The sequence below is a fragment of the Xyrauchen texanus genome, chromosome 2 (genome assembly GCF_025860055.1).
Source record: "Xyrauchen texanus isolate HMW12.3.18 chromosome 2, RBS_HiC_50CHRs, whole genome shotgun sequence".
Lineage (NCBI taxonomy): Eukaryota > Metazoa > Chordata > Actinopteri > Cypriniformes > Catostomidae > Xyrauchen > Xyrauchen texanus.
In genome coordinates this window covers 5,324,731-5,394,676 of record NC_068277.1, presented here as the reverse complement: position 1 = coordinate 5,394,676, position 69,946 = coordinate 5,324,731, and the positions used below count along the sequence as shown (strand labels likewise).

Genomic DNA, 69,946 nt, shown 5'->3' with positions numbered 1-69,946 from the left:
AGAGTACAGGGCCACAAACACAATATCCTGCAGTAAAGCCCTTCAAATTGAAAATAATTAAATATCTATTCCTCTACTGTACGTTCATAGAAACCTCTCTTCAGTGCATAGTGTAGTCTTGAAAACTGAGAGATACTGAAATGATGAAGGAGCGGAATTAAAGGGATCGTTCACCCAAAAATAAAAAATATGTCATTATTGACTCACCCTCACGCTCCAAACTATGGAGTTATATTTGTGCCACAATTCTGTGTGCGCAAGATGATATTTTGAGCACACAAAAAGCTATTTTGCACATGCGTGAACTAAGTTTTGTAACGTGTCTTCTTGCATAGATTAATTCATTTTGAGCAAACGATAGTAGAGTTGAAGTGCATGCAACATAACTTCAAAATATCATCAGTATGCCGATGAATTAATCAAATTAATTGCATTTAATCGCATACAAACATATTTGCTGTGAAAGCCCCCTAAAAAACAATGATTCAAAATATAATGATTAAATACTTATAAATAGATATATAAAAAAAAAAGTGAAATAAAATACATGTATTATAAAAATAATAATAACACAGAACATTAAAATGCATTAAATTATTTTAGCACACAAGTAAAGCATTAACAAAGACAATAAAAAGTGGCTTTAAAATCCCATATATTGTTTATTTCCATATTATTGAGCATAAGCCAATCATTGGCCTGCAGGTCACCGCAATGCATTATGCAATTAAATTCATCATTCAGTCCGAGATTTATTATACGTGTTTTTCTAAAGGATGCATCAATGTACACCTGCGTCAGACGGATGCTTTTGGACATAAACATGAAGTTTTAGGCCGCTGTATTAAGTTAAACTAAGTTTGAAATGTAGAAAAACACGTCTTGAGATCCCTGCTTTCAGATGTGCGCTCCATGAAACTAAGCAAGAAAATTAACTCATAAAATCATAAAAGTCCCGACAGTAGTCCATATGACTAATGCACCATATTCCAAGTCTTTTGAAGCCATTTAAGTTGTTATACACTGAAAATCTTCCCCTCTGCTGAAGTTGTCAAATCTAATTTCTGTTCACGTATATCGAAATATGCCACATGCCACATGTCAAAATCAATCGCAAGAAACCAGTTTGAATACGCAGAAGTGTAAATGAGATTTGAGAGTTACGGCTTAGGGAAAGATTTTCAGTGAATAACATCCTGATAAAAGATTTCGATCTGTTCTTTACGCACAGCTATCGAATGACTTTAAAAGTCTTGGAATATGTTGGAACAGGTCAAACTGACAACTTCTAGGGTACTTTAAAGGTGCTTTAATGTCATATTGGAGCTTGATAGCCCCAGTCACCATTCACTTGCTTTGTATGGATAAGAGCAGCTTGAACAATCTGCTTAATATCTCCTTTTGTGTTCTATGGAAGATAGAAACTCATATGGATTTGGAACGACATGAGGATGAGTAAATGGTTATTAGAGCTTTAATTTTGGGGTGAACAAGTCCTTTGAACACATGTACAAAACCACACAGGACTGCAGACACACAACTGCAAATCAAATGTGACACTTCCAAGCTGTGACTTCACACACAACAAAACCCAAATCATCCTCGTCTGTACAGTCTGATCAGATCCGATCCGATATGTATTAAACCTCGAGAATAGAGTGATCCATTAGTGACTTCACAATACTGCTTGACATCCTGTAGAGAGGGAGAGGAATGGGCGGAAGCGAGGCAGTAAAGCCATGTCAAATGTTAAGAGCACATTTGTGAGAGGAAGTAAAGCAAGACGGGGGAAAAAGAAAAAGACAAAGAGTCTTTTAGTAAAGTGGAATGAATGGACTCCTGATTGGCATCGGGTTTTGTCCACCCGCAGTTTATTTTCCATACCTTTTCATCATGTGTTCGAAGATAACCACTGGCATCACTGTTACCGTGACAACAGCCCCGCTAGAATTAAGGATGTCTGTGATTTGGGAGTCCTAATGAAAGAGAGGAAAGTCGCTTACATTTAAATCAAATCTTTTACAACTGTGGTCACCTGCCTGTGCTCGACAGGGCCATTTCACCAACTTCTTTGAAAGCAATGGGCGTGCGTTTCTTTAACTTAAGGCATTTTTAATGTCCCAGAGGTTGATTTTTATTAAAACTAACAGATTTCAGCTCATATGAATATCACAAACTGACATGGAAACATTTGAAAACATGGGGTGATTCTCATATAACCTGTCAAAAATGCCCTGGTAATATTGAACTATGAAATTCATATATATATAAAGAAAATTATATATATATATGACATTCTATTCTATTTTGTGTGAATAAAATTGAGCCTACATTGAGGATGATTCTGATTTTGTGGACTGTGATATTATTTTCAGGACGATTTACCACATTTACCCTGACAATTATCACTACCGCAATGCATCTGGACATGAAAAAAATCCCTTTTTTTTACTACTTTTAACCATTGTTTTCATGTTGCGGTAATGAAAATATTATATCTTTTTTCATGTTGCGGTAATGAAAATATCATATCTTTTTTCACGTTGCAGTAATGAAAATATCATATCTTTTTTCATGTTGCAGTAATGAAAATATCTATTTTCCATGTTGTGGTAATGAAAATATCATATCTTTTTTCATGTTGCTGTAATGAAAATATCATATCTTTTTTATGTTGCGGTAATGAATATATCATATCTTTTTCATGTTGTGGTAATAAACATATCATATCTTTTTCATGTTGCGGTAATAAACATATCATATCTTTTTCATGTTGCGGTAATGAATATATCATATCTTTTTCATGTTGTGGTAATGAAAATTTCATATCTTTTTTCATGTTGTGGTAATGAAAATATCATATCTTTTTTCATGTTGTGGTAATGAATATATCATATCTTTTTTATGTTGCGGTAATGAATATATCATATCTTTTTCATGTTGCGGTAATGAATATATCATATCTTTTTCATGTTGCGGTAATGAATATATCATATCTTTTTCATGTTGCGGTAATAAATATATCATATCTTTTTTCATGTTGTGGTAATGAACATATCATATCTTTTTCATGTTGTGGTAATGAATATATCATGTCTTTTTCATGTTGCGGTAATGAAAATATCATATCTTTTTCATGTTGTGGTAATGAAAATATAATATCTTTTTCATGTTGCGGTAATGAAAATATAATCTTTTTTTCATGTTGCGGTAATGAAAATATCATATCTTTTTCATGTTGCGGTAATGAAAATATCAAATCTTATTCATGTTGCGGTAATGAAAATATCATATCTTTTTTCATGCTGTGGTAATGAAAATATCATGTGTTTTTTCATGTTGTGGTAATGAAAATATCATATCTTTTTTCATGTTGTGGTAATGAATATATCATATCTTTTTCATGTTGTGGTAATGAAAATATCATATGTTTTTTCATGTTGTGGTAATGAAAATATCATATGTTTTTTCATGTTGCGGTAATGAAAATATCATATCTTTTTTCATGTTGCGGTAATGAATATATCATATCTTTTTTCATGTTGTGGTAATGAATATATCATATCTTTTTTCATGTTGTGGTAATGAAAATATCATATCTTTTTTCATGTTGAGGTAATGAAAATATCATATCTTTTTCATGTTGTGGAAATGAATATATCATATCTTTTTTCATGTTGTGGTAATGAAAATATATCTTTTTCATGTTGTGGTAATGAACATATCATATCTTTTTCATGTTGCGGTAATGAATATATCATATGTTTTTTCATGTTGTGGAAATGAAAATATCATATCTTTTTCATGTTGCGGTAATGAAAATATCATATCTTTTTTCATGTTGCGGTAATGAAAATATCATATCTTTTTTCATGTTGTGGTAATGAAAATATCATATCTTTTTCATGTTGTGGTAATGAAAATATCATATGTTTTTTCATGTTGCGGTAATGAAAATATCATATCTATTTCATGTTGTGGTAATGAATATATCATATCTTTTTTCATGTTGTGGTAATGAAAATATCATATCTTTTTCATGTTGTGGTAATGAACATATCATGTCTTTTTCATGTTGTGGTAATGAAAATATCATATCTTTTTCATGTTGCGGTAATGAATATATCATACGTTTTTTCATGTTGCGGAAATGAAAATAGCATACATTTTTTCATGTTGTGGTAATGAAAATATCATATCTTTTTTCATGTTGTGGTAATGAATATATCATATCTTTTTTCATGTTGTGGTAATGAATATATCATATCTTTTTCATGCTGCGGTAATGAAAATATCATATCTTTTTCATGTTGTGGTAATGAAAATATCATATCTTTTTCATGTTGTGGTAATGAAAATATCATATGTTTTTTCATGTTGCGGTAATGAAAATATCATATCTATTTCATGTTGTGGTAATGAATATATCATATCTTTTTTCATGTTGTGGTAATGAAAATATCATATCTTTTTCATGTTGTGGTAATGAACATATCATGTCTTTTTCATGTTGTGGTAATGAAAATATCATATGTTTTTTCATGTTGTGCAATGAATATATCATATGTTTTTTCATGTTATGGAAATAAATATATCATATCTTTTTTCATGTTGTGGTAATGAATATATCATATCTTTTTTCATATTGTGGTAATGAATATATGATATCATTTTTCATGTTGTGGTAATGAAAATATCATGTGTTTGTTCATGTTGCGGTAATGAAAATATCATATCTATTTCATGTTGTGGTAATGAATATATCATATCTTTTTTCATGTTGTGGTAATGAAAATATCATATCTTTTCATGTTGTGGTAATGAACATATCATGTCTTTTTCATGTTGTGGTAATGAAAATATCATATGTTTTTTCATGTTGCGGTAATGAATATATCATATGTTTTTTCATGTTATGGAAATAAATATATCATATCTTTTTTCATGTTGTGGTAATGAATATATCATATCTTTTTTCATATTGTGGTAATGAATATATGATATCATTTTTCATGTTGTGGTAATGAAAATATCATATCTTTTTCATGTTGTGGTAATGAACATATCATGTCTTTTTCATGTTGTGGTAATGAAAATATCATATGTTTTTTCATGTTAGTGGTAATGAATATATCATATGTTTTTTCATGTTGTGGAAATAAATATATCATATCTTTTTTCATGTTGTGGTAATGAATATATCATATCTTTTTTCATATTGTGGTAATGAATATATGATATCATTTTTCATGTTGTGGTAATGAAAATATCATGTGTTTTTTCATGTTGTGTAATGAAAATATCATATCTATTTCATGTTGTGGTAATGAATATATCATATCTTTTTCATGTTGTGGTAATGAAAATATCATATCTTTTCATGTTGTGGTGATGAACATATCATGTCTTTTTCATGTTGTGGTAATGAAAATATCATATGTTTTTTCATGTTATGGTAATGAATATATCATATGTTTTTTCATGTTATGGAAATAAATATATCATATCTTTTTTCATGTTGTGGTAATGAAAATATCATATCTTTTTCATGTTGTGGTAATGAACATATCATGTCTTTTTCATGTTGTGGTAATGAAAATATCATGTTTTTTCATGTTAGCGGTAATGAATATATCATATGTTTTTTCATGTTGCGGAAATAAATATATCATATCTTTTTCATGTTGTGGTAATGAATATATCATATCTTTTTCATATTGTGGTAATGAATATATGATATCATTTTTCATGTTGTGGTAATGAAAATATCATATCTTTTTCATGTTGTGGTAATGAACATATCATGTCTTTTTCATGTTGTGGTAATGAAAATATCATATGTTTTTTCATGTTGTGGTAATGAATATATCATATGTTTTTTCATGTTAGTGGAAATAAATATATCATATCTTTTTTCATGTTGTGGTAATGAATATATCATATCTTTTTTCATATTGTGGTAATGAATATATGATATCATTTTTCATGTTGTGGTAATGAAAATATCATGTGTTTTTTCATGTTGCGGTAATGAAAATATCATATCTATTTCATGTTGTGGTAATGAATATATCATATCTTTTTTCATGTTGTGGTAATGAAAATATCATATCTTTTTCATGTTGTGGTAATGAACATATCATGTCTTTTTCATGTTGTGGTAATGAAAATATCATATGTTTTTTCATGTTGCGGTAATGAATATATCATATGTTTTTTCATGTTGCGGAAATAAATATATCATATCTTTTTTCATGTTGTGGTAATGAAAATATCATATCTTTTTCATGTTGTGGTAATGAATATATCATATCTTTTTTCATATTGTGGTAATGAATATATGATATCATTTTTCATGTTGTGGTAATGAAAATATCATATGTTTTTTCATGTTGCGGTAATGAATATATCATATCTTTTTTCATGTTGTGGTAATTAAAATATCATTTATTTTTCATGATACGGTATTGTAAATATAATTAATTTTTTGCATGTTGTGGTAATGAAAATATCATTTATTTTTCATGTTGTTGTAATGAAAATGGGGGGGTAATATGTGCATAACTGTAATGAAAATAATATCTCATTGTAAAATATCTTAATGGCCTTAAACAGCCTTAATTTTCTGTATGCAAAATATAATTCCATATGTGTTACTTTTAATTTTGGAGTAAACAGGATATTTTTTGACAGGTTTTGTGAGAATCGCCTCATGGCTTCATTTACAGTAATTTAGCTACTTTTCAAATGTCTTTTGTGTATACATTTGATTGATTTACTCTTGTCACAGACCCAGAATTTCAATCTTAAAACATGAAAATCCATCATTAATACTGTATAAGAAATATTACATTTGTTAAACTATCAAGATCTATAAATTTTTCTCAATCGCTTTGGATAAATTCTTGAATGAGAATGATTGTTATCAAAACAATAATTTCAAATCTCTGAACGTTTCTTGTTCACGCCAAATTTGAATTTGATATTAATTTAAACAAATCGCATGTGTTTTGGCACATGTGTGCAAAGGAGTCAGTACAATTGTCTACAATTCGCACAATAATGAACATGTCTTGCTGATCTAAACTGATTGTTGCAGGATTTTTATGGCAATTTTATGTTCACTATATATGATTTTACATGTAAGAAATGTGTAAAAATGGACATGCAAATGTGAATTTTCTGTTTACACATTTCTACTAAAATAAATTGACTATATACCTACAAATGTGCATATCCTCATTCTGTGTACTACAGTATTGTACAGTATTGACTTTTCCCAGTAAACTTTTACCTACTGTTGAAATCTGTATCTAAATAGATCATTGAGATACACAACAGCATTCAGCTGGACAAACCTGACATTCTTGTGTAGTGCAGTAAACAGTCAGTGTCAACAAAAAAACTAGAACAAAAATGACATTTGTATATAACAAACATGTCCAGAGTTGACTGCCATGGTGAAAAAACATTTAAACATTTTGACCAATACGGCTCACACAGTACTGACATAATAACTACTGTAGGTTTTGAAGCATGAATTAAATGTTTTGGGTGAGTTACTACATTTTGCAGACATGCAATAGAGTTGTGATGTCCCATAAACAGTTGTGACAATTGCAATTACAGTTTAGAATATGTGAAGACTGTTTCAAAAAATGAGCCAAAGTGACTGAGAAAAACTGTAAAATAGGCAAATAATCATTATCCATTTCCATATTTGGTGCATGAAAATGACTTATATTAACACAAATTTCTCTGTTATGGTGTCATTTCTATCTGCAAATGAGAATGAAGGAGATCTACAGAAAACAACTGCAAGAAGGACATGGAAGTCTTTACCTTCAGTCTAATGACGTTCTGCCCATTGATCTCACAGATGTGATGATCAGTGAGGAGTCCAATGAGGAGTCCATTACGTGCAGCAGAACTGTCTTTCACTATTGAGCTGATTATGCCCTTCTTAAATATAAAGCCGAGCTGTCCGTTCATGTCTTTGTGAAGAGTAACAGTTCGCTCCAAAGGCCTGTAAACAGTGACAGAGTGTTTTGAAAGCTGGTTCATAGTTTCTTCATTAACACATGCTAGTGCATGATACATACCTATTATGGCCAAAACATAGTCAAGTATGTGAACGCAAAAACCACACAAGCTCGATTTCACGTGTCGTTGTGTTATGTAAATCCTAAAGACACTAAATTTGGCAGGATGTTCCCAAATCTACTACACCTATCCGATGTTAATATCTTACTCACTCTACATTGTGTCGATTGTAGTGACACAAGGGGTCTCTTCTGAGAGCCTCGCGTACCTCTGAACTTGAGAAAAGGCCAATGTCAAATTGGCCTTTTCTTATAAAAGAGCAACACACAACAGGCGTTAAAACGTCCTTTTCAGGACTCGTCTTTTTCAAGATGCCCTTCCGCCTCTGTGTAGTTCCAGGATGCGGTCGATTTCTCTCCAATTCTGACGGTCATAAAAGCTGCCTGGCTGCTATCCAACCCGTCATGTTAGCTGACCAGGACTATCCGACCTCTAGCGCAGCACCGCACCCAGACCTCTGGGACCTCCATGTCTGGCCCCTGGATGGGACGCGGAAGACTTAAGCGTGTGTAAAAAAAAAAAACACACATTCAATGTCACCAACTATTTGTTGACTTTTGTTAAAGGTGCACTCAGTAATTTATTTCCTCATTAAAAAGTTGAACTCCTAAAGACATGAATTGTAATTTTGTTATATATGTCAGAAATCATGAGCACTCGCATTAAAATGAAGACTCCAGTCATATCAGTAACCTTATAAAAGCTGTTATTCTACATGGAGAGGGTCCACACATGGGGGCGGCCATATTGGAATCACATGACCAGCCGAATACTCCTCGCTTAATCTCAGTAACCGTCCTGTTATTGGACACTTTCACTCATTGATTAAAGTCATCATGGCTGACTGTGAATACTACATTTATACAACGGCATCTGAAACTGAAACTATTGATTTTAAATGATGCTGCATCCAAGCCACTAGGTGTCAGTGTACATCCAAGATGCACCTTTAACTAATGGTCAATTAACATGTTGTGCTGTGCTTTATGTTGTTATGTTGCGCATTAGTGGCAACTAACCCCATATTGGTTGGCACATTGTTAAAACGTAACATAAAAACATAGTTTTAATAGAGAAGCAAGACACAGAAAAACAAACAAACATGTTTGTCTTCTATCGTCAATATCAGTGGTGATTATGTAATTTATACGATTTTATTAATATATACAAATTTACAGTTTGGAATTAATATGAAAATGTTTTACTTAAACTTATTTACGTATATAAATATTTACTTAAACTTAATATATATTTTTTAATCACATGAATGAAAGGAAATAATTGAATTGACGACTTGAACTGTGTGATGTGTAATAGACCTAATAATAATAAGTATTATTGTGGGCCACTCAAGGACATTCACAGAGTTGTCCCGTAGCCACTCCTTAGTTATCTTGGCTGTGTGTTTAGGGTCGTTGTCCTGTTGGAAGATGAACCTTCACCCCTGTCTGAGGTCCAGAGCGCTCTGAAGCAGGTTTTCATCAAGGATGTCTCTGTACATTGCTGCATTCATCTTTCCCTCGATCCTGACTAGTCTCCCAGTTCCTGCCGCTGAAAAACATCCCCACAGCATGATGCTGCCACCACCACGCTTCACTGCAGGGATGGTATTGGGCAGGTGATGAGCGGTGCCTGGTGTCCTCCAGACATGACGCTTGCCATTCAGGACAAAGAGTTCAATCTTTAGTTTCTCATGGTCTGAGAGTCCTTCAGGTGCCTTTTGGCAAACTCCAGGTGGGCTGTCATGTGCCTTTTACTGAGGAGTGGCTTCCGTCTGGCCGCTCTACCATACAGGCCTGATTGGTGGAGTGCTGCAGAGATGGTTGATGGTTCTCCTCTCTCCACAGAGAAACGCTGGAGCTCTGTCAGAGTCACCATCGTGTTCTTGGTCACCTCCCTGACTAAGGCCCTTCTCCCCCGAACGCTCAGTTTGGCCTGGCAGCCATCTCTAGGAAGAGTCCCGGTGGATCCAAACTTCTTCCATTGACGGATGATGGAGGCCGCTGTGCTCATTGGGACCTTCAATCCTGCAGACATTTTTCTGTACCCTTCCCCAGATCTGTGCCTCGATACAATCCTGTCTCGGAGGTCTACAGACAATTCCTGCTCTGACATGCACTGTTAACTGTGGGACCTTATATAGGCAGGTGTGTGCCTTTCCAAATCATGTCCAATCAACTGAATTTACCACAGGTGGACTCCAATCAAGTTGTAGAAACATCTCAAGGATGATCAGTGGAAACAGGAAGCACCTGAGCTCAATTTTGAGTGTCATGGCAAAGGCTGTGAATACTTTGCGTATGCACTGTATACAGCTGATACCCATTTCTATTAACGTATTAACCCTCCTATTGCGTTCGGGTCATTTTTGACCCAGGAGAGGTAGATAATAATTTTTAAATACCACATTGTTTTTTGTACGGGAACCAAAGTTTGTGTGAACGGCTTGTAACGCAACTTCAATATTTCATATTCAAACACTTCCTAGGTTACCTATTAAAGCCTATTGACTGGTTTTCATGCGAAGGGAGCGGGTCGGTTTTGGCGGGAAAATCCAAAGGATGTGACGTTTATGCATGCTCCAGACAGCCTTGCCTCAGTTCTTCTCTTCCGCTACAAACTTCAACACTAGGTAACATTCGGCTCCCACAATTTGATTTCTGGAGGGACCTTCATTCAGTTCTGGGGCTCAAAACCGACCCTTATTAAACAATAGCACATCGATATATCAAAATGACAGTTGTGATGGAATCGCATCAATACTGAATTGTGTCACATATTTATAATGTCTATTTTATAAACAGCTACTGTCATCATCCACCAAATGTAGCTTACAGCTATTGATAAAGCTGGCTAGCTTGCTAACCGTACGTTCACACCAGAGGCGGCGAGAGCGTCAAATCGACCGGAAGTCATTCATTTTCAATGACAGCCAGCGTCTCTCGGCGGCGAGAAGCGGCGCTGGCGAAGTCTTGGGCGGCGTGAGCGCCAGATGGAAGTTCAAGTGCAGTCAACATTATGGTAATGAGCTGTGACGCCGTTCGGCGGCAACCAATTGGAATATAGAAGTGCTCCGCTCTAGCGAAGTCGAGAACACAACCGTGTAAACTTTGGTTCCCACCAAACATTCGTTCGAAGATAAAATGGAGAAACTGAATTATTGCCGTGGACGGGTTCCCTGTAATATATGACCAAGACCACAGTTTTTATTACAAATGTGTTTTATTTTGATAACAAACAACAGTAATTTTAATTACTTTCTGCCATCGATCGATTTCTTATTTTCACATTTTAAAGAGTTCATGAGGATATACGCTACTTGTGATCGGTCGGCAAAAAGTAAATGGTCGACATGTCTGGATGTTTAAATTGCGGCCCCCTTTAAATATAGTTCACAAAACAAAGCATTCTGAACAAACGTTGCCGCCTATTTCAACTACGTCAGAGCGTCCACGAGCGTCCTTGAGCGTCGAAGGCAGGACAGCCAGAGCGAATTTGGACGCTCTCGCCGCTTCTGGTGTGAACGTACAGTAACGCTGACATAGGCTATCGTATAAATGCAGTCAATGTATCATGCAAAGAAAAGTGATTACTTCAAACTACAGTCTTGTACAGTCAGACCGATATCCACACTCTGTTTTAGCCCTGTTCCAGCAAGGGAGAATCAAATATAGTATACAGTCTCAAAGTTGCTAGTAAAACAATCATAACTGTGTCATTTTAATTATGCTACCTCATCTGTCAGCATGATGTCAGTGAATCACGTTCAGTCTCTTTGTTTTGGTCGATGCTTGCTCGTGCCCCTATGGAGTGTGTGCACGAGCGTGAGCAACAGGTATCTGGCTGCAGTTCACTTAACGGCCACAGATGTCACTAATAACAACTATTTCTGAATCTTACGTACTGCACCTTTAAGAGATACGGTAGAGTTTGCAGGTCCATTTTGACCCAGGCATCAATTGTTGTTATACACATACTATTATGTAGATATTTCGGACATCGTTGAATTAGTTGTACAGTTGATTTGATGAAGTTTTGTTTTAAAAGTTGTATTGAGCAGTTATGGGTAGTTGGAAATTCATTCAAATTACTAATAATTATTACATTAGGTGTTAATATAAATTGCACATTATGATACATTTAGATAAAACTGAACAGAAATGGTGATAAAAATGATGTCTTCACATGCATCACACAGGTTTTGCTGTAGTTCATGTATATTTTGAAATGTTAAAGAATTTCTAAATTTTATTAACTCTTTTTTATTTTTACATGTATGAGCAGTTACAGACTTATTCATGACATACAACCCCTGTAACCAAAGTCTTGTTGTTGGGAAAGCCATTTAAAAATTTTAGAAAGAAATAATAAAAATATAAAACAAATGAAATGCTTATTTATTAAGGTCAACCAATATTAAAATAAAAGCATAAACAGATAAACAACATGATAAACATATAGCAGAGATTTACAACTGGTGCATACAAACCCTGTTCTTACACCTAATGTTCAAATGCACTCTAACACAGCCAGATTGCCCTAAACCTGATCAGATTTCCTTTTTTCCCAAATCAGTGCGATGCAAAATAAGCAAAATGCACACATGAAAATGTTGCATGCAAGCAAATATAAAAATTGACGTTGATTTTTCTATGAATTGATTATGTTGTAATAATGTGCATATGACAAGAATGTTGCCAAAAGTTCAGAATGTGTCTATGACTGTAGCACAGGTGTTTTCATTCATAAAAAATATTGTATTGATCATGATAACTTCAGAGTAACAGTCAGGTTCTGTCCTGATTTACACATACTAATCTCCTTAAATATAACAGTCGAAAAAGGAAAAATGGACTGGATGCTCTGCTTTTGTTCTTTTTTTAAAGAAGGCACTGTTTATGAAAACTGAACTCCCAGTAAAACGCCCTGTTAGCACCTCTTTTGTGTGTGAAGGAAATTGTGCTGCAAGTCATCTGATCCAATAATGAATGCGATTTGATGCCAAATGTAACTGGAGTCAAATCTATAAAAAGTCAACCATTATGTTCAACCAATCTTACAGAAGCTGTATAGTTGCTATTACGCAGGTACTTCTGTGCTGCTGTGAAATTAGGACCAATTGTGAAAAATGCTACATTTTTACTAATATCATATTTTTGCATGAAAATGAAAAGAAATAGTCTTAAACTGTCAAGAAATAAAGGCCCAACTACAACAAACTGAACCATCATTTAACATATTTTAGATGCCTGCCATTTCACTCCATCCCTTCTTTTCCATCCTCTACAAGTTCTTTGTCCGTATCCAGTTGGTGTGCATTTATTTCCTATTTTTACTCTCCTCCTGCAGTGTTCAATTTTCTGTATCTGAGAAGCACATCTCGTGAGGGTGGCAGTATACCAAGGCCTGCACGGGTACTGTCTGGAATCAGGGTGGCATCAGTTTCACTGAGTTGCATATCATAGTGCCACAGTGCCAATGCCAGGAACTGTTTAATCTCATTTACTGCAAAGAACCGTCCAGGACACTCACTGGCACCAGAACCAAAAGGCACCAGGAAGTGCTTCAGACGCCGGCCGTTTTTGAAGAAATGACTCTTCCTTTGACCTGCCTCATCCAAGAAGCGGTCATATTTAAACTCCTGCCAAAACAGATAAACACCATGTTTAAATGACAATATATCTTAAAAACACAACACTTTTAACTTTTAAAAGATTTCCTGTTTCAGTGGCAAAATTAAAGGCTTATAACTCAACAAAAACAAAAACAAAAAAACATGGAGGGTCGTGTTTGGTATAATTGTAAAGAAAAACTTTTCAAAATACTTAAATGATATAGATATGACACATTCTGAGACTGACACTACTGAAAAATAACACAAATCAATTAGCCAAAAAATTACTTTTTTACTCATTTGTCTGATTTGACATTATATATCTCTTGGGGTAAATACGGTTGCTCCGAAAAAATGATTTTGTTTTGTTCCCAATCATGTCAACTGTATCTGAGATGTTGTGTTGAAACGACAAAGCAATCAAAAGTTAGTGCCCCAAAATGTCTCCATGTTTACAAAAGACTCTCCAAACAAATAAAACTAATATAATAGTACATAAGAACTAATTACACATGCAAACACAACAATGACTAAAGGTTTGCATAGCATGCAGACATGATATTAGCAATGAGATTTCACAGAATGAGTTTCATTCTGTGCCATTTGAGTCATCATTGAGTTTGTGTCATGTATTTGGCGCCATCTCCTGGTGACCATATGTGCTTCGTGTGGATTATCTAATGATCTATACATCCGATTACTTTATGCGTGGGTTCGTTTGAAAGTTAATCACCTCCTCTAAGTAATATTTTATGTTCTTGAAGTTAAGTGAAAATGCAGTATATAAGCAAATCCAACATAATTGTCAAAGGCATGTACTTATCTATTTCCCGCTATATTTTTGTGTGTGAGTAAAACAAGCAGGCTGGTTGTATTCTACTCTTTGAGAGCTTTCCAACAACATATGACACATGGCTATTTGATGAGATTGATGTTTCTATTGATTGCAATAATATGTGCAGTACAGTTTTATATATACTGTAAATTATCAAAAGGTAACACTTCAGATTTGTCTGCTAATTTCAAAGCACTTGTTCAGTTTTGGTCAAAATGCCAGCATGCATTGGAAAGTACAGCTTCTAAGCTTTCAAGCCATACATATTTTGTGTTGGTCAAGACTGTAGTTATTAACATTTGGACCCTTCTTTTCTTGCGGGGTGAGCTTAAAGGTTTAATTGTGCAAAATGCCATTTAAGAATATTTCATGAATTTGGCACCATCTTCCGTATCACAAGCTCTCGATTCAATATCAATTTATATGGGTACAGTTCTGTTACCATGTCCATTTTGCTTAAATAGTTTCTCAGCTAATGCTCTTAATGATAAAGGAAACTTCTAGGTACAAAAATTCGAAAATATTAATGATACAAATAATATTTTATCATTAGTTTTTCATCATTTTGGTCACATTTTAGCTTTTAAATGTTTTTCAAATTCAGTCTTTTTTTTCCTTCGATAAAGACACGGTCACGTCCACCTTTGCACGACGAAATTCCTTGGGCGAAGAAGGCGTGAGTGGACATTGAGCGCGTGTCAAACTATCAAAAAATGTCTCTTTTTAATGCTGCACTTTATGAAGCACTGCCCACACAGAGGTCACAGCCATAAAAATTCGCTCTGGCTGCCCTGCCAACAACGCTATCGAAGATTCGTTGACGCTCTGACATAGTTAAAATAGGCGGCAACGTTTGTTCGGAATGCTTAGTTTTATGAATTACATTTAATGGGGCCGCAAAACCTGCAGACATGTCGACCGGTATCTCTTTTGCCGACAGTAGCAAATATCCTCGTGAAATCTTTTAAATGTGAAAGTAAGTAATCGATCGATGGCAAGTAATTCGATGAAAGTAATTGAAATGATGGTTGTTTGTTACCAAAATAAACAAAATAAAATACATTTGTAATAATAACTGTGTTCTTGGTTGTGTACTGCAATGGGTCAAAACGGTGAAGCCACGCCGGCCACAGATGCGCCGCTTCTCGCCGCCGAGAGACGCTGGCTGCCATAGAAAATGGTCGATTTGACACTCTTGGTGCCTCTGGTCTTAAACTATGTGTGATATCCGCATGGGGAACTTCTTCACCCATCAGGGAAGTCATCGCGTGAAATTCACGATCGCGCAGATTCCCACTGAGATGACTGTATTTCAAGCATGGAATTTTGCCGTGCACAAATGTCTTGAAATTGCATATATTATGTTGCATATATATTTTTGTTGCATGTTGATGTTTACTTGCATAATTGACAGTAATTACAAGTATTTACATTTATATGTAGAACACGTGCTAAATCTGTACTGTCTCTTTAAGGCTACCAGCATCAGCCAGTGAGCGCATATAATGGTGCATAATTTCTCTTGCACATCCATGAGTCATTCGAATTAAATGTTTATTTTTTATTGACAGTAAAAAACAGAAAGGGTTTTAATAGAGACATTATTCAATGCCATATTGACACATGGATCTCGTCTTTGGACACACGGAACGATTTAAACCAAACTTGACACGCAGTGAAAGGACCCGTGCTAATAACAGAGTAAAAGATTGCTCTTTGGATTTAATAATCAATATCGAGATTGTGATGAATCATACGGTGTTCTTGTACGGTGTAAAAGACGTCATGAATGTAAAAGTGCATGATTGTAATTTAACAGTACATTTGTGAATACATACTGTGGGGTTGGGGTAAATGTCGGGGTCCATGTGAATGAGCTGGGGGTAAAGAGCGATGTAATCTCCTTTTCTTATTGCTGCTGTTTGTCCTGAGTCAAGTGTCAGAGTAAAGTCATCATTGGCAACACGGATCATCATGGAGGCACTAGACAGTCGAAGGGCTTCCTGAACAATACTTTCTGAAGAGGAAAGAACATCAGTATTTCACTTACACATCCCATTAATAATAAATAAGTAGAAAATAAAAGAAGCCACAATAAAGATCCAAATAAACACCAATGAGCCAAAACATTATGACCACGTGACCACACGTGAAGTGAATAACGTTGATCCTAACAAGGTCACATGTCAAGGTCTGGGTAGATTAGATGGTAAGTGAACAATCAGTTCTCCTAGTTAACGTGTTGAATGCTGGAGAAATGGGCAGGAGGAAAGACCTGAGCGACTTTGACAAGGGCCAAATTGCTATGGCCGGATGACTGGGCCAGAGCATCTCCGAATGGCAAGGCAGTGGTGAGTACCAAAGGACAGTGGTCCGAGGAGGGACAAACCACAAACCGGCGACAGGGTGTTGGGCACCCAAGTCTCATCGATGCACGAGGGCAACATAGGCTATCCCGTCTGGTCCGAACCGACAGAAGGTCTACTGCTGCACAGGAGGAATGAGTCACAACACACAGTGCATCGCACCTTGTTGCATATGGGGCTGTGTAGACGCAGACTGGTCAGAGTGCCCATGATGACCCCTGCCCACTGTTGAAAGTGCATACAATGGGCATGTGAGCGTCGGGACTGGACCTTGGAGTGTGTATGTGTGCTGTTTACCCGGGGAAGTAATGGCACCAGGAAGCACTGTGGGAAGACAACAAGCCAATGGAGGGAGTGTGATGCTCCGGACAATATTCTGCTGGGAAACACCGGCCATTCATGTGGACTTCAATTTGAAACATGTCTCCTACCTAAACATCGTTGCAGACCAGGTACACCCCTTCATGCCAACGGTATTCCCTCATGGCAGTGGCCTCTTTCAGCACCATAATGCACCCTGCCACACTGCACACATTGTTTGGGAATGGTTTGAGGGACAGTCCATCTGAATTGGTCCAATAATTGTAAAGTTGGTTGCTTGACCATTTGGAATTATTTGACTTGGTTTAACCACGGCGGCCATCTTTGTGTCATGGCGCATGACAAATATTGGTTATACAGATGTTTATGGAAACTTCAATATCTCAGCTCAGGATGGCCCAAGCTCCTTGGAACAAAAACTGCTCTCTATTGCACATTACAATGTACATATACATATATATATAAACGTACATTTTGCACATTCTTGTTCCTTAGACTTAGAACTTAAGTCCTAATGTAATGATCACAATTGCTGAAAGTTCCACTTTTAGGGTCAATTTATAAAGGGAAGGGTTCGAGTCTCAGTCCTAATTTCTTTAGGGGGTAGTGTGTATGCAGAACATTTCAGGTTTTGAGATTTTTCTTCTTTATTTTTTATGAGGACGAGAATGCGATTTAAAAAAAAAATATGCCCTCACTTTCGGGTTGATTATCTCTGGTGGGGGACCAGATAGGCATCAGAATGTTATACAGATATAAGTCCTCTACGGTATCATCCTGCTGTAAAATTTAGAGTTTGAGATTCCACTGGTTACAGAGCTAGCGCTAGTAGAAATCTGACATTTTGAGAAATGAACAGATGCAGCATAAGCATAACACATAATACTGCAATAATGCTCCTTTCAATAATGTTTCTTCAGCAGTGCAATAATGCACTATTGGTCGGTATGTGCAAGTGTGGCTGGTAAGGTCAGCGTATATATTTTTATAGCCACTACAAGTCAAATGTTTGGATGCACATATTTGTTCTTAATAACTACTATTTTCCACATCTTAAAATAATAGTAAAGTCATCGAAACTATAAAATTACACATGCAAGTTGTCACGATTCCCTGTTGTCTGCCCTGTGTTTCTCCCTTGCCATTTCTCCCGGACTACACTTCCCACAATTCCCTGCCCTCATCACTGCCAGCTTGATTGTTCTCACCTGTTAATCATTATCCCGGTGTATTTAAGCCCTGTTGTTTGTTCAGTATTTGTTGGTTGTTAAATGTTAGGTAATGTCTGTTCCTGCCCGTGTTCCTGCCCGTGTTCCTGCCCGTGTTCCTGCCCGTGTTCCTGCCCGTGTTCCTGCCCGTGTTCCTGCCCGTGTTCCTGCCCGTGTTCCTGCCCGTGTTCCTGCCCGTACCCTTCGTAGATGTTCCTCTTGTTTATATTTTGTTCCTCTTGTTTATAGGCTCCACCTCTCGAGCCTCCCAGGTCTCTGTCTCTTGAGCCAGTCCCCGTCCTGTGGCCACCTCCCAGGCCTCCTGACCCACTCCCCGTCCTCTGGCCGCCTCCCCGACCTCCTGACCCAGTCCCTGTCCTGTGGCCGCCTCCCAGGCCTCCTGACCCAGTCCCCGTCCTGTGGCCGCCTCCTAACCCAGTCCCCGTCCTGTGGCCGCCTCCCAGGCCTCCTGACCCACTTCCCGTCCTCTGGCCGCCTCCCCGACCTCCTGACCCACCCCCCGTCCTCTGGCCATCTGCCCGGCCTCCTGATCCAGTCCCTGTCCTGTGGCCACCTCCCAGGCCTCCTGACCCAATCCCTGTCCTGTGGCCGCCTCCAAGGTCTCCTGACCTAGTCCCTGTCCTGTGGTCACCTCCCAGGCCTCCTGACCCAGTCCATGTCCTGTGGCCGCCTCCCAGGCCTCCTGACCCAGTCCCTGTCCTGTGGCCGCCTCCTAGGCCTCCTGACCCACTCCCCGTCCTCTGGCCCAGCCCCAACCTTCAGGTCATCCCCTTGGTCTCCTGACCGTCCGCCTGACCTTCTTTGGTCTCCGGCTCCATCCTGGGCCTACCTCCCGGTCTCTACCTGTTTCTTCCTTGTGCCCCCCGTGGACTGCCTTTTTGCCCCTTGTGCCCCCGTGGACTGTCTGTTTGCCCCTTGTGCCCCCCTTGGACTGTCTGTTTGCCCCTTGTGCCCTCCTTGGTCTGCCTGCCCACCCCAAGCTCTCCCTTTACTCCTTGGACGATTTGTTTTTCGTTTGTTAGGAGCATCTAGAATCCGCTCCTTTGAGGGGGGGAGGGGTTATGTCACGATTCCCTGTTGTCTGCCCTGTGTTTCTCCCTTGCCATTTCTCCCGGACTACACTTCCCACAATTCCCTGCCCTCATCACTGCCAGCTTGATTGTTCTCACCTGTTAATCATTATCCCGGTGTATTTAAGCCCTGTTGTTTGTTCAGTCTTTGTCTGTTGTTAAATGTTAGGTAATGTCTGTTCCTGACCGTACCCTTCGTGGCTGTTCCTCTTGTTTATATTTTGTTCCTCTTCTTTATATTTTGGTTTCCCATCGTGGATGTTTTGTTTGTTCCTGTGTTTACCAGTCGTTTGTCCTTGTTAATTTTTAATAAACTGCGTTTAGATCCTCACTCCTCGTCTGCCCTTGTCTGATTCGTAACACAAGTACTGAAATTATGCAGTGTTCAAAACAATGTTATAAAGTGTAATTCATGCTGAGTATCTGCTCTGCCAGAGAGCACCAACCCAAAAACAAAACCAGGATTTGACTTGTCAAACCCCCACATGTCTACAGGTTCAAACGTGTTACAATGAAAGGTATGGCATTGTGTACCTATTGCAAAATCAGATGCTACACTGTGCAAATAAATAAAAGGAAGTGCTCACAATTCTTTAAACTACAATAGAACTCTGGAAAATTATACCATTGGGAATTCCCAAAGAGGTATTCATGCCTGTTCAACATACAACAATGAATCATAAAGACATCACATACCTACTACAGCCATAGAGTCCAGCTGCTCTTTGGAAAGGTGGATACTTTGGTCGGGGTTGTTTAATGATTGGCCAGACAGAACTCTGTACACCTCTGAACGGGCTGCGGTGAGAGCATCGACAGACCTGAGAGCACACACATACACACGCACAAATGCGCACACACACACACGCACAAACGTGCACAGACACACACACAAACAGAGACACACACACACACACACACACACACAAACAGAGACCCACACACACTCACACACACACACAAACAGAGACACACACACACATATTCACACACACACAAACAGAGACACACACACACAAACAGAGACACACACACAAACAGAGACACACACACACACACAAACAGAGACACACACACAAACAGAGAGACACACACACACAAACAGAGACACATACACACACAAACAGAGACACACCAACACACAAACAGAGACACACACACACACAGGCTTTTATGAACTTCAGTTATGTTCACTGTACATATATAATTAATAATATTTAAGTATATTTACCTATATTTACACATTTAATACATTTATTAATCTAATTAAAGTAATTTTCCGGGTTTCATTTAAAGTTGAGGACAATCAACAGCTTTTTTGGCATAATGTTATTTACCACCAAAACATTTGAAAAATAATTTAAAAAAAAAGAAAAGATCTGTGTTCCAGTGAGGCACTTATAATGGAAGGCAATGGGGGTACATTTTTGGAGGGTTTAAAGGCAGAAATGTGAAGCTTATCATTTTATAAAAGCACTTACATGAATTCATCTGTTAAAATGTATCGCTTGCGCTGTAAAGTTGTTTAAATCATCATTTTTTTAGAGTTTGTTTACTTTATATCTTCATGGGAATGAAGTTGCACAATTGGTTATAACTTTCCACAGATGCGGTAAGTGATGCTATCGCACTAAAATCATCACACATATTGTTTATGTCTTGCGGCTATACTTTTGAAATGGTGAGTGTTTTAACATTTATGGGCCCCCATACACGTGCCTCACTGGAACCCAGATTTGTGCTTATTTTAAAGAAAAGGAGGGATGAGTTGTAATTCATTTTTGTGGTAATCAATATTATGCCACAAATACTGTTGATTGAGCTGAATTAATTCTTTTAATCTAACACATATATTTACTCATTTGTGGATCTCATTTAACAATTTACTAACTTAGATTTGGATCCCCTTATCTCTGGGATATAAAAATATAGGGCCTTAAAAATTAAGACAAAATAGACAAGTTTGTTCATAATGTGTGTGTGTGTGTGTACGTGTGTGTGTGTGTGTGTGTGTGTATTTATTTATTTTTTCTCCCCTTCTCTCACAATTTGGAGTGCCCAATTCCAAACGTGCTTTTTAAGTCCTCGTGGTGGCGTAGTGATTCGCCTAAATCTGGGTGGCGGAGGACGAATCCCAGTTGCCTCCGTGTCTGAGAGTGTCAACCTGTGCATATTATCACGTGGCTCGTTGAGCGCGTTTCCACGGAAACATAGCGCATGTGGAGGTTTCACGCTATTCTCCGCGGCATCCACGCCCAACTCACCACGTGCCCCACCGAGAACTAATCACATTATAGCAACCACGAAGCAGTTGCCCCATGTGACTCTACCCTCCCTAGCAACCAGGCCAATTTGGTTGCTTAGGAGACCTGGCTGGAGTCACTCAGCACACCCTGAGATTCAAACTAGCAAACTAGCGAACTAGCAAACTAGAAAACTAGCAAACTAGCGAACAATCGAACTCCAGGGGTGTTAGCCAACATCTTTAACACTGAGCTACCCAGGCCCCTGTATATATATCTTTTATATTATTACCTTTTATATATATATAATTGTATTATTTCGATGGTGACCTTGTAGAATAAAACATTTCACTACCTACTGCTGTTGCTGTGTTGGTGCAAATGTGATGAATAAGACTACATTTGTGCCAACGTTTACCTCAGTGTGTAGTACAGGCTCCAGAAAGCAGCTGGCAGTGTATTTGCCTGTGATGCCCACAGCATGCACACATGTGTGCGCGCTTTCCCAGTCTCGTCCAAATGCATGCGGTCAAATGCGTCCATTCTACGCTGAATTAGATCTGAGATGCAATTCCTGCGATGAAGTTCATTGTGCAGCAGTTCCTCTGCCAATGCTTCCCTCGCCCGCCACGCTTGCACGTACAGTGCGATGGGAATCCCCGCAGCCAGCGCAGGAAACGCGCGATCAAACACCAGAAAATCTTGCGCTGCTTTCTGCATGCACGTTCTGGTGCCTGACATGCTATCGGCCTGCAGAAACCCTGCGTCCTTTCCAAACAGAGTGAGAAACCCTGCCTCGAACATGATGCGGTTGGTGAAGCTCTGCAGACCCTCCTCGACCCAGACGTGCTCACATGGAAAGCCTCGTCCCACAACCACCTGCATATTACTGAGCATGCTCTCGGTCAGCTGCTGCAGGGACGGGCCTTGAAGTGTCTGTCTGAAGATGGAGTGAACTTCCCTATAACTCTCACTGAAGAGTGGAGAGCTGAAGTCTGCATGGCCAAAAACCTTTGATAAACAGACATAAATTAAAAATATAAAAGGACATACACTAAACGTAGTATACACTAAACATATGGAAGTATGGTAAATATGTAGTGACCAAAAATGTATATCTAGGCAATATTTAAAGATTTGAAAAATGAACAATAAACATAAATAAACCAAAATTTGATTGTAACAAGCATACAGTTAATTAACAGTTAATTAACAGTTAGTAACAGTTCATTAACAGTTCATTTACAGTTAACTAACAGTTAATTAACAGTTAACTAACAGTTCATTTACAGTTAACTAACAGTTAATTAACAGTTAAGTAACAGTTCATTAACAGTTCATTTACAGTTCATTTACAGTTAACTAACAGTTCATTAACAGTTCATTTACAGTTCATTTACAGTTAACTAACAGTTAATTAACAGTTAAGTAACAGTTCATTAACAGTTCATTTACAGTTAACTAACAGTTAATTAACAGTTAACTAACAGTTAACTAACAGTTCATTTACAGTTCATTTACAGTTAACTAACAGTTAGTTAACAGTTAAGTAACAGTTCATTAACAGTTCATTTACAGTTCATTTACAGTTAATTAACAGTTAGTTAACAGTTAAGTAACAGTTCATTAACAGTTCATTTACAGTTAACTAACAGTTAATTAACAGTTAAGTAACAGTTCATTAACAGTTCATTTACAGTTCATTTAGTTAATTAACAGTTAACTAACAGTTCATTAACAGTTAATTTACAGTTAATTAACAGTTCATTAACAGTTAATTAACAGTTAAGTAACAGTTCATTAACAGTTCATTTACAGTTAACTAACAGTTAACTAACAGTTCATTAACAGTTCATTAACAGTTAACTAACAGTTCATTTACAGTTCATTAACTGTTCATTAACAGTTCATTAACAGTTAAGTAACAGTTAATTAACAGTTCAGTAAAATGCTGCTTCTGAGTCAAAACCCGGCAGCATCAAATCTGTATTAATGCATCAAATCTAACAATAAATCAGTGAAATGTACTTTTTTACCTCTAATAATGTTTTAATTGTATCTGAATTAGTCATGCATGTATATGTAGTAATTATACATAATTGTTAAAAAGGTCTTCATTGGGGGGCCTGGGTAGCTCAGCGAGGATTGACACTGATTACCACCCCCTGGAGTCGTGAGTTTGAATCCAGGCGTGCTGAGTGACTCCAGCCAAGTCTCCTAAGCAACCAAATTGTCCCAGTTGCTAGGGAGGGTTGAGTCAAATGGGGTAACCTCCTCGTGGTCACTATAATGTGGTTCTCACTCTCGGTGGGGCGCGTGGTGAGTTGTGTGTTGATGCCGCGGAGATCCCAAACAACATCAAATCTGTAATGTCCAAACTCGTGACCGGTATTGTGTTTCCTTCCATTGTAAATGAGGACTTCCTGTGCTTCCTATTACCTTCCAAGATGTCAGTGAATAAGAGCATATTTGAAATGTGTCATTGTGTGAAGGTAATCAAGCCTAGAACTCATCTTAAATCACATGTTTTGGGTTAAAGTGAGTAAGATCATCAAAACCCCTTAAGACCTTAAATAGCATTATTCATCCAGGAATGTTTCATAATGCCTCTTCCTCTAATGTTAGTCACTTACCCGCTGTGAGAAACCAATAGCAAACTTCTGGAAGTCGAGGTTTTTACCCTGCCGCACAACCAAGGAGAAAGAAAAGGGGTCTGTGACAAAAGTGAAGTACTTCCTGGCGATCTTACATGTGAAAATACTGCCATATTTTTGTTCAGTCTCTCTCAGGAAGTCTAAAGGATTTTTTACGTAATCCAGTGTGACACCTAAGAATGGCAGCCAACTGGTCACCAATGGAGGCTCTCCTACTCGCCTGGAAGAACACACACAGAAAACAGAATTCATGGTTATCAATTTCTGCAAACATGTTCTTTTGTTCTTATAATAATAAACTGGTGAGGTTTCCTTTTGGTTATGGGGTTGAGAAATACTGGAGTTGCTTAACAAGACTAACTGAATCCAGATGCGCTATCTGCCCCGAGGGGCCATTCATACAGAATTTGTTATTACATGCAGCCTAGACGGCTAGACAGAATGCAACAGAATGGAACAGAACGCAGACACGCTTTTAAGTATTTTAAATTTTTGATCTTGACGCACCATTGTTAAGTTCAAGTGTGCAACTTTTTCGGCATTCAAATATTTTCTCCTATCTCAGTTTAATGTGCCGGAGACAATTAAGCCATTGGAAACGTTACATTTCTCGAAAACTGTAAACACTATGTCTCTGTGGTGATGTAAAAATGCTTCTGTTTGATTTGAGCGACCTGTCCAGCCAGACAAAGCAACAGTGACTCAACCAATGGCGTGAGTTGGGGGCGGGACTATCTGTTTGTTTGATCAACAGCAGTAGGGGGCATATCCAAAAAACCTCAAACGTGAATTTTGAAGCCGTATTGCATTACATACTTGTTTTAAAAACACACGCCGGCTTCAAAATTCACTTTGAGGTATAAAAGTGTGTCGTGAGTTTGAATCCAGAGCATGCTGAGTGACTCCAGCCAGGTCTCCTAAGCAACCAAATTGGCCCAGTTGCTAGGGAGGGTAGAGTCAAATGGGGTAACCTCCTCGTGGTCACTATAATGTGGTTCTCGCTCTCAGTGGGACATGTGGTGTGTTGCGTGTGGATGCCGTGGAGAATAGCTTGGGCCTCCACGCTGCGCCTGCGTCTATGCAGTAACCCGCTCAACAAGCCACGTGATAAGATGCGCAGATTGACGTCTCAGATGCGGAGGCAACTGAGATTCGTTCTTTGCCACCTGGATTGAGGCGAGTCACTACGCCACCACGAGGACCTAGAGCGCATTGGGAATTGGGCGTTACAAATTGGGGAAAACGGGAGAAAAAATTGGTGGTCATAATTCACAAGATAGGACATCCACAACGGACAGATGCAAAGAACTGTGTGATGCAGCAGTTTCCTTCAGCTTCAAAGTACATGCTTCATTTTTTCGGATAACATGAAGTGGTGTGGTTCCAAAAATATTCTGTGATAAACACTTTGGCCTTTAGTTTCAAGAAAAAATGATCGGAACCAAATTAACCAGTTATAACTGTTTTTTGAGCATATAAAAATAACGTTATTAAATCACTTAATTCAAGTTTTCGATTACATTCGGCAAAACATTTAGTTCATTATCAATTTTCGAGAGTCCCTGGTTTACCACAGAACTTATTTTAATCATAACGTCACGGCTGAACAGCTCTATTGGGAAAGCTGTTTGAAAACTGTTTATTTTTGCAATTGGTTTGGTGCCGCTAGTGTCGAAGAAAAAGAGCACAGAAAGCAATTTTGTGTTCAAACACAGCTAGATAGAACGGAACGCCACGGAACAGAGTGCAGGAGTCTGAAAACCCGTTTGTAGCTTTTTCAGGCATCTTAAAAAGACAACACTCATGGCGCGAATTAATTGTCGGCCTGACAAGATAATAATTGTGCATAACTGTGCATGTGCATGGACCAATAATTAAAAGTATCGCTGACGGAATGCAAGAAGCACTAAGTGTGCTACTACTTGCGCTAAAAATCAGACTTAACGCAATGGCTGAGAACACGCAAGATGTGTTTTTTTACTATTTTATCTATTTTTAAATTGAACGCAAAATTCCTGCCGCGAAACACAGAAAAAAACGCAGGTGTACACAGACAGCCAATAAATAAATAATAAAGAAGATGAAATGCAACACGCAAGTCTGACACATATATGTCAATAATTAAAAATAATGCTGTCGGAACTTCTTGCGCTACAACTTGCGCACAAAATCAGCTAAAGTAGACTAAAGAAAAAGAGCGCAGAGGAAAAAAGCGCAAAAAAGATCGCGTGCAGAGAAAAAGAGCGCCAAAAAATAGCGCGTGCAGAGAAAAAGAGCGCAAAAAAAGAGCGCGTGCAGAGAAAAAGAGCGCAAAAAAAGAGCGCGTGCAGAGAAAAAGAGCGCAAATTGCGTCATGCGCGAACATACACCACCAGTTGCATTTAAATTTATTTCTACAGAATAATAAAATGCAGAATTGTTTTTGAGAATGGAATGAAGGTAGCATTATTTCAATAACGTGTTTTAATGATCATATAGGCCTACCTAATAATTCACATGTAAATAATTCACCGTAAATACATAATCGATCTGCATTTGTTAGAATAAAGCGCGTCCACCCTCATGGTCAATTCTGCTCTGATCACTGAAATGGTCAAACATAGGCTTATTTGTTATTTATCCATTTCCGTTTAGTATACATTAACGACTTTTAGACCACATGTAACCACATACGTTCATTCTTTACTCGTTATCTACGTTAAATCGATAAGTTTGACGATCTGCCTTACGGGGAAAGACCGTACAAGCGACAACTTTTGGTTATGTTAATGATCTCACCTTTTCCGCGATTCCCCGCATATCCATAATATAAAAAGAGAAAGAACAACCGTGACGAGGACTAGAAAGGAATCCATTTCGGGTTATCTCCGTGCGTTTTTGCAATTCCCCCAGGACTGCATTTGGCAGCCTCCTCCCGTACTTTGCCTCGCCTTTAGACGCGCCCCCGCAGCGCGCTTGACGCAACACAATGAACACACACGCTTTCATCATCAAAGACCTGCTTTGCGCTTTCCTTGAGCTTCTCACTAACGTCAGTTAAGTTATTGTGACGTACGTTCTAAACTAGCAGTCATAAGACTAAACAAACAATGTGCAACATTCCAAAAGAGCTAAACTAATAAAACGGTTGAATTCTGTTCCGTTTATGCACCAACACAACCTGCTGTAGCAACCTCCTTGAATAACTCAAGTGACTGTTTGTGGTCAGGTGTTGCTTTAGACATTTCCTCACAAACCCTTGGCAACATTCAGTGAATAACGGTTAACTTCAACATAAATCCCAAAACAAAGGGTCAATACACAAACACAAAGGACTAATTAACATGCTGCACTGTAGATAGGGATGTAAAGCCCCTTTGATTCCAAACACCACCACATTACTTTCCAAAACACCTGTTTGTCCTTGTGCACTGCTAAATTGCACTGATCCATCAATAATCTAAAGGAGGTAATCGCATGCAACATCTGTTGTATTGGAGGTAATTTGATCTAGTGTGTCATATAGCATGGAGTGGTGGTGGCGTAGTGGGCTAAAGCACATAACTGGTAATCAGAAGGTTGCTGGTTTGATCCCCACAGCCACCACTATTGTGTCCTTGAGCAAGCACTTAACTCCAGGTTGCTCCGGGGGGGATTGTCCCTGTAATAAGTGCACTGTAAGTCGCTTTGGATAAAAGCGTCTGCCAAATGCATAAATGTAAATGTAAATATAGCAATAATGAATGAGTGGCTGTGCTATATTGTTAATATCGTCACGGCTGAAGGGCATTGTTAGGCACGTAACATATATTCAAAAGACATTGTTAGGTTGGAAAAGGAGAACGATGTAGAACGTCTGAATGTCCCAGTAATGGGAGGAATTTATATTTATTTATTTATTTATTTTGCAAAAGTGGGCTCATGAGCATTTGCATAGTTGCATATGATTACAAATTGTGCCATTTAACTATTGCCCCTATATCTGCACTTTATCAATGGACTTTTGCCCCAGGATGGGAGACCTTTTACCTCAAGTGTGCTCTAAGCCTTAATATTTACATGGTTTGGAATCGAAGCAACCTCCTTCTATAATTTCTTTCCATACAGATTGTGTAGTTGCTCCAACAAAATATATAAAATATAAATCATGCATATTACTGTGGGACCAGAAAAAGCATTTAGCTCCACTGTACTATAATAAATTGTGTTTTTTTTCTATATTGCAGAAGTTAATCTTTCCATTATGTTGAAATAACTAAAAAAAGACCACTAGATGGAGTCACAGGACATCTAGAGTATCTATTGTGCTGTTCTGTTTTCCCTTTATTACTCTTATGTTCAGCACTGAAACACCTGAGGGGTATTGCACAAAAGCAAGATAAGGGATTAAGCTGGGATTTTCCAGTTATCCTGACTGAATTTAGCCCTGACTCGGTTGCATGAAGGGAGGCTAAATTAATCTACATTAAGTTACTATGGAGATTTACACTTTGCAGCTAGCCTGCTCCGGAGCAGGCTAACAACCAGGCTAAGATTAATCCAAGTGATTTATCGGCTAGTTCCACCCTAAATCCTACTAGATATTAATGTGTTTTAGTCACTTCATGGTCCTGCATTAAAATACTAGATATACTGTCATTCATCTAAGTATGCGTACTGTTATTTGAGTTATTATTGAAAACTGCTGTTCATTTCACTGTCAGAGGTTTGATGAATATATATATTATTTGAGATTTAAAGCGTTTATTGTCATACACCCAGTGAGGAAAGCAGATTTTCCTGAGCAATTATTACTTTGCTGTCCACAATGAATGCCAACACAGTGCAAAAGAACTATAATATGAGAAACAGAATATAGACTATGTATATCTATATATGCAAGTATAGAGTAGAAATGTACTGTTGAATGAGAAAAAATATCAATATATTATATTTTATTGCAGTTGATGAGATAATAAGAAATGGCTCATGAAGTTGCAAACGTGGTTTCAATTAAGTCCGTAACGAGGTCAATATGTAGTATATATAGACTAAAGATTTGTGTGTTTCCTATTCACAATGGCTTGCCCTTTGTTGGATGATGTAGTTGATGAGGAAGATTTAATACTCAGACGAGCATTCAGGCATGAAAGAGTCTTCCGAGATAGGGCAGACCCAATGGCCTTTTCAGACGAATATCTGACTGAGAGGTACAGATTCTCAGGTGATGCATCAGATATTTGTGTAGGCTGCTGGGTCCAAACATACAGCACAGGACAGCACGGAGCCATGCTCTCACTGTCCCACAGATGGTCTGCGTAGCACTGCGATTCTTTGCAAGTGGCATGTTTCTGTATTCTGTCGGTGATGCAGAAAACCTCAAAGCCACTATTTGCCGCACAATAAGTCTGGCATTGAAATCTCTTGTGCACATATTTATCACCTTCCCTGGTCACAGAAGATTCATCCATATCAAGGAGGAGTTCTACAAGATTGCAGGTAACACGAATAATAACAGATTACTACAAAATGTTACATTAGCACAGTCACAGTATGACACTCATTATTTTGTGTTACAGCTTTTCCTAATGTAATTGGTACAGTGGATTGCACCCATATTCGTATCCAACGCCCCTCAGGGGCACATGAGGGAGATTATGTTAACAGGAAATCCTTCCACAGTGTCAATGTTCAGGTAAGAATGAGTTATGGTTACTGTCAGCTACATAATTATTCTGTGCATTAAATGACCTTAATAGGCTATATATTTTTACAGATGATCTGTGATGCTGACTGCCTTATCACAAATTTAGAGGCAAAGTGGCCTGGCTCAGTCCATGACTCCAGAATCTTTCGGGCCAGTAGATTTTACCAGAGACTCTCTCAAGTTAAGCCACCCCATTTTTTTTTTTAAGCACCTTGAACATCAAGAGTACAGTACTTGTAAGAATTATGTTTTGTATTCATGAGGTGAGTTCTCTGGTGTGCTGCTGGGGACAAAGGCTATGCCTGTGAGACATTTCTGATGACTCCCCTTACAGACCCCCAAACCCCAGCACAGCAAGCTTACAACCATGCCCATGCCAAAACCAGGGCTCGAATTGAAATGACCTTCGGCCTCCTGAAATCACGATTTCAGTGCCTGCACCACCTGAGGGTCTCCCCAGACAGAGCATGTGATGTGACTGTTGCCTGCACAGTGCTGCACAATATTGCCAGCCTAAGAAAAGAAAGGGCTCCCAGAGTTGCTTTGGATGTTGATTGGGACAATGCTGCCATATTCCCAGATAACAGAAATGGTAGACTTGTTAGAGAACAATACATTGCAAATTATTTCAGTTAATTTAGTTTTGATTTAGCCCATCCCTTAATAAAGGATAATGTAGGCTATATAACTTTTTCATGTGTACATGCATTTTATTTGGCATCGGTAGCACACACTGTGGTTATCTTCACAAATTCTAGTTCCACTTCACTGGATCAATAACTATAAAGTGTACTTGACATTCATAAAAAAAAAAAAGTTACAAGACCACAATGGTTTTGGAATATTTTTCTTTTATTATTTTGCTGTTATTACTTGTCAGCTTGGAGCTTTGGAGAGAAAAAATTATGATGATTAATACATTGTGTTACAGTCATGGTTACAGTATGAACTGAAGTCACTTCTCTTTCTAGTTTCTGGATTTCCAGTTCTAGTTTCCTCAGTGTCTTGCGTTTAATTTGCATCTCAAGGTCCATGTCCTGCAGCTTTCTTTTGTTCACATCAATCTTGACTTCTGACAGCTCGATCTGTCTCTTAAGATGCGTTGTGTAGAGATATCTGACAGTTTGTGAATTCTGTGAACACCTTTTCATTAGCATAGCAGAATGTTTGCATAATGTAAATTTACTTTAGGCAATACTCACTATGTTACCAGGCTGCTTATCAGGCTGCCCAGTGTCAGGATCCTGTAACAAATGATATTTTCTATTAGTACCACTTCCCTGACTTCTTATCTATTATGAACTTAAAAAAATGTGTCCATTTCCACAAAATTGACATGATACCTCGAGCCTTCTGGAGTCCAGCGACACGGTCTCATCATCGGCAGAAGTGCACTCCACTGCTGTAGATGTGGCTTCCCTCTGCCATATTCAATACTTGTATTGATATTTTTGACAGGACATGCAAAGCCTATGATTTAATAAAGAGTACTCACCGGCTGAATCATAGTCTGGTGGCTCCAAAAGTGTAAGGGTGTTGCCAGCCACTGCAAGGTAAGGCAAAGTCACACAGTCCACATAGCAAAATATATTGGATTTCAATATTTTCCATGTGCAGTAGTATGGCAATAATGTACCTTGTATGAAGAGGCCAGTATCCCTTGCTGGGCCAGAGTCAGTGGCTGTCCCTCCCTGGATCCCTTCAATCACTGGCTTCCCTTTATTTAAGTCCAGGGCCAGCTCCTCTGCTGTGGTGAAGTCTTGGGTTGGAGGGCCACCCCCTGTACCAGATATATGACTTTTTTTATTGCTAAAATCAGCACAGACAAAAAAATGTCAGCAAACATGTCACCTATGTTCTCCGCAAACAAGTCACTTACCAGCCTGCAAAATATTCTTGTATTTAATCTTGACTTGCTGCCAAGTCCTTTTTTGGCCAGACATGTTTGTTCTTTAAGAGGAATAGATAGATACAAATGAGAAAATAGATTAGATGGATAAAAATAGAGCAAATTATCTGATTATAGATTACATCAAATCAATTAGAAACAAAACCTACATACAAATAGATAAGAGTAAAAAGATTAAACAGATTATAGACATAAAAGAAACTAAATAGATCAAATAGATGCACATAGTGGGTAAGTGTTTGCAATTATTCTTCATGTTAAATGCATGTCCACTGGTCACATTTAAGGCAAAGTATACAATTATTTTTGAAAATGACAAGTAACTCCTTGAATTGTAATTATGAGGGTTTCAGTGGAGCACTGGTTATTTGGACTACTTACGCATTCAATCGGTCCGCTATTGTTTGCCAGGCATTCTCTCTTTGTTTTATTACAGCAGCTGTATTGCCTTTTTACATATTATATGTTTCACTTCTTCATATACGCTATCCATAAGAAGCTGTTGCTCATTAGGCGAAAAGTATGCCGCACGGGTTTTGTCCATTTTTGCATCGGTGATTCTGTGATCGATTTCGTGATCTTTTTAAGAATGCCGTGAACGTGCATTTATCCAAACTATATACACCTGGCTTGACATATCCGCGCGTTCTCATCCTGGCTCAGCAAACGTGCAACGGATTAAGCCAGGATGCACTGATTAAACTAGGTCAAGCCGCGACTGTTCTGTTATCCTGGCTTTCTTAATTCTACTTTTGTGCAATACCTCCCTGGATCAATGTTTATCCATGTCAATGAATCCAACATGTGCAGTTTCATAAACAGTACCGAGATGCATATACGGAATGGGCCAACTGGCTGTTTTGCAACATACAATGGCATCCAAGATCTGAAGCATTTGTTGTAACTTACAACAAAATATTTTTTCAATTTTAATGGTATTATCATTAGCATAACAATTTGACAACGTGTAAACAATATGGGCAATTTCATAATATTTGATATGCACTCAAGCTGGCATGAACAAAGCCTGATGATAGGCTACATGTATGCCCAACGTGATTTGAGAATGTTCCAAAGAGCATCTTGTGGGCCTCAACGCTATAAAATTTGACCTTTTATTTAAAACGGTTACCCATGTATAGAAGGACTGATCTCACTGTCAATTTGGCTACAGTAGATTGAAATTTCTTTAGTTGAGACTACTACTTCCCACCCTGCCTGAAATAGAAAGTGTCTTTAAACGTGAGGAACGTGAGGCTCCAAACCACCAGCAAAGATATAGATAGCCCCTAACCTAACCCTTTCCCTAACTATGAGTGGAAGGAACGTCCCCTTTTGGAACTGGCACAACCCCCTTTTGTAGCAACCACAACCCCTTCTGGAGTAACCCCACCCTTTTGGAGCTTCCGCCTCCATTTTGAGATCTCCTGCCTATACTTACTCCCTCCTGCCTCCTAGGCTATACTTACTTGGTTTTTGTCCACAGAGTGGCATCAAACACAAGTTGTAAAGCGAGTTGCTTTTTATTGAAAATTATGTAATCCTCCTTATTTTTCATTGAGTGAGTGGAAGTGACACCCCATTTTGTATTTGGGGCAACCCCCTTTTGAGTAACCACGCCCCTTCTGTATTAACTCCACCCTTTTTAAAGATTCCACCCCCATTTGGAGATCTCCAGTCTGCAGCTATACCTTCTTTGTTTTCGTCCGCAGAGAGGCGCCAAAAGCGAGTTGTAAGGCGAGGTGCTTTTATTGTAAATTACGCAGTCCACCTTATTTTTCAATGTAACTAGAGCGTCAACCTGATGCAACCTGAACCCATACCGTACCCGAGACCGTGTGGCCCGACCCTATCCGGTCCGAATGATACCGTCAGATTTTAACCCCAAACCCGCCCCGAACCTTCTCATTGTCTTTATAATTTGTCTCCTAGCAAGTACTATTGCAATAGGCTGTATTTTATGTAAGCATATAGACACATATATAACAGTCCTGAAACAGAAAGCATATACAGTTTAACAAGGCACAGCAGCCCCTCAGTACACTAGAATGAAGGGAAAAAACATTGCCATACCATTTATTAAGCACTGAAACTTTGCTTTGGCGCAGAACAATCTGGAATAATATGAAACGTTGAAACCTGTCGGTTTCTTGGGTCCCGTCGGGCCCAGGTTGGGTTGCGGACCTGTAATGTGGACCACTTACGGTATAAGCCACCTCCAGCAATTTCAGCTGTACAAAAATACAAAATAATGCTGCTTTATATTGCAGGCTAGCAATATATGTCATCATATTATTATCATACATTCTTATTTTCATAAACACATTAGTTTGGAGCACTTATAGTTTTACAGTTTATCGTATTTTGCCATCGTTTTCTAACAAAGGCAGACTAGACCGAGGGAACAACAATGTCAATGAATGATAGAACAGGTGCTGAAATGGACAGCCCTCAGCTCCGTCTGTCATGGCTACCACAAACTTCACACATCCAGAAGAATCCAGAAGAGAGAATGCGAACAGGAAACATCTACTAACTGGGGTACCTCAGGGCTCAGTGCTAGGCCCACTTCTCTTCTCTATATATACAACATCACTGGGACCCATCCTTCAAGCACTCGGGTTTTCTTACCGCTGCTACGACATTGACATGGAGTTCTACTTGTCTTTCATGCCTGACGACCCCTTGGTGACTGCTCTGATCTTGGCTTGCCTGGCAGACATCTCGGCCTGGATGAAGGAACACCACCTTCAACTCATCCTAGCGAAGACCGAGCTCTCGTCTTTCCAGCCAACCCTGCTGTTGAGCACATCATCACTATTCAGCTGGGTTCATCTACAATAACACCATCCAAAACGGTCAGAGAAACCTAGGGGTACCCATATACAACCCTCAGAAACAGCCCAATCATGTAGATTTGCACTCTACAACATCAATAAAATAAGACCCTTCCTCTCTGAACATGCCACTCAACTCTTTGTTCAGTCACTGGTCATAACTATGGGTGGCTGTGGCTCAGTTGGTAGAGTGGGTCGGCCACTAATCGCAGGGTTGGTGGTTCGAATCCTGGCCCACATGACTCCACATGCTGAAGTGTCCTTGGGCAAGACACTGATTGGTGTATGAATGTGTGTGTGAATGGGTGAATGAGACGCAGCGTAAAGTGCTTTGAATACCGTTAAGGCTTAAGACTACATAAGTGCAGACCATTTACCATTAACTAGACTGGACTACTGTAATGCTCTTTTAGCCTGCATGAGCAATAAGGCCTCTGCAAATGATCCAGAATGCAGCAGCACGGCTGGTCTTTAACGAACCAAAGAAAGCGCATGTTTAACCCCTTCTTGTCTCTCTACACTGGCTGTCGCTTACTGCATATATCAAGTTCAAGGCTCTGATGCTGACATACAGAACAGTCACTGGGTCTGCACTCTACCTAAAATCATTCCTGCAGAGCTACGTTTCCACCAGAAGGCTGCGGTCTGCAAATGAGTGGCACCATGTTGTACCAACACAAAGAGGCACCAAAACATTTTCCCGGACTTCCGGCTTTACATTTACACTTATGCATTTGGCAGATGCTTTTATTCAAAGCGACTTACAGAGCCCTTATTACAGGGACAATCCTCCCAGAGCAACCTGGAGTTAAGTGCCTTGCTCAAGGACACAATGGTGGTGGCTGTGGGGACTGAACCAGTGACCGTCTGATTAACAGTTGTGCTATAGCCCACTACGCCACCACCAGCTCTGTACCGGCTTTACTGTACCTCGTTGGAGGATTGACCTTCCCAACTCCATTGGTGAAGCAGACTCACTCTGTCTTCAAAAAATGGCTAAAGACATTGAGCATTTGACCATACACTCATAATAATAATAAAATAAATAATGAAAAATTATGAAAAAATCTTGTTGCACTACATTCAGCATGGCTCAAAAAAAACATTGCCTTTGGAAATCAATAAAGGAGGTTTTCGGAGATATACGAGGATTACATGGAGACATGAAAATACTGCATTGTCACGCTCTTGCTCAAGTAAGAAGCAGATTTGTTTTATCATCTCTTTTGGATCTCACCGTATCGCACCCTTTTCAAGCCCATTTCATCTACTTTATGATTAAAAAAACCACTCAAACAATCTGCATCTTAGATCACTAGTCTACTTTATTAGTGGAAAGAGAAAGTGAGTCATGCAGAACATAGCGGTATTTCATTATCCCAATAGGAGGGTATTGAAGGGCTTTAATGCATTTGGCTACTCTGTTGAACTGATGATAACAGCCGAGAGGCGTGACGAACCACAATCGACACCAAAAGCTGCAAACCGATAAAGACCTCCATGGTACATTAACTTTACTGCACACCCACAAGCAATTTAAGGTTATCAGCTGGTGTAATGTGCCCCCACATGAAGAAAACATGCTTCATTTACAGAATTGCTCATTTCTTGGAAGGGATAGCTCACCAAAAATGTTAATTCTGTACTTAATTTAACAACCATCGTGTTGTTCCAACTCTGTATGACTTTCTTCCTTCCGTGGAACACAAGAGGAGATGTTATGCTCAGAATGAACATTTAACTTCATGGTATGGAAAAAAAAGATGCAATGAATGTGAATGCTGATTGAGGCTATTATTCTGCCTAACATGTCCTTTTGTGTTCCACTGAAGAAACAAATTAATATGGGTTTGGAACAACACGAGTGAATATACGATGACAGAATATTCGTTTTTTGGGTCAGCTATCCCAAATGTGTGTCAGTAACCATAAAACCATAAAATAAGCTGAAACTAGTTTAGAAAAGCTGTCGCATATATACGTTTTAGCAGACATGTATCATATTGAGTCTCCCCTGAGCTTAATACAAATATGTGTCTATGAGATATACTGTATACGAGAGTGAACCGTGTGTAAGCCTCACGATACTTAAACACATACACACAAATAAAACACCTCCAAACACTGAACATCAGCATGATTCACGGTTGCTAAGCAACCATTTCTCTCTCTTTCTCTCTCTCTCTCTCTCTCTTTCCCTTTTCTCAAAACATCCTCATTTTCAACACATACTGACAAAATGATTTACCATCAACATCAATTCCAAAAACTGTCCCTCCAAAAATACACTTCCCCATCTTTCATCCCTTTCAAGAGACTTACAAGCGAATTTTGCTATATGAGATATGGAAGTAAATTCCAATATTACTGCAAAAAACTACTTTTAAACATAAGCCTAGAAATATTGGGGAAACTGGGAAGTGTTGTAACACAATGAACTAAAGCAACACAATTATAGGACACTTTGTCACAGCTTGATTTCACTGCGTTCCATCCAATTAAATTTGTAAAATTGAAGTTTACTTAATCCATTTGATTTTGGACTACATCATTTTTATAGCATTGATGAAACCGGGCAGGGGATTTCCATTTCTATAACTAATTATTAAAACCCTTTAAACTCTGCCACCCACAATATTTCACACTCAAATTTAAAAGCTTACCATTCACACATACTATGGACTAATTGATAAAAAATTGGTCACATTTTTCAGAGAACTGCCCAAAACACTGTTTAGTTTTTGTCCTAAATTTGTAAACATGTAATTCTGGTTCTGTTCACACTACCTCTCTTTGAAAAGTCTAATTTTATTCCACTAGGTGGCAGAAAACTCTGGAAAAAAAAAATAATTCTCTATCACATTCCATCACAATATACAGATCTGAAATGTAGGTGGCGCTCTAACACATTTTAGCCCTCACAGTTGTGCTCGTCCATAGACATTCAGTCTAATTTTCAGTCCAAGCACCACCGTTGTTGTTTCATTGAATATCTCGGCCTCTGAGTGGACTACAAGCTCAATCGAGGTGTCATTAGAAAGCTGAGATCCTTCCCTTTGCGATATATAACATTCTATCAAGAGTCAAAAACATATTTTCTTTTAGAAAACTTCCTTAGTTAAATGCATATATAAAAAATTTTGGCTACTTGGGGATTACAGCAGAAGTTATCGGAGCACACATGAGCTGTTTGTATTTGAAGACTTACAGAAATCATACTTCACTTTGTGATTCTTTTGAAAATATATTAAGGCAACAAAATAAACTGTACTGTCACATTCCTGAGTATGAGCACTTTCATTTGATATATGACTTGGCCATTTACGTGCTATGTGCTATATTTCTACCCCATTACCTCTAGAAGGCGCTACTTTTCAACGCAAATGTTTTCAGGCCTTATTTTGTTATTTTTTGTAATGTAAATGCAGAAGAGAAGTTCAAACGATACCTCCTGTGCCAGTCTTATGTATTCAGAGACTTGAATATTTTAAGCGTAAACTTTTTTCACGATATAGAGCCTCCTTTGGTCCCACCAGCAGTTCCATAGAGTTTAAGTTAATCAAATAAATATATTTTATTGAAATTTTACAGAAAATTAATTAAGTAAATTTAGTTTGACAAGACCAGGGGTGCACACACTTTTTTGTGTGATGATCTACTTTCATTTAAAAAAACAAAATGCTTGTTGGGACTACTGCATGTATCCCTACATGAAATTCATCTTCTAATTAATAAAAAAAATATATAATAATGTTCAATGTTGATATCATTCAGTTTTAACACTAAACCCAAAACACCTACAGCACAATAGATTACAATAGCCAGCGCATTTACCTTATTCTGATGACGAGTAAATATTGACTCGCCTGGTCAATATTTACTGGTCAAGTGCAAGTCAGACAGAAACTAAAAGAAGGAAAGACATTATATTTATTTTTATTAAAATTTAACGAAAGTACATTTAAATTTTGTGCGATCTACCAGGATTGCCTTTGTGATCGACTGGTAGTTCACGATCGACGTATTGGGCACCCCTGGGCTAGAATAATAAAGTTGAGTTAAACACTATAGTACATTGATTTGAGTCTAATCTGACCAAATTATGTTGGCTGAATGAAATGGACTTAATTTGAATGAAAGAAATTAAATTGCTTGTAAAAACGTTCTCACATTCAATTTTGTAAGGAAGTGGTGGTGGTGTAGTGGTCTAAACACATAACTGGTAATCTGGTAATCAGAAGGTCACTGGTTCGATCCCCATGGCCACCACCATTGTGTCCTTGAGCAAGGCACTTAACTCCAGGTTGCTCCGGGGGGATTGTCCCTGTAATAAGTGCACTGTAAATCGCTTTGGATAAAAGTGTCTGGTAAATGTAAATTACTTTTTTGGTTTGAGAACTCACTGGTATTTTGGGTGAGTTGAAACGCAATCGGTTTAACAAATTATATATAAACTACAGGGGTCCTATCAAACATGCCCATTACCCTCCTTAGGTGACAGTAGAAAAAGTTGTAAGACTTAAAAATAAAGGATTTTTAGTACAAAAAACAAGGTAAGAAAGTAACATTTTCTGGTTTGTAATTTGATTTGTGATCATGAATGTTAAATGGCAGAACTGGTAGCCTCTTAGTCAGCAGATTGTCTTGTTTAATTTTATATATAACACATACACATGCTTTCCCCTCCATACATATTAGAGTTGGGGTACTTGAGTCCGAGCCACGAGTCCAGGTTTAATGGATTTGGACTTGTCATGGACTCAGATGCATTTTTACTCGGACTTGACTCAGACTCGAGCCTTTGGGACTCAGGACTTTTTTGAGTCCAGTCGAGTCCATGGCATTTGTGATGCAATAAATTTTTTTTTTTAAATAAATAAATAACGAAACAGAAATAAATGAACACATCTCTGTCTGTGTGCAGCTGTAGCACCCCCTGATGTCGTAGATGTATCCAGAGTTGTTTCAGCCTGTTTAAGCAAGCACACACACATAAGCACGGGCAAAGTCACACTCATCAGTCAACTAATACGCTTGAATGTTCCTTCGGAGACTACTGTACTGCTGGCACTACCAAAACCTAAAGACAGTCATGTAGCCAATGCACTAGAAACTAAACAAGGCAGATTCGGGACCTGAAAACTGGTCAAATTGCACGCGCCATGTGTGCAGCCAAGATGGTGCTTGCATCGCGGTTTCATCATGGTGAAGGGGGCCTGGGTAGCTCAGTGGTAAAGACGCTGGCTACCACCCCTGGAGTCGCTAATTCGAATCCCAGGGTGTGCTGAGTGACTCCAGCAAGGTCTCCTAAGCAACCAAATTGGCCCGGTTGCTAGGAAGGGTAGAGTCACATGGGGTAATCTCCTTGTGGTCGCTATAATGTGGTTTGTTATCGGTGAGTGTGTGGTGAGTGGAGCGTGGATGCTGTGGTGGATTGCGTGAGGCCTCCACATGCGCTATGTCTCCGGGGCGATGCGCTCAATAAGCCACGTGATAAGATGCGTGAGTTGACAGTCTCAGACGCGAAGGCAGCTGAGATTCGTCCTCTGCCACCCGGATTGAGGCGAGTCACTATGCAACCACGAGGACTTAAAAGCGCGTTGGGAATTGAGCATTCCAAATTGGGTGAAAAAATTTGAATTGAAAAGGGACTCGGACTTGACTCGGACTCGAACCCAGCACTAATGCATACATAGTGTATAATGTATGTATTGCTGGAAACTCTCAGAGAAGATCAGGAGACTCTGGTAAAGCTTCAGCGGGACTCTTTATTGTAGAAGATCAGGAGCATCTACAAAGAATGTGCTGTTTCACGCTGCAGTTATCAAGTCTAAATTAGGGAGGCATACATTGTATTTCATAAGCATTTAGGGCCAGTATTTCAAGGTGGTTAAGAAGCATTCAGGTGAAATCAAAGCATCCAATGGGAGAAGATTCTGAATTGTACTAGCCCTTCTGCAATTAGCATAATTACAGCCATGGCCAAAAGTATTGGCAGTGACATACATTTTGTGTTTTTGAGTTGCCTGGCCACGGATCCAAAATTTCAATGTAATGATCTCCGAGCCACTTCATTATCGCTCTTGCCTTGTGACATGGTGCTCCATCATGCTGGAAAATGCACGGATCATCACCAAATTGCTCCTGGATCATTGGGAGAAGTTGCTCTTGCAGGACGTTTTGATACCATTCTTTATTCATGGCAGTGTTTTTGGGCAGAATTGTGAGAGAGCCCACTGCAACCCCAAACATGGATGGTCTCAGGACGCTTTACTGTTGGCACTACACAGGACTCATGGTAGCGTTCACATTTTCTTCTCCGGACTCACGATTTTCCAGATGTCCCAAACAGTCGGAAGGGGGCTTCTTCAGAGAAAATATCTTTGCAACAGTCTTCTGCTGTCCAATCCTTATACTTCCTGCAGAATTTCAATCTGTCCTTGATGTTTTGCTTGGAGAGAAGTGGCTTCTTTGCTGCCCTTCTTGACACAAGGCCATTGTCCAAAAGTATTCGCCTCACTGTGCGTGCAGATGCCCTCACAGCAACCCGCTGCCAATATTGAGCAAGCTCTGCTCTGCGAAACAAAAATGTATGTCACTTCCAATACTTTTGGCCATGGCTGTACATCATTCAGATGACTAGGGCGATACACAAGCTAGAACTGATACCGCTCATTATTATAGAAATAAGGAAGGGTCAACCCCTATTTATATTTGACTCAGACATTGATTGAATCATGAACCATGGCCACCAAATCAAAGAATGGGACTGAGCCATCAGGAACCATCGCAGGTAAAATGGGCCTAGACTTTTGGTAACAAAATTAAGAATTGATGTTATTATGTGTCATTGCCTTGTGGTTAAGTTTGAACAGTGTTGGGAATTAAGTAACGCATTAAAGTAACATGAACCATGCAATCACATTATTTTAAGGAAGTGTTTCAAATCTCTTTCTGAAAACTATCCCGTCTTCCATTGGTCCTGCCCCAAACTCATGCCATTGGGTGAGCAAATGTTGTCGAGTCGGGCTGGTCAGGATGCTCAAACACACAATGTTTTGATAGAGTCACGGTACTTAAATCTTTCAGGGAAATCGATCAACCAATGGCTTCCATATACATTAATGAAATTACAAATAAAATGGAAAAAAAAAGACACATCAGCACTTATAATGATACCAATAAGCTTCAACTGAATACCTGAAGTAAGATCATTATAGCCAGGGCTGCCGCTGGCCAAATTGATGCCCTACGCAGAGTTCCAGAGGGTTCGCGTGATATGAGCTCAAAGCAATCATATGTGTTCTGCAACTGCTTTCGGGTCCTTAAATAACTTATAACGTGCGAGTAAGGGCAGCCGGTGGACTTTCTGGTGACCTCCGAGGGTAAGATGGTGCCCCCCTCAGGAGTTGGTGCCCTATGCAGACTGCGTAGTCTACTTATAGAGAGCGGCGGTACTGGTTATAGCACTCAGGTAGACAAGTGTAAATCATATTGAGTGGAGGACGGAGGTGTGACCGAGTTGCATGTGCTTACTGTACATTGCGAGCGAGAGGTATGATGTGGCATGACAAAACTAGAACACTCTTTTTATAATCAACAAAGCTCTCTGCAAGCGGGCAACTCATCGACATACACCTACAGTACAGGGGGTCACATTTTCAATCTAGCAAACATGAAGGCTTTTCACTTATCTTCACAGCATGACACATGCAATAGCACTTCAAGTACATCTGTTACTCTCTACACTAAACAAATGTAAACTTGAATAGACAATGGAAAATCCTTTTGTTCTTTAATTGTAATGCTTAATAGACTATGTAGTGTTCATTTAGAAACATTCTGGAATGAAATACTACATAACAAATGGTTATGTATGCATGGTCCAACACTGGAAAACAAAAATGATTTGTTGGCTCTAACACATCATGTTATAAACAGCTTCTACCCAGAAAGGTACAGTACATATTTATAACATTTTTAAGCTTATCTTAATTTGCATCAATGCATACAGCACATTATATTAATTATAAGGTGAACTTAGAGTGATGCATAAAGTAAAAGAATAATTGTGAGTTCCTTAAACTTCTTTGGCTTTAAAAATCCATAAAATTAAGATTTTTAGTACTTCTAACTCAAAGATTAAGTGTTGTGGAAAATACACAAAGACTTTCGGTGACATACCTTTTTATGTAAATAAAGCTGTATGATACTTTGTGTATATCTATCAAAGGTTTTCTAGTTATGCTGACATAAAAGGACCAAAACTTTTATTGATTTAAAAAGCATGATGCAAAAATGCTACTTATACATGACGAGCCAAACATTATAATCACCTACCTAATATGCTGTTGGTCCTCCTCTGTGTGCCCCCAAAACAGCGCCGACCCACTGAGGCATGGACTCTACAAGACCCCTGAAGGTGTCCTGTTGTATCTGGCACCAATATATTGTCAGCAGATCCTTCAAGTCCTGTAAGTTGCGAGGTGGAGCCACCATGGATCGGACTTGTTGGTCCTGCACATCACACAGATGCTCAATCGGATTGAGATCTGGGGAGTTTGAAGGCCAGGGCAACACCATGAACTCTTCATCATGTTCCTCAAACCATTCCCAAACAATGTGTGCAGATGCCCATCCTGACACAACCCCCAGTGGCTGGGGACTCACACACACCTACGGAGCATTTTAGAGTGATGCTGAGACAAGGTATGTTCAAATAGAGGAGTGTTTAGCAGGGGTCAGTGTTTGCGAACATTTTGAGAAATACCTGTGTGGACTAGACAGCTTCAGATTAATCACGGACCACAAACCTTGTTCCACTCATCAACAGTAAAGACCTGGATGATGTTCCACTCAGGTGCCAAAGGCTTTTAATGAGACTAATGCAGTACAGTTGCATTGGAGAGTATGCTCGTTGGAAGACACTGACTGTAGCTGACACATAATCAAGGGGCCCAGAGAACAACACAGAGTGCACGGACAGACACAATGAGGTACCTGCATACATTGCTTCTGTTGTCAATAACCTACCTGCAACTCCACAGAATATGGAGCTCATCGGGATGAACACTGAATCAGACAGACAGCTGAAGTCAGTCCTCTGGTTCATCAGGAATGGTTGGCCAGAGTATGGAGCAAGAACACCGGAGGCCATCCAAGAAGACCTGTCTGAATACCAAGGCTTTGCAATGAGAGGCAGACGTATAGTTATTCCTACCTGTATGAGGACAGAAATCCTTGACAGCATCCATGATGGACATCAATGCCTACACAGGTGTTGTGAAAGAGCTTACTAGTAAGACTTCTCACAGGACATTAAACAGCATGTGCATGGGTGCTCTTACTGCAGCGAGACAAGGACAGCACAGTGCAAAGAACTGTTGATTTCAAGTGAATTACTCAGTAGACCCTGGGAGAAGATAGATTAATACTCCAGATACATTGAGATACTGGCACTCTCTGTTCCCTCTACCAGAAAGAAACGTACCTGCATTAAGTCAAGGAGATTCTGTCCGTTTCAGAGTGGATGGCCAAAAAGCCTGGACCAACCAGGGGACAATTCAAGGTTCTTGTTCTACAACAAGGTCTTATGTAGTGAAAACGTCTGAAGGGAGGATAATCAGGAGGAATCGCTGGCACCTTCAGAAAGAGCACGCTCCTTCAGCAGAGCCAGAATGCATCTTGGATCCAGAATTTATGGATCTTGTGGATTTCAGTGGAATAACTGCACCTACAAAGACACAGGATACTACCACTTTGACACAAAAGGCACCTACACAGGCACACGCTGGTTTTACAGTCTCACCAGGGACTGTACAAAAGTCACTGTCAGCTACATTAACTCGCTCAGGGAGAGTGTGTAAGCCCATTCAGGGACTGAATTTATAAGCTGTTCAAGGATCAAATGGGAGTGTTAAGTCTAGAACTGAACTGTTGATCCCTGGAAAAAAAAGAGAGAGGAGGACAAAGAGAGTTTAATGTTGAAGTTCATTTGTGTTTCTTGCGTCTCATATTTCATGCTTAGTGGATAAACAGCTAATAGAAAACAGGACAGGGCGGAGCCAGGAGTTTTTCCAAAAGGGTGGCCAGGCAGGGGCAAGCGATCAGTCTGTGGTGGCACAGAAATGTTCGGGCAGCCTTTTTATATCGTCGGACTGTGGGGGCGGGGGGGATGAGTGGATACAATGACATCCGGGACGGAGAGGTTTGGCGACCTTGGTGTGCGCACATGTTAAGTTTGTACATTTGTACAGAGATGATTCACCTCTAAAGAACTAAATTGAAAATGCCAAAAACTGACCAAAATAATGACTAAAACAGCAATTGAACAGGCTTCGGTCTATGGTGGCCACGGACTCCCCTGGCCACCCCCTAGATCCTCCACTGAAACAGGACTACCTTCAGTCAAGTTTCTGTTTCTGTTCGCAAGGGGAGGAGGGAAGTAACTCTCCGATCGCCTGGAGCGGTAGGTCCGCTGCCAGGGGCGGAGGAATGTCCCCAGGTGCCGCCAGAAAAGCGGAGGGGCGTCCTGTCCGCTGGGGGTCGGAGATTTGACTCCGGTTCGCCCGGAGAGGAGCGGCTGTCGTCCGCCGGAGAGTGTGGCGTAGTGTTCGAGGACCACGCAACGGTCATCCCTCCTCCTTCCCGGGTTTCGTCACCAATGTAACACGGTTAAGGATGGGCAAGGAGGAGGCGAGAACCGGCTTGTCAACATAAATCATAATTTAATGCAAACTGAACTAAAAATACACAAATATTAAACAAACACACACACCCGACGGACATGCCCGTAATTCTCTCTCTCTCGAACCGTCGTCACCGGCCGCCTTTATCCCTCGTGCGCCCCGATTGGGGACCGGGCGTGCTGCAACATTCTAGCCCGGCCCCGCCCCCCTCCGCTCCACACATGTTTATGACCTTTACTGTCCAGTTAAATGATGAAATCATAAGATAAAAAAATGTATGGCTTTTTCTTGGAAGACTGTAAAATTGCATGTCATGTCAACTACCTGTGTGCACATCTGTGTCTTTGAAACTGTCATCACAATTCTCTTTATTATCACCTCTTATCTCTGTCTTTGTCTTTTCCTCTCTGCCCCATCGTGACCAACCTGGGGGATGAAACTCTTATTTCACTAAACAATAGAGCCTCCGCTGTGCTTTTAATGAGCTGAAATGACAGAGATGTTCTTCACTTCTGCACAATAACAAAAAAAATCTCATTATGTGAATAAGTGTTCACGAACACAACTTACTAACCGCCATAACACAGCTAATAGAGCTTATATGGTAGTTCGGCTAATAAAAATGCATCTTCGCTGTCTAGAGAAGCTTGCATGTGGATTTTAGGTGTAGAGAGCCTGATGTAATGCCATGTGATCTGTCATTACACTGAAAAGTCAAAAAAGAATAGATTGAGCTGTAATGGAGACAAAACGAGAGAATTTCTCTCATTAACTTGGAGTGTGTCTGTCTTTCTGCCTGCCCATTAAAACTATAATATCTCAGTGTTGATTAATAGTGACATTTCAAACAATCACCTATCCACTGAAACAACTAAACACACACGCTCACACATACACACAAATATAGCCAGTAATCAACAGTCTGTTGATTGTAAATTTCTCAGATGTGTCAGTCATGCAACACTAATGGATTTGTTTGTATGTGTGAGTGTGCAGGTGTTCAAAGTAGATCAGAAAGCAAAACCCATTACTTTAAGTTAAACCGACTGTGCTGCCACTATTGTAACTGTTGTCATACTGAAAAAAAAAAATGCTTGCTCATGTTAATTATATGTCAAATACACTGGAACCAAACCACAGCAGAGTTAAATATGTTGACGTGAAAAGCCACATTGTAATTCCTAAAGAATTTCCATTTGGAGAACAAGTTAAATTGTGTATTGTCCCAAATAATCATTAACATTAAATTGTCCCTGTGCGCATACAGGCTCCAAAACGTTTTGCCAAACCTGCCAATTTAATGGACCTTATTCATTGTGGACGCCATGTTTAATTTAATGCAACCGAGTCAGACAGATTGCTTTTTAGCTTTTCGAATTTCCACTACAAAATTCTGGACTCTCTATCGACACCTGTGGTTGAACCGTAAAATTGCAAGCTACTTGTGAAAACATTGTTTAGTTTTATACATCAGTTGTGCTTCGACACTGCCGATCTGTCTCACGACAATTAATAATAATATGTGATGGTGCAATGGTACAAGTTGGCTCGCACAATAACGTAGGTCCTTTACTCTCATAGAGATAAATAAATAAACCACGAACAATGTTAAAACAATTTTTCCTACGTTTAACCCATAACCCAATCCTAAGCCTAATCATAAAGTATAACCTCTAAAACAAATCCTAAACCTAAGCATGATTATAATAAGAAGATCGCTGTTGCGTACCAAGGAAGAAAGTCAATGATGTTTGGAACAAGTTATTGACATATATCAGTGATTTTTTTTGCATAAATAAATATGTAATGAGTAACCACATTTTTTCCACTGACGTTTTCTTTCGGCAAACTACAATTTGATGCCTGTATTTTATCGATTTCAATTTCTGTTTGTTGATTGGTTGGTCTAAAAGTCGTACCTTTTTGTCGTAAGCCAATATGTACGATATGTTACGATTTTGCCGTATCCTACAAGTTATTACGAGGTGTCATGAGACGCGTGGATGGATCTAATGGTTTGACAGGGTCGGATTGGGAAACAAAATTTCAGGATTCTTGTGATCCACTGAACACAAGTTATACCATATATCATATATATTTATTATTAGGGGCCAAGCCTCCAAAGCCCTGTTGGTTTTGTAGCTTGCTTATTATTATTATTATTCTGCCATGGGAGTCTATGGCAGCCCTATGAACCGTACATAGGAAAATGCTGAAATTTGGCACACTGATAGGGGTGGGCAAGAATAGACACTAGACAAACTTTGGGACCTCTAGATCTAACTCTATAGCGCCACCAACAGTTAAAAAATTTATTGTTTCAACCATTTGTTGAGTAAAATTATTTTCGCCTCTGTTTACTTTCCTCCTCATGACTCAAATAGACCCCGTATAATAAATCTCGTTTTGAATATTTGGATTCCTTGGGTCACATGCAATCCAATGATACCACATTGCCCCTATTGCCTCTTTGCATTTTTTAATTTTCATATAAAGTGATATATCTTTGAATTGCTTTACTGAATTTAAATAAAGATTTGTATGCATCATCGACATCATGTCCTGAGGGTACATGCTTTTGTGCTTACTCTAAACTTGTCATGTCTCTTTGGCATCATTGAAATGTTTCAACTGAGTGGCATAGTGGTTAAAGCACTTGTCAACCGTTTATTCCAGCAAAACATGACTGTAAAGGATCTTAGTTTGTGGGCAATGAAGGAGTCAAGACAACGAAGCAGGTTTAAGGTCAGTCCTTTTACTCACAAATACATACATGGCAGCTGCCTGTAGCTCTCTCTCTCTTGGACAGCTGCCTCCGGCGGCCTTTATCCCTCTCGTCAGCTTGAATAGCCTGATTATGGGTCGGCGTGCGTCATCACAACCTGGCCCTGCCCTCCTCCTTGCCACAATGATTTAAAAATGTAACTTCAGTTGACCCTTTGGTCTCCACATTGTGCTTAGGCTGAATTACATTGGATAATTCCGGCTTGAGTCTAAACAACTTAGCTCTGTCAACAACATTTTAAAAGCTATTGATTTGTACTCTTAGCTTGGAATGCCTCTTTTGCATTATGTAGACTTGTCGGATGTGTGGTGCAGTGGTAAAAGCACTGGACAGCAGTGCCAAAAGTTGAGTGTTCGATTCCAGCAAAGGATGGTTTTAAAAATGGTACTTCTGTTGACATTTGAGTCTTCACATTGTGCTTACTACTTGTAGGTTGTAAGACATTGCATAATTCCTGCTTGAATTCAGAACTATTTAACTCACCAATTGTTTTGTACTCTCACCTGAGAATGTCTCTTTTGCATCACGCAGTCTTGTCAGTTGTGTGGTGTAGTGGTTAATGCTATGGATTGCAGTACAGAAGGTTGCGAGATCAAGCACAACATGAAAAAAGTGCTGCTGCTGAACTGGAGTTCTATGCATGCCCCTCGTTGCTGCTTGCAGCTATATTTATTATTATTTTTGTATGGGTTTAATGAGCTGCGTTGCTCATAAATAGATCAGATTAATAGACTCACTGACTGATGTAATTGACAACGCATTTAAACTGTTATAATTCACAACCTAATTTTCTCTTTGGTGCTTATCTTTATGCAGCACGATGCTAAATAGGCTAATAGCAATACAGTCGACACATGAGCTGAAAGTGTCATAGAAGCATCACAAAATAACATTCAGCAATTGCATTTTTCATCACACATTTGCTTTTTATGACACTAACAGTTAGGTTTAGGTTGAAGGCTTAGGGTAGGGATTTAAACCACATATATTAGGAAAATATTTAAACTTTCAAGTGTTCATTTTGTACCCTACATACCTACACACACACACACACACACACACACACACACACACACACACCTCTAAAGGCCATTTTAGGTAAAGATTTGATTTTACATTTCCAGAACATGACAGGCAGCACTGGCTTTATTCAACTGTTTTGTAATAGACAAAAGATGAAGTCGTCTCTTTTGTGATTATAGCCGAACAAAGTACAAATTAAACCACATCTTTTCAAAAAGAGAGCTGTAGAAGAGACAAATGCATCATTTTTTACTACAGAAATCTTCTGAGACAGTGTCAAAAGCAGAATACCATCCATTTTCCTCTTTCACTCATTTTGACTGGTGTTGAGTTTTTGATTCTGTGTTTTTTATAAGAGCAGCAGAGAATGGCAATATCTTTCTCCACACATTCAAAGAAGAATTTGACAAGCAATTTAGTGGTTTTGTGATATCTTATGTGCCTCCTGTGCTGAAACCATTTGTAAAAGTGTGATTAAATTAAAGTTTTAATTACTTTAGATAAGGGCCTTAGACAGTTCACCCCCTCTATGCATCCCCCTCCCCCAATTCCATGTAATTTTTTGTGTGGTTTTTTTTATACACTTTTGCAGATTATATTTGATATACACTACTGGTCAAAAGTTTTGAAACAGTTCTTTTAAAAATGAGCCAAATAATCCAATGTTTCATCTTAGATGTCAGAACAAAATATGCCATCCAGCAAGAAAAGCATGCTAAACAAATCATCAGAAATACATGTGATCGACTATTGATGTTAAACATCATCGCTGAGGCGAGGATCTCAGCTTTCTAATGGCACCTGTTGAGCTCCTAGTCGATGATACAATGGGGTGGTGCATGAACTGAAAATTAGACTGAATGTCTATGGATGAGCACATCTGCGAGGGCTAAAATGTGTTAGAGCGCAACCTAAATTTTAGATCTGCATTTTGTGAAAAAACACTTTTTTCTAGTACTTGCTGCAATCTAGTTGAATAAAATAATACTTTTTGGATATATATATACAGTGGGTACGGAAAGTATTCAGACCCCCTTAAATGTTTCACTCTTTGTTATATTGCAGCCATTTGATAAAATCATTTAAGTTCATTTTTTTTCCTCATTATTGTACACACAGCACCCCATATTGACAGAAAAACACAGAATTGTTGACATTTTTGCACATTTATTAAAAAAGAAAAACTGAAATATCACATGGTCGTAAGTATTCAGACCCTTTGTTCAGTATTTAGTAAAAGCACCCTTTTGATCTAATACAGCCATGAGTCTTTTTGGGAAAGATGCAACAAGTTTTTCACATCTGGATTTGGGTATCCTCTGCCATTCCTCCTTGCAGATCCTCTCCAGTTCTGTCAGGTTGGATGGTAAACGTTGGTGGACAGCCATTTTCAGGTCTCTCCAGAGATGCTCAATTGGGTTTAAGTCAGGGCTCTGGCTGGGCCATTCAAGAACAGTCACGGAGTTGTTGTGAAGCCACTCCTTCCTTATTTTAGCGGTGTGCTTAGGGTCATTGTCTTGTTGGAAGGTGAACCTTCAGCCCAGTCTGAGGTCCAGAGCACTCTGGAGAAGACCAAAGAATCTTATTTATCACCATCTTGGAGTCCTTCAGGTGTTTTTTAGCAAACTCCATGCTGGCTTTCATGTGTCTTGCACTGAGGAGAGGCTTCCGTCGGGCCACTCTGCCATAAAGCCCCGACTGGTGGATGGCTGCAGTGACGGTTGACTTACTACAACTTTCTCCCATCTCCCGACTGCATCTCTGGAGCTCAGCCACAGTGATCTTTGGGTTCTTCTTTACCTCTCTCACCAAGGCTCTTCTCCCCGATAGCTCAGTTTGGCCGGACGGCCAGCTCTAGGAAAGGTTCTGGTCAGTCCCAAACGTCTTCCATTTAAGGATTATGGAGGCCACTGTGCTCTTATGAACCTTAAGGGCAGCATACATTTTTTGTAACCTTGGCCAGATCTGTGCCTTGCCACAATTCTGTCTCTGAGCTCTTCAGGCAGTTCCTTTGACCTCATGATTCTCATTTGCTCTGACATGCACTGTGAGCTGTAAGGTCTTATATAGACAGGTGTGTGGCTTTCCTAATCAAGTCACAATCAGTATAATCAAACACAGCTGGACTCAACTGAAGGTGTAGAACCATCTCAAGGATGATCAGAAGAAATGGACAGCACCTGAGTTAAATATATGAGTGTCACAGCAAAGGGTCTGAATACTTAGGACCATGTGATATTTCAGTTTTTCTTTTTTAATAAATCTGCAAAAATGTCAACAATTCTGTGTTTTTCTGTCAATATGGGGTGCTGTGTGTACAATAATGAGGAAAAAAAATGAACTTAAATGATTTTAGCAAATGGCTGCAATATAACAAAGAGTGAAAAATGTAAGGGGGTCTGAATACTTTCCGTTCCCACTGTATATCCAGTTCAGACAGAACTGGTGTAACTGAGTCAGGTTTGTAGGCCTCCTCACACGCTATTTCAGTTCTGCCCACACATTTTCGACTGGATTGAGGTCAGGGCTTTGTGACGGACACTCCAATACCTTGACTTTGTTGTCCTTTAAGCCATTTTGCCACAACTTTTAAGGAATGTTTGGGGTCATTTTTCCATTTGGGAAGACTCATTTTCGACCGAACTTTAACTTCCTGGCTGATGTCTTGAGATGTTGCTTCAATATATCCACATAATATTTGTTCCTCATGGTGTCATCTATTTTGAGAAGTGCCCCAGTCCCTCCTGCAGCAAAGCCCCCCCACAGCATGATGCTGCCTCCCCCATGCGTCACGGTTGGGATGGTGTTATTCGGCTTGCAAGACTCACCCATTTTCCTCCAAACATATCGATGGTCATTATGGCCAAAGTTCGATTTTGTCTCATCAGACCAGAGGACATTTCTCCAAAAAGTAAGATCTTTGTCCCCATGTGCTCTTGCAAACTGTAGTCTGGCTTCTTTATGGTGGTTTTGGAGCAGTGGCTTCTTCCTTGCTGAGCAGCCTTTCAGGTTATGTGGATATAGGACTCGTTTTGCTGTGGATATAGATACTTGTCTGCCTGTTTCCATCAGCATCTTCACAAGCTCCTTTGCTGTTGTTCTGGGATTCATTTGCACTTTTCACCCCAAACTACGTTCATCTCTAGGAGACAGAATGCGTCTCTTCATGAGCGGTATGATGGCCGTGTGGTCACATGGTGTTTATACTTGCATACTATTGTTTGTACAGATGAACGTGGTACATTCGGGCATTTTGAAATTGCTCCCAAAGATAAACCAGACTTGTAGAGGTCCACAATTTTTGAGGTCTTGGCTGATTTCTTTAGATTTTCCCATGATGGCAAGCAAAGAGGCACTGAGTTTGAAGGTAGGCCTTAAAATGCATCCACAGGTACACCTCCAATCAGAAGCTAATTGGCTAATTGTATAAAGGCTTGACATCATGTTATGGAGTTTTCCCAGCTGTTTAAAGGCACAGATAACTTGTGTATGTAAACTTCTGACCCACTGGAATTGTGATATAGTCAATTAAAAGTGAAACAATCGGTCTGTAAACAATTGCTGGAAAAATTACACTTATCATGCACAAAGTAGATGTCCTAAACGACTTGCCCAAACTATAGTTTACTGATATTAAATCTGTGGAGTGGTTAAAAAATTAGATTTAATGACTTCGACCAATGTGTGTGTGTAAACTTCTGACTTCAACTATATGTGCAATTAAACATGCATTACATTCTTATAGAACTGATGTGTCATGACTCAAAAATGGGTCAAAACGACGCTCAATGCAAATAATAAAATGCAACTAACTATGCCACAGCGAATTGCAGAGGTTATGCAGAACAAGGGTCAACACTGTAAATATCGACTCTTTGCATATATTGAATGTTTTTGCCAATAAAAGCCTTTAAAACTCATGAAATGCTTATCATTGTTTTCCAGTACACCATAGAAACATGTGAAAAAATCATCTACAAATCCTGAAGCAGCAAACTTTGCAAAACACAACATTTATATCACTGCCAATACTTTTGGCCACGGCTGTACACCTACTTATTCATGTGATTATCTAATCAGCCAATCGTGTAGCGATGCATACAATCATAGGCACCAGTGTGTTAATGCGTGATAATAAAGTGCAACAAAGTCAGAAAAGACAATGAAAGCATGAAAAAAATGGCACACTGTTTCTCCCAGATGTGGTTGAAATTGAATCTAAGCACAAACGCATCATTTCAAGCAGATTTGTCCATTATTTTAGTGGATTACTTGTATTAAAGGAGCTTCAGGTGTTCGTGCTTGTCATCCATTTCGATATCAATCACACTAAAGAAGCTCCAAGAAGCTCTCGTGATTGTGCATGTATCGAATCGGACGATTATCTCCTTTTAAATCTGCTCGTAAATGGCAATGTTTAAACTCTTGTTTTAGCGCAACGGTTGATAGACTGGTAAGGGGTGGCGCTCCACTGCTGCCAGGAGGCATACAGGACGGTTTACTGTTTACACCTCAAATGAGATGTGGACACATGCGTTTTTGACCACATTAGAATGAGGTTTCTGCAATCAGATCACAAAATGCTTCAGACCTAAATTTAGGGCTGACCACATGTGATCTGTTCACCCGAAACATATCTTAATACCAGATGGAAACGGCGCCAAACACACAAAAAACATCCAGTGAGCGGCAGTTCTGCAGTCGGAAATGCCTTGTTGATGAGAGAGGTCAACGGAGAATGGCCAAATTGGTTCGAGCTGACAGAAAGTCTACAGTAACTCAGATAACCCCTCTGTACAATTGTAGTGAGCAGAATAGCATCTCAGAATGCACAAGACGTCCAACCTTGAAGGCGGATGGGCTACAACAGCAGAAGACCACGTCGGGCACTTTATCAGGAGTGAGTATATAGACCTCAGTTTACTAAATTCAGTGATGGTTGAGTCTATTTTTGAAAGTACATCATGTCAATCTGTGGTTCAATACCCTAGAAAGCTAGTCGTAAATCATTTTCCATTGTCAATAATCGTGAGCGGTACCTTGGTAGTGTTTCGTCGACTCAAGTGTTTTTAACAAAAGGATACACATATATTGATTGACAAAAGAACTTGTAAAGGGAGTTAAGATGGGCAAGGAGGCGAGAACCGGCTTTTCAATATAAATAATATTTTAATGATGAACTAAAACAGAAGACACAAACACACACATGACGGACATGTCCGTAAACTATCTCTCTCTCCCGCACGATCCCCTGCAGTCGACCTTTATCCCTCACAGAGGCTTAATTAGCCTAATACGGGACCGGGTGTGTAGGATCACAACCTGGCCCCGCACTCCGCCCTGCCAGAGAACTGTTCAGCTGTGACGTCAAATTTCAAAGGTCAATTCGTCACGGGGTCTCTCAGGAATATCCGTTGGGTTTTTTAAATGGGGATATTCAAATTACGAGTTAAATAAGATCTATGGTGAAAGTTACTTGAAGTGACTGTCACGTCTTGTCCTAGAACATAAATTACACACAGTCATCCCTAAATAGTGGAGATTGAAGCCGTTATTTCTTTTAAAAATGCGTGTTGCTAACCTGTCGCTACATAAGGAATACAACATTCGTCCTCTTTGTAAAGCATGCCGCCTCGCCTTAATTAGCATTGTGATGGCAACATGCCTTTAAAAACGCTGTAACTTCAAAATGAACGTTTGAGGTACAGTATGACTGTGTGTAGTTTATGTTCTTGAACCTAAACAACAAGTGTTGTTTTACTCATATATCTGTGTGACAGGGCGGAGGGCGGGGCCGGGTCGTGATTGTACACACCCGGTCCCTTATCAGGCTAATCAAGCCTCCGAGAGGGATAAAGGCCAACTGCGGAGGATTGTGCGGGAGAGAGAGGTCGTTTACGGACATGTCCATCGTGTGTGTTTGAGTCTTCTGTTTCAGTTTATTATTAAAACTATTATTTATATTGTCAAGCCGGTTCTCGCCGCCTCCTTTCCATTGACTGCTTTACACTGGTGCCGAAATCTGGGAAGGAGGAGGGATACGCCGCAGTAGAGTTCTCGTCACTACCATCCACCCCAACAGAGCAGCCACGGCCATCTGCTGGGGGACGAGGAGCCCGGTCGCCTGGAAGAGGACGACGGCCGCCGACCGCGAGGGGAGAAGGGGCTCCTAACCGACCTACTTTATCCCTCGCGCGCCCCATCAAGCCGATTGGGGACCGGGCATGCGACATTCCAGCCCAGCCCGGCCCGGCCCCGCCCCCCCTCCCCAATCTGCTATTATAAAACCCACAGGACATTCCCGAGGGAACCCATGGCTCGAAAATGCTAACTGTCTTCTGAGTTTTTGGACTACAACATAAACAGCTCTATTAAGCTCTATAGTGTCCCACTCTAGTTGTCTCTCCATAATAAACTGCATAGTAGAAGATATTTCAACATCGTAAAAATGACACATCGCCTATAAAAGTTTCTATTTGCTGTTCTCTAATTCTCACTGCTGTCTAGGAGAAACAATCTAGATATTAAAGATATTAAAAACATTTTCCTACAGGAGAGAACGTATATGCTATCGATGTGTGCGCACATATGACTCAAGAGCTTTTGTAAGCTTTAAGAGGAGCACCAGTCATCTATTGTTCATCTGTCTGTTGATCATCGTGCATAAATAAATGCAGAGACATGAATAATGCAGCTCTGTAGAAGAGCACCACTTCATATGATACACAATGAACAAACAAATAAAACTGTCACAGGCTTAACGAGAAACGGTGATGCTTGAGCGAGGCGGAGGGAATGCATGAGAGTATGTGTGCATCTAGTTTCTTCTGGAAAATCAACTAAAGCCTGCTTCTGATTCAAGATGGTCTTTTGTGGTCTTTAGCTAGTCCAAGCTGGTCTGGATGGTGGATTGGTTGAAGTACCAGCTAGTGGGGCTGAGGTCAACATGGATGTCAAACATCTGTTTGATCAAGATGGTTATGTCTGGTAGACCAGTGGACTCCAAGGCCCACTATTGTCCAAGAAACTATAGGAGTGCCAATAGATTAAAGTATTCAATCACAGTTCATTTCGTGACCCCCAAAGTTTCAGGAAGGCAGGCCTTTTGATTTGGATTTATTTTTAGCTGTTTCTAGCCTTTTAACCCTTGTGTTGTGTTTGTTTGTGCTAACACCATTTGCGTTCCCGGTCAAAAGTGACCGGCCCACTAAGATTGTTAATAAATCCCTCATATTATCCCAAGATATTGGAATAGATCTTTTGTCAACTTCTTTATTGAACTGAGCTTATTCCGGGCTAGATATTCATCTGGGATGGCATGAGGGTGAGTCAATGATGAGAGAATTCTCATTTTTGGGTGAACTGTCCCTTTAATCGATATTGTCGCTTACAGCTCTATTAAGGAGAATATCCATTTTCTCTTCTTCTGTCCCTGACACACTCGCATCCTATAAGCTCCCAGACATTTCAAAACACATTTGATTCTGCTGCGTGCCACTCAACATGCCCATTTCTTCCTTTCATCTTGCACACCTGCCGTACACTCCACTTAGCATGCTATTATCTGCTAACCGCTTTTCTGAAGTCTATACCTTTAGGGAAAAACATACTGCAGTCTCACCCTCTTGTAAGTCTGATTGCATCAATTCAGAAACACTGTCTTCTAAACGTTTTAAATGTAAAATTGATGCCATTTCATTTAATCTGTTTCACTGGAGCACTTCACTGTAATACGAACTGATAAGCGGTTGTCCAAATACATAAACATAATGACGTCAACTTTGTGTTCTGCACATCTCAAATTACAGTATTATTGCAAAGTCAAAGTTTGGATTTTCTTTAAACACTTTTATCATCTACCAGTTGAATATCATAGAGGCGGTCACACTAGGCTTTGAGCAAGAGAAACATTTTCAGACATTGCAGCGTTGTTAAATTGTTTGAAAACTTAACATTTTTAATCACGATCAATCGCATCATTTTTTTTTTAGTTAATCACGATTATTAGCATATTTTGAAAGTGCTGAAATTTCACACTTTACATACTTCTTTTCCTGTCAAAATGCATTTATTTCCATCTTAGGAAAGAAAGCAAAACAATATGTAACAATATAATGTTGTATTAACATTTTCCAAACAAAGCCTTCTACAGTATAAAGATAGAAATGCACTAAAATATCACAAATTCAAGTAACATTAAAGTTTCCCAAAGTCTTAGTGGGAGTTTCACTAATTGAAAGAACTAGTTCCCACATAGGTTTAATATTCATTGCTATGGGCATAAAATCTTTTAAACTCTCATCCTCTACAATATTAATATGCCAGCAGACTGTGGCTTTCTACTTTGTTGCAGCAATCGTGAAGCTGCATTCATGATTCGTGTCAGGGCATAAATGCCAGCGTCAAGCGTTGCTTTTAACTCCACATGAAAAGCGCTTGCAGCCAAAACGTCTCTTCCTGCGTTTTGGTGATAGTAAAGATTTGTTGTGCTTCTGTGGTAATTAAAATGCACCTTACATAGGCTGAAAAATACTTGATTTCTGTCACAAGTTCCATCTGGGTTTGTTTTGTACATCAAATAGTGTTAAGAGGTCTGTAAAGCGATCAATGGAAAGGAGGAGGCGAGAACCGGCTTGACAATAAAAATAATAGTTTAATGATAAACTTAACACACAAACACATGATGGACTCTCTCTCCCGCACAATCCTCCGCAGTCGGCCTTTATCCCCCTCGGAGGCTTGATTAGCCTGATAAGGACGACAGCCGTGCCTCTCCGGGCGGATCGGAGGCAGACCTCAAGCCCCTGGTGGACGGAACACCCCGCCGCGTTCTTGGGGAACAGAAGGGGTCTCCCCGCCCCTGGCAGCGGTTCTCCCGCTCCAGGCGGTCGGCAGTGAGCCCCTCCCCACTCGCGGTTGGCGGTCTCAGACCCCGCCGCATTTCAGCGGCTGGTAGGTGACTCCTCCGCCCCTGGCAGCGGCCCAGACCGCTCCAGGCTGTCGGTTAGGAGCCCCTTCTCCCCTCGCGGTCGGTGGCTGTCATCCTCTTCCAGGCGGCCGGGCTCCTTGTCCCCCGGCAGATGGCCGCGGCATCTCTGTCGGGGTTGACAGCAGTGGCGAGAACTCTACTACGGCGTATCAATGGAAAGGAGGCGGCGAGAACTGGCTTGACAATATAAATAATAGTTTAATGATAAACTTAACACACAAACACACACACACACGACGGACATGTCCATAAAAACGATCTCTCTCTCCCACACAATCCTCCGCAGTCAGCCTTTATCCCCCTCGGAGGCTTGATTAGCCTGATAAGGGACCGGTGTGTAGAATCACGACCCGGCCCCGCCCTCCGCCCTGCCACAAGGTCCTTTCTCATTCATTTTATCACTGACACGGAAGCTCTATTGTATGTGTGTGTGGAAAGGAGGAGGCGAGAACCGGCTTGGCAATATAAATAAAATTTTAATGATAAACTTAAACAAAAGACACAAACACAAACATGACGGACATGTCCAGTACCATCTTCCGCAGTCAGCCTTTATCCCTCTCGGAGGCTAGATTAGCCTGATAAGGGACCGGTGTGTAGAATCACAACCCAGCCCCGCCCTCTTCCCTGCCACAGTGTGTTCCTTTACCCTTTCTATCAATGCCATGACTTTTCAAATAATAATTAATAAAACTCTGTGTATATGAAAAACATAATGTTTAAAAATTCATCATCTGATTGAAGTCTTAAAGTCAGTCCCATATACACACTTTTTTTTTCTCCCCTTTTCTCCCCAATTTGGAATGTCCAATTCCCAATGCTCTCTATGTCCTCATGGTGGCGTAGTGACTTGCCTCAATCCAGGTGGCAGAGGACGAATCTCAGTTGCCTCCGCGTCTGAGACCGTCAATCCGCGCATCTTATTACGTGGCTTGTTGAGCACGTTACCGCGGAGACGTAGTGCGTGTGGTGGCTTTGTGCAATTCTCCTCGGCATCCACGCACAACGCGCCCCACCGAGAGCGAGAACCGCATTATAGTGATCACGAAGAGGTTAACCCAACATGACTCTGCCCACCCTAGCAACCGGGCCAATTGGTTGCTTAGGAAGCCTGGCTGGAGTTACTCAGCACGTCCTGGATTCAAACTCGCGACTCCAGGTGTGGTAGTCAGCGTCAATACTTGCAGAGATACCTAGGCCCCCTACCAAATACTCACTCTTAAAACTTGTGCATCCTCATGGACTCGGTCTGCACTCGCTTACATCACCAAAGTCTAGACTCAGAGGAAGACCGCAAGGGATGGAGGGTGACATTTGGGACAGGGCCTTAGTTTAGTCTCTTAGTTCACTCCTTGCTCCAACCGTCTGATACACATAGTAGCACACAAATTTAGAAAAAACTTTCTCGAACTACTCAGCTCAGATCTGATTGAAATATCCGTGACTAGAAGCACACAGGATATTTTACCAGTCCGCCTGGAAACAGAGTCGTCTTCACAAGGTTCCGTGTTGTACCGGGCACTTTTGAGGACAAAATAATCAACAGATTTGTCCAAGTTTGCCAGGTTAGTGACATCAAATCTTTTAAAGATATTCTGAGTTACATTTGAGGCACGTAGCAGAAAAGAAAGACGAACCCCAAGGTCTGGCATACACAAGACTAGCAATTTTAAAGTTATCTATAGTACCTAAATAATATCAAATCAGCATTAATGGCACCAACATTTGATGGTATCTCTACAGCCCCCTTTAGTACTGAGGTTACTATTAATCAAGTAAACTTTGTCACACATTTACATGTGAATATTACTGGCATAAGAGCAATAATAATTGCCTTAGAAAGCAACACTTTTTAAACATCATGCATGACTTATATAACAATATAACCATATGTGTATTTTTTACATACACAAATTCATTTAGGAGCAATGATCCTTGCATTTTAATAACAAACAATCCTAGACATGCCATTTTTGATGTCTATTTCCAGATGAAAGAGACAACAACATTCCCATTGGCAAAACTAAGCTTTACAAGTCAATCCAATCATAAATGACTTAAAGATTTCCTTTAGCAACAAGCGTCAGAACCTTAAGACCCTATTATGTCCACCCCCGACATCTCAAACACACACACACACACACACACACACACACACACACACACACACACACACACACACACACACACACACACATGTCAACATGACATGCTGTGAAGATTATATTTTAGGCAGCAACTCCTGGTTTTTCTGTAATGAAATATCGTGCCTCTAAAAACGCTCGTATCGGTTTTCAAATAACAGAACATCAGCGTGTTCCTAAACAAAAACAAAAATGTGACCTGAATACATGTGGCTCAGGTGGTAGAGTGGGTCAGCCACTAATCACAGGGTTGGTGGTTTGATTCCTGGCCCACATGACTCCACATGCCGAAGTGTCCTTGGGCAAGACACTGAACCCCAAGTTGCTCCCAATGGCAGGCTAGTGCCTTGCATGGCAGCTCTGCCATCATTGGTGTGAATGGGTGAATGAGACGCAGTGTATAGGGCTTTGAATACCATTAAGGTTAAAAAGGTGCTTTATAAGTGCAGACCATTTACCATTTATATAACCACCAAAAGCACAATGGCATCATCCATTCCAATATTTTTCACTCATCCGTTTCCAGGTACCAGACAATTCAACGGCTTTCTTTCATGAGGGTAAAAAAAATCAATAGAGCATTTTATTTGAACCAAAATAGGAAAAAAAATGTGTACAGTTTCAAGATACAGTGGCAAGAAAAAGTATGTGAACCCTTTGGAATTAGCTGTTTTTCTGTATTAAATGGTCATAAAATGTGATCTCATCTTCAACAAAGTCACAAGTACAGACAATGAGCTAAAGATAACATCACACAAACAGTAATAATCGTTCATGTCTTTACTGAACACATCCCATTAAACATTAACAGTGCTGTGGAAAAGCAAGCAGACCTTTGTATTTAATAACTGGTCCTTTGGCAGCAATAACCTCAATCAAGCATCCCTGGTAGATGCGGATCAGACCGGCACAACGTTCAGAAGGAATTTTGGGCCATTCTTCCTTACAGATCTGCTTCAGATCAGACATATTCTGAGGATGTCTGGTGTGAACGGCTCTCTTGTGGTCATTCCACAGCATCTCTATTGGGTTAAGGTCTGGGCTCTGACTGGGCGACTCCAAAAGGTGGATTTTCTTTTTTTAAGCCATTCTGTAGTGGATTTACTTCAATGTTGTTTAGGGTCATTGTCCTGCTGCATCACCCACTTCTACTGAGCTTCAGCTGGCACACAACCACCCTGACATTATCCTGTAGGATATCTTGATAAACTTGGGCATTCATTTTTCCCTCGATGATGGCAAACGTTCCAGGCCCCTAAGCAGCAAAGCAACCCCAAATCATGATGCTCCCTCCCCAATACTTCCCGTTGGGATGGTGTTTTCATGTTGGTATTACTGTGCTCTTTTTTATGCCATACGTAGTGCTGTGTATTCTTCCCAAACAATTCAACCTTAGTTTCATCAGTCCACAAAATTGTTTCCCAGTAGCGCTGTCGAGTGTCTTTGGAAAACTTCAGGCAGAAATGTATTTGTTGGGAAGCAGCGGCTTCCTTCGTGATGTCCTGTCATGGACACCATACCTGTTTAATGTTTTCCATATTGTAGACTCATGAACAGAAATTTTAACCATTCCAGTGATTCCTTCAAGTCTTTAGCTGTCACACTAGAGTCCTCATTGATCATTCTGCGTTGTGCCCTTTGAGTCATCTTGGCTGGACGGCCACTTCTAGTGAGAGTACCTATAGTACTAAATCATCTCCATTTAAAGACAATTTGTCAAACTATGGACAGATGAATATTTAAGCTCTTTGAGATTTGTAACCCTTAACAGCTTTATGCAAAGCAACAATTCTTGTTCGTGGGTCTTCTGAGATTTCTTTTTTGCAAGGCAAGGTCCACGTCAGCTGATGCATCTTATGAATAGCAAACTTAAAATGTTTGAGTGTTTTTATAAGTCAAAGTAGCTCTAATCCACACCTGTTGTGGGTGGTTGCCAGGACATTGTGGTTGCTAAGGTATTTAGCATGTTTGCTAGGTGGAGTCTATGGGGATAAAAAGTCATATGGGTTTGGAACAACATGAGGATGATGACAGAATGAGTGAACATTCCCTTTAAACATCATAGTTTAATACTTAGAGTTAGGTGTTTGGTCAAACTCTTAAAGGAATGTTCGGGGTTCAATACAAGTTCAATCGACAGCATTTGTGCCATAATATTGATTACCACAAATATCGACACACACTGACGCACTTACAATGGACTTACATTGATTCTTCTGTTAAAACTTGTTTATTATTTGAGCTGTAAAGTTGTTTTAAGGTTTTAAGGACAGTTTTGTTTTCTTTTCATATCAACAGCAAGAGGTTATCAAGAGGAACAATTACCTTTACTAAGATATAAAACACGTGTGTGTGTGTATGTGTGAGTGTATGTGTGTGTGTGTGTATATGTAAATGTGTATGTGTGTGTGTGTATGTGTGTGTGTGAGTGTATGTGTGAGTGTGTGTATGTGTGAGTGTATATGTAAATGTGTAGTGTGTGTGTGTGTGTGTGTATGTGTGAGTGTATGTGTGAGTATGTGTATGTGTATGTATGTGTGAGTGTGTGTATGTAAATGTGTATGTGTGTGTGTGTGTGTATGTGTGAGTGAGTGTATGTGTGTGTGTGTGTATGTGTGGGTGTGTGTATGTGTGAGTGTATGTGTGGGTGTGTGTATGTGTATGTAAGTGTATATGTAAATGTGTATATGTTTGTGTGTGCATGTGTGTATGTGTGTGAGTGTATTTGTGTGTGTATGTGTGTGTGCGTTAATGTGTGTGTGTGTGTGTGTGTGTATTAATTTAAGTTTGTGTGTTTACCACATACCAGTTCACTTGGCCTTTAAGTGAGTGGTTGAGAACATAAGCTTGTCACTTGAGCGACTCTAGGAATGTTTTGTGATCAAAATCAATAGTCTTTGTTGGGGTAGAGAGTGGTCAATATCTACTTCAAAAAAGTCTGCCTTTATGCTCAAAAAGCCACATGGAAAGGCTCAATGACCAATGTTAGTGTTCGACAAAGATAGCCTCTATACTTTGTTATTCAAGGCAGTGCAAAGCAGGTAATGGGAATGCGATCCATTTGCACACAGCAGGTGTGATTTAAGACACATGGACGTCCCATGTATCACCTCAGAGTAAAGCACTTCCCTTTCCTAGAGGTCAGCCCTCTGTCTTTAAAACATCTTACATCATTAGCCGTGTGCCATGAAGTGCATCATTGCAAAGCAACTCTCACATCATCACCGCGGGTCATTTCATGTCATCGTGAGATTCCCCAAGACGTGGGGGAATCACTATCCTGTTGGTGACTCATAAGATAAGTGGACACATTTGGGCAGTTACAGCAGTGTAACATGCTATAATCAGTTATTTTAGATGAAAAGACAGAATCTTTTGAAATGATTATGCAGGCAGCTTTTATGAGATACAGCATGGAAAAATAGTAAAGGCACAAACGGTCTTAAACACTAAAACCCTAAAAGGGCCATAAAAATGACGAGTTATCCCTTAAGTGCATGGGTGTTTCGTCAAACATTATGACATACTCACAAATGGATCTACAAAATGCCCAGATAGCTGTCGCTGTCCTTTTCTGCATATCGTAGCGGCATTTTGTGGTCCATTCTGCATAATGCGGTGGCTCATTTTAGCATATCACGGCCTATTTGGCCCGTTTCGCGGCCGTCCCACCGGCCCGCTCGGTTCTCCCAATGGCCAGTTGGCCCTAAAATGCCCGGTATGCCAAATGACCAGTCCAGCCCTGGCTACACATGCAGTAAACTTCAAATAATGTACGTATTTTGAGTCGAAACAGACACATGACTTACAACTTTTCAGTCGTACGCCCAAATGACAAAAGCCATATCGTACTGTTCATGTGTTACGTTTGCTATAGTTTACTTCCACTTTGCTTCTTAGTCAAATCCCTGAAACAACAGCGCCACCTATACACCTACAAATATATATATTTAAATAAACATATATTTAATGACCCCATGCACTTCTAGAGATGAAATGCATAGGGTCATTATAAAAGATACATTTTTTGCAATTGTTTTGAAGACAAAGAAGAGAACAATTAAGGAATACTAAAGAGATCTGGGCATAACTCCAAAACATGGATGAGGTACAGGGGTAGGAATGGGGTCCCAGGTCACGAAAGACACCCGAAGTATGCTTTAAAGTGTTACATTTACAGAACAAATAACACACAGTAGAATTCACGTAAGTGCTTTTATAAAACTATAAGATCAACATTTCTGCATTTAAACTCTTCAAAAATGGTCCCTCACAGTCTCTCCTGTGGGAGGTGCTGCGAGAGTACGGGGCGAGGGTGTCCCTTCTTAGGGCGATCCAATCCCTGTACGTCCAAAGCGAGAGCTGTGTCCGGGTCCTCGGCACGAAGTCGAGTTCGGTCCATGTGGGGGTTGGTCTCCGCCAGGGCTGCGCTTTGTCACCAATCCTGTTTGTGATATTCATGGACAGGATATCGAGGTGTAGTCGGGGTGGGGAAGGGGTGCGGTTCGGTGGGCTGGGGATCTCATCGCTGCTTTTTGCAGATGATGTTGTCTTCATGTCATCATCGGTCCGTGACATTCAGCTCTCACTGGATTGCTTGGCAGTCGAGTGTGAAGCGGCTGGGATGAAGATTAGCACCTCTAAATCTGAGGCCATGGTTCTCAGCGGGAAACTGATGTGCGGAGGTATTGCCCCAAGTGAAGGAGTTCAAGTACCTCGGGGTCTTGTTCACAAGTGAGGGGACAATGGAGCGGGAGGTTGGCCGGAGAATCAGGGCAGCGGGGGCGGTATTGCACTCGCTCTATCTCACCATTGTCATGAAAAGAGAGCTGAGCCGGAAGGCAAAGCTCTCGATCTACCGGCCCATTTTCGTTCCTACCCTCACCTATGGTCATGGAGGCTGGGTCATGACCGAAAGAACTAGGTCGCGAGTACAAGCGGCCGAAATGGGCTTCCTCAGAAGGGTGGCGGGCTTCTCCCTTAGAGATAGGGTGAGGAGCTCAGTCATCCGTGAGGAGCTCGGAGTAGAGCCGCTGCTCCTTTGCGTCGAAAGGAGTCAGTTGAGGTGATTTGGGCATCTGGTAAGGATGCCCCCTGGCCGCCTCCCTAGGGAGGTGTTTCAGGCACGTCCAGCTGGGAGGAGGCCTCGGGGAAGACCCAGCATTAGGTGGAGAGATTACATCTCCAAACTGGCCTGGGAACACCTCGGGGTCCCCCAGTCAGAGCTGGTTAATGTGGCTCGGGATAGGGAAGTTTGGGGCCCCCTGTTGGAGCAGCTGCCCCCGCGACCCGACTTCGGATAAGCGGTTGAAGATGGATGGATGGAAAAATTGTAAGTGTCATTTTTAAGAGTGTTGAATGGTTACATTTGCCAGAATTTCTCTACTTTGGGTCCCTGGACACCTACAGCTACTTTAAAACGTCCTTTAATAGGTGAGACTTCCCATTTAAACTCAGAAACAATCTGTTATGAATCAGCATCACACGACAAGGCCACGATCAGATCTTTATTCCAGGACATCCCGAAACATTCTTTAAACAAGTATGTGCCCTAATTAAAGCATCGTCTTTAGTGTTAGAATAAGTTTTGTGTTTCCTCACGAATCCCCTGCAGTACAGTTTGTCCCTGGTGAATTGTCCACGTGAGAAAACATACATTAACGTTACTGTGTGTGCTGTATTGTTGTTCTGCCAACAGCCCCCGTCTCCATCTCATTGATTCAATGCGCTTTGTTGAAATGACAAGTACTGGTACTTCTGTATTCAGACGCACAAAAACTATGACAAATGAACGGTGCTATATAATAACGTAGTTATTCAAATGTAGTTTACTAGAGCACTTTTTCCAGTTGGCAATTTCAATAAATGATCAATGTTAATATTTGTGTTATTATCAGCCCTCCAAAATCCCATATGCCTCTTGTAACATGTTGGCAAAATAATCCTTGGTGCCAATTTGGAATGAAAGGTTTCCCACCCCCCTTTCAGTCTCTCTCTCTCTCTCTCTCTCTCTCTCAAAACCCACTCTAGGGAGCTCCGCAGACTCGTGCCTCCAGTTTTGACAAGACCTCAAACGCACAGACAGCAACTCTTGAGCGGAGCGCAGTGATGAAGGTCAGTAAAGCGGCTTACATGCAAAACATTCTTTGCCATTTATATTCTGAATTATTGTCTAATAAGCCGAATTATCACAGCACTAGCTGGAATACTTTTAGGGGACATATTTAAGGCTTTAATTCAAATGCACACTTATTTTTCTTCTTTTAAGCCCATGTCAGTTCCCGTAAGCTCCAGGTGGATGCTGCTGCTGCTGAGCGCGTATCTGATGCTGATGGTGAGCGCGGATTGTGGCACGGACTGCGCGCACTGCTCGGTGCATCTGCCCCTTCAACAGATCCATATAAACTCCATCGTAAGTGAAGAGTTTTTCTGTATACTTTATTTGGAAGAAGAAAGCGTAATAAAAGTGTGTTGTGAAGATCCTCCGAAAGTGTACAATTTTAACTTTTTTTATTGTTGCGTTTGTTTATTTATTCACATCGCTAACACTCACATTGGCATCCCTCCACACTGTGTTGTGACTATCAATTATATATATATATATATATTTTACATGCATTTATTAAAGAAGGATTCATTTAAAAAATATATATATATGACTTTTTTTCTTTTCTTACTGAGCTGGACGATAATTAAATATGAATTATATCTCGTGAGTAATTCAGACCCATCAATCGTTGCTTTTAAAGTAGCTACAGGTTTATGATTATTGTAAAAAAATCAACTGTAATCTAAACAATTTATAAATTATTATAACAATTAGGGTTGTACAAATGTATGAAAAAGATTCATACTAATATTGCAACAATTAAAAGATTGAACGTGTTTTTGTTTGTATCATATAATGTTCATGTTAGAAAACGCTTTAAAAGTCATTTCAAAAATGCAAATTATGTGTCTGTTAACTGAATTAATGCAGCGATGATCGTGTATTGATTAGAGCATCCCTAAAGTCGTGACAAACAGCACCTGATCGTGTGTGTGTGTGTGTGTGAGTGAGAGAGAGCGAGAGAGAAATTGTTATTATAGTTTTTATTTTATTTGATTCATTACCTGGCACCTTATTTTAATCTTATTATTATTTGTCTTGTCATTATCTGTTTTGTGTATTAATGCTTTGGCAGTATTATATGTAAACACAATCATGCCAATAAAGTACTTTTAAATTGAATTGAGAGAGAGAGAGAGAGAGAGACAGCTAGAATTCATTGTGTGAGCTGCACAGCCTCAGAGAACGAATCACTGCCTTAGATGTGACTATCGATGAGCAGAGAGATACTATTACATATTATATGTTCATAATGTAAGATAGTTAGAGATGCATATTATACATACTATAGGTTGTATAGTGTATATTGATTATTATAGTTATTTATTTTATTTGATTCATTACCTGAGCACCTTATTTTAATTATATGCTTTATTGATATTTGTTACTATTTTATTATTATTATTTGTCTATGTCATTATCTGTTGTTGTGTATTAATGCTATTGAGAAATATTGTATGTAAACACAATCATGCCAATAAAGATACTATTATATATAGGTTGAGATTGAGAGAGAGAGAGAGAGTGAGAGAGTGAGAGAGAGAGTGAGAGAGTGAGAGAGAGTGAGAGTGAGAGATACTATACATACTATAGGTTGAGAGTGAAAGAGAGAGAGAGAGAGAGTGAGAGAGAGTGAGAGAGAGAGAGATAGTGAGAGAGAGTGAGAGAGAGAGTGAGAGAGAGAGAGAGAGAGAGATACTATACATACTATAGGTTGAGAGTGAAAGAGAGAGAGAGAGAGAGCGAGAGTGAGAGAGAGAGTGAGTGAGAGATAGTGAGAGAGAGAGACAGAGATAGTGATGATACATTTTAGGATAATTTTTAGTTTTACCACTAGGTTGCACCAGCTTACAATTAGTGGTTCTCGACGAGCTGCCTATTGCTTCAGGACAGATTTTACATTGGAATATAAAAAATATGAATCATACAAATCATACATGCATGCATAAGCCCAACAATAATCTCAATTATTAACATGACATTTACATTAATGCATTTGGCAGACTTTTGCGTTAAAGTGACTTAAGGTGCCTTTAGTCTTAAAGATGTACATTTCATAAGTACGTGTGTCCCATATGAATCTAACCCTCACGCTCTACCCGTCGAGCTACAGGAACATTCATTGGCTGAATAACAGAAGATGACAACGTTGTAAATGCATAAACTATAGCAAAAGATTTACCAGCCTAACAGTTTAATTGGGAACATTATAAATGACTTTACTGTATTTATATACAATTTAAAGCATTCTGGTGAATAAAATAATAATTTTCATAGTGATTTCAAACTTTTAAAGGAATATTTCGGTTTCAGTACAAGTTCAGCTCAATCGACAGCATATGTGGCATCATGTTGATCACCATAAAATTAATTTAGACTCATCCGTCAATTTCTTCAAAAAAAAAAAAGTCAGGTTACAATGGAAGTGAATGGGGGCAATTTTTGGAGGGTTTAAAGGCAGAAATGTGAAGCTTCTAATTGTATAAAATCACTTACATTAATTCTTGTGTATATTATTTGAGCTGTAAAGTTGTTTAAATCGCAATTTTTAGGGTTTTTAAGGGTTTTTAAGTCGTTTTAGGGTTTTTTGACATTACATCATCATGGCAATGGTTGTAAAATTGGCTATAACTTTACACAGATGCGGTTAGTGAGTGATTTTATCACACTTGAATCACGTTAACACACATCTTGTTTATGTCTTGACTATATGTTTTAATGTTAACGGATTGGCCCCCATTGACTTCCAGTGTAAGTGCATCGCTGGAACCCAGAGACTAAATGCATTTTTGTGGTATCTGACATGATGCCACAAACGCTGTAGACTGACTTTAACTTGTATTGAACCCGGAATACTCCTTTAAATGCTGTTTTAGAGATTTAGTTTTTTTTATGGTTTAGAAAAATGAGGGCACGTCATGCAACCTGTCCATGTTGGCATCTGCTTCATTTGGATTGCAACTACCAAGTGACCACTTTAACTCTGTAAAGGCTGACATATGAAAGAATTGTCAGAAAATTATAATTGTTTTCAAAAACATTTTTTTAATCATATGTATTTTATGCACCAACCCAGGCCTGGACTGGGAAGAGAAATCGGCCTGGGATTTTACATAGCAACTGGCCCAAAAGTTGTTGAGCAGGGGTGGGGGTATTCACTGTCCTTTTCTGCATACTGCGGCGCCGTTTTGTGGTCCGTTCTGGATAACGTGGCAGCTCATTTTAGCTTATCGCGGTCCATTCGGCATGTTTCGGTTCTCCCAATGGCCAGTCCACCCCTGATCGGCCCGAAAGTGCGTCGGCCCACCGGGACAATGCCCGGTATGCCAGATTACCAGTCCAGCCCTGCACCAAACACTATA

The 69,946-nt window shown here is 39.7% G+C and overlaps 2 protein-coding genes, 1 long non-coding RNA gene and 1 pseudogene across 3 annotated transcripts in view; 2 read left to right on the top strand and 2 right to left on the bottom strand.

The window, feature by feature from the left end:
* Positions 1 to 12,328: 12,328 nt before the first annotated feature.
* On the bottom strand, positions 12,329 to 27,379 carry LOC127661684 (cytochrome P450 7A1). Its single transcript, XM_052152513.1, has 6 exons — positions 27,214 to 27,379; positions 24,415 to 24,655; positions 22,200 to 22,792; positions 20,235 to 20,359; positions 16,391 to 16,569; positions 12,329 to 13,744 (listed from the first exon to the last, which is right to left on the bottom strand). Exons 1-6 carry the CDS (start codon positions 27,288 to 27,290, stop codon positions 13,436 to 13,438), a joined length of 1,524 nt encoding a protein of 507 aa, XP_052008473.1. The 5' UTR covers positions 27,291 to 27,379; the 3' UTR covers positions 12,329 to 13,435.
* A 2,093-nt stretch (positions 27,380 to 29,472) lies between these two features.
* Positions 29,473 to 30,503, top strand: LOC127652255 (putative nuclease HARBI1; annotated as a pseudogene).
* Positions 30,504 to 30,939: 436 nt separating this feature from the next.
* LOC127661781 (uncharacterized) lies at positions 30,940 to 31,574 on the bottom strand. The gene is made up of 3 exons (XR_007972787.1): positions 31,444 to 31,574; positions 31,303 to 31,344; positions 30,940 to 31,216 (listed from the first exon to the last, which is right to left on the bottom strand). It is a non-coding gene; the product is annotated as an uncharacterized LOC127661781 (long non-coding RNA).
* Positions 31,575 to 61,423: 29,849 nt separating this feature from the next.
* The window catches only part of LOC127661718 (proenkephalin-A-A-like), a 10,739-nt gene continuing 2,216 nt past the window's right edge, over positions 61,424 to 69,946 (top strand). Inside the window, exons 1-3 of the mRNA XM_052152559.1 lie at positions 61,424 to 61,540; positions 66,506 to 66,589; positions 66,744 to 66,887. Of these exons, the coding sequence (XP_052008519.1) occupies positions 61,454 to 61,540; positions 66,506 to 66,589; positions 66,744 to 66,887 (315 nt within the window). The 5' untranslated portion in view covers positions 61,424 to 61,453. The remainder of the gene's footprint in view (positions 61,541 to 66,505; positions 66,590 to 66,743; positions 66,888 to 69,946) is intronic.

Excerpts from the sequence above, each read along its gene's own strand:
- LOC127661684 (XM_052152513.1), bottom strand. The coding sequence starts at position 27,290 with ATGGATTCCTTTCTAGTCCTCGTCACGGTTGTTCTTTCTCTTTTTATA. Across the intron at positions 20,360-22,199 it reads AGCCTGTACTACACACTGAG|GTCTGTCGATGCTCTCACCG; the intron begins GTAAACGTTGGC and ends GTGTGCTCTCAG. Across the intron at positions 16,570-20,234 it reads GGACTCTATGGCTGTAGTAG|AAAGTATTGTTCAGGAAGCC; the intron begins GTATGTGATGTC and ends TTTCCTCTTCAG.